General features: G+C 35.8%; 4 protein-coding genes across 5 annotated transcripts; 1 reads left to right on the top strand and 3 right to left on the bottom strand.

The window, feature by feature from the left end:
• Positions 1-576: 576 nt before the first annotated feature.
• Positions 577-22,296, top strand: lsp1a (lymphocyte specific protein 1 a). Of its 2 annotated transcripts, none has more exons than XM_059545789.1 (13): positions 577-832; positions 7,022-7,168; positions 9,100-9,478; positions 9,565-9,692; positions 10,858-11,113; positions 11,230-11,370; positions 13,370-13,413; positions 13,888-13,969; positions 14,260-14,400; positions 14,978-15,076; positions 16,410-16,502; positions 16,627-16,730; positions 21,937-22,296. In XM_059545789.1, exons 1-12 carry the CDS (start codon positions 774-776, stop codon positions 16,690-16,692), a joined length of 1,635 nt encoding a protein of 544 aa, XP_059401772.1. In that variant the 5' UTR covers positions 577-773; the 3' UTR covers positions 16,693-16,730; positions 21,937-22,296. The 2 variants fall into 2 exon arrangements, with proteins under 2 accessions (XP_059401772.1, XP_059401773.1); XM_059545790.1 differs by having other exon boundaries at positions 10,861-11,113.
• On the bottom strand, positions 18,488-24,527 carry prr33 (proline rich 33). The gene is made up of 3 exons (XM_059545788.1): positions 24,329-24,527; positions 23,859-23,909; positions 18,488-21,766 (listed from the first exon to the last, which is right to left on the bottom strand). The coding sequence occupies exon 3, from the start codon at positions 21,750-21,752 to the stop codon at positions 18,759-18,761; it is 2,994 nt and encodes a 997-aa protein (XP_059401771.1). The 5' UTR covers positions 21,753-21,766; positions 23,859-23,909; positions 24,329-24,527; the 3' UTR covers positions 18,488-18,758.
• A 10,316-nt stretch (positions 24,528-34,843) lies between these two features.
• Positions 34,844-36,377, bottom strand: LOC132133572 (myoblast determination protein 1 homolog). The gene is made up of 3 exons (XM_059546455.1): positions 35,690-36,377; positions 35,297-35,372; positions 34,844-35,094 (listed from the first exon to the last, which is right to left on the bottom strand). The coding sequence occupies exons 1-3, from the start codon at positions 36,194-36,196 to the stop codon at positions 34,856-34,858; spliced, it is 822 nt and encodes a 273-aa protein (XP_059402438.1). The 5' UTR covers positions 36,197-36,377; the 3' UTR covers positions 34,844-34,855.
• Positions 36,378-38,308: 1,931 nt separating this feature from the next.
• zgc:172145 (Ferritin light chain, oocyte isoform-like) lies at positions 38,309-41,177 on the bottom strand. Its single transcript, XM_059545922.1, has 4 exons — positions 40,784-41,177; positions 39,673-39,819; positions 38,475-38,851; positions 38,309-38,442 (listed from the first exon to the last, which is right to left on the bottom strand). Exons 1-3 carry the CDS (start codon positions 40,949-40,951, stop codon positions 38,558-38,560), a joined length of 609 nt encoding a protein of 202 aa, XP_059401905.1. The 5' UTR covers positions 40,952-41,177; the 3' UTR covers positions 38,309-38,442; positions 38,475-38,557.
• Between the last annotated feature and the right edge of the window lie 30,912 nt (positions 41,178-72,089).

Here is a 72,089-nt window from a genome sequence, read left to right on the forward strand (position 1 = left end):
AATCATTCGTAAATGCAGATTTGATGGTCAAGAAACATTTCTTATTATTATCAATGCTAAAAAAAGAAAAGCTTTTATATGAATGTTTTTACAGAAACCACGATCATATTTTTCCACCAGATTTGATGAAAACAAATTTCTAATGAATGGCAATCATTTGAAATACAATTTATTTGTAACACCTTCTTCGCTGAATAAACACATTCATTTATATAAAAAATAATAATTATAATAATAATCTCTCTGACCTCAAACTACAGTAGTGTAATTGTCATAATCAAGAATAATAAATACTGTAAGTATATGAGGAAAAACAAAAAATTAGTTTGTCAGCATGTCTGAGAGCTTTGTTACCAATGTATACACGGTCAAAGAAAGACTGAGTTCTGGGTTTGGGACGGGGGTCTTGTGGGGGGCTGAATTCATAGCATGGGGTGGGGGTATCAACTTACATTTTCCCCTGGGACGGCCACATGACCCTGGAAAAGAGGGAAAAGGAGGGGGGAGAGAAGTTTGGTTATGGTCTGATCTCTCTCAATGAGAACCACATGCAGGAAAGAGAAGGGAAAAAAACAGAGGGAGGAGAGAAGGAGGGGACAGAGTGTGACTAAAGCCAGTCTCTGAAACCAGACCGAGTGCCGCGTGGATCTCTCCTCAAAAGCTGAGCGTCCAAGGAAAGAGCGTCAGCGTCTGTGAGGGAGTCTTTGGGAATCAGATTCCACGGAATACAAAACTTCCAAGAATTCCAAATAAACCTCGGAGAAGAAAGAACAATGTCAAGTGCCCTCGTGAGACGAAGCTCCAGTAAGCAAGGCTTGCAGAACCTCCTGAGGTGAGGACTTTGCATCAGATCATTTAAGGCTTACAGATGGGATCTCAGGTGTGATGATGGCCATATGTAATTTCTAATGTCAGTTTTATGGCTAATGATACAACATGGATTTGTTCTTGTTTGAAATGAAGGGGATTCATTTAATATGTAATGCATTATATGATGTTACAGTTTGTATTTCAGTGCCATATTGTGTGTTTTATAATAGCTTTAAGAACCTGTCATCCTTTGTTATGGGAATACATGATTTGTATTTTATTTTACTTTATTTTATTTTATTTAACAGCATACCTGTTTACACGCATGTTAACATTTACATACCTGATAGACATTTTTAACAAGATAAATTTAAAATGTCAACATTGTGGTTGTTGTGACTGTTTAACAAATACCTAACAAAACGTCATAAATAAGATCATTTTGAGATATATATATATAATGTATGTATGTATATATATATATATATATATATATATATATATATATATATAATGTATGTATGTACACACACACACACACACACACACACACACACACACACACACAGTAATGAACCTTATAGCACATTTTACTAAATCTTAGCAATTCATGCTGCCTGATGTCTTTATAGAGAAATGTATGCTAGTTTACTGTGAGTTTTATAAGCTGGAATGCTGTCGGACTTCCAGATGAGAGTTAACTGTTTCTTCCAGAGGTGCTGTGGGTTTGTGGATGGATGATGGGACAGAAGAAGGGAGGAAGGGAGTAGGGAAGGGTTGGAATTAAACATGTGACCTGTTGACAATGATTGTGACAGTAATATGAGTGCTCATCTGTGAAGGTGATGCAAACCAACTATAATTTAGGTGGAAAACTGTAGGTGTGTTTACTGTAAACAATGAAGCTGCCATTTAGCTATCTACTCATTCAAACACCGAAAACTACCCGACTGTGTTTTCCCACAAACACAAACATGTCTGTTTAGAACTCAGCTAAAATAATCCAGTTCAACTAAAAATGAAACTACAGTCATTTGTTTATCCCTCATGTCTTTAACAACACCTATGACTGTGTTACTTGTAACACAAAAGGAGTGGTTTAATGAGTAAATGATGACAGGGATTTGATTTTAAGTATAATAAACCGTCATATGAACAACTATGCATAAAGCAAAAGAGTTCTGTACGGACAGGATTTGAGCTGGATCAGGTGTGCTTTGTCAAACACAAGTGAGTAGCATTAATGGCAGACAGGATTTATTTTCCCAAGACTTTTTTTTAAGAGCTGCCAAAACCAGCCTTTTCACACACTCAGCAAGTTGCTTTATCTATTAACGGCTTACATTCATCAGAACTGTTGTGTGGTGAGTTGAGACACATACCGGATACGTCAGTTTCAAAGCTGTGTATGCAATATTTTGTATCCACTTGTCACAGTATTTTGAAAACAATTACAGTGCTTCTATAAATTGTAAAGTATACACTGTATGCCAATCTGCCACTTACGGCAAAATCATTCTACCAACTATTTTACACATTAAAGGTTTTTTTTTTTTTTCAAAGTTGTAAGTAAAACAAAAATGATTGGAGCACATTTTACAAGACAATACTATACCAGTCTTTCTAATTCAAAATATCTGTGTGTATTTGATGTGCTACTAGTAGCTTCTGTGTAACTGTTTGTGAAATTTACTTGCTTAAGGAAACTTGATTCCAACACATGATATAAAAAAAGGTAACTGTGACTTTTTCCGCTTATAATTGACACTTGTTTTCCTTGCAGTTGTTAGTTTCCTTTCAGGTAGTCAGAATTTGAATGATATAATGGTATAAAGACATTTGGAAGAAACAAAAAAAGTAAGAAAATTAGCTTTTACCTTTATTCCATGGTGGAAACAACAACAAAAATCGAAATTGAAACAAGCAAAAAACAAAACAAAACAGAATTGTGAAATGTAAACTCGGAATTCTGAGAAAAAAATCAGAAGCAGAAAGAAGACAATTCAGAATTGCAAGATAAAATTCATAATTCTGAGTTTACATCTCACAATTCTGAAAAGAAAAGTTGTGAGACCTAAACTAGAAAAATCAGAAAAGCTATAAAATAAAACCTCGCAATTGCACTTTTATTTCTCAATATTTTCAAACCATTGTTTTTAACTTGCTCAAAACATCTCTTTCTCATTGTGGTCTAAGCTATGACCCCCGATCCATGGACTTTACGCGAGCTGCTCTTCTATTTACCATACTCTGATAAGAGCTGCTGGAATGCAGGGGGTTTAGCCATTGACTGAAAGGGGGAATAAACTTTACCATCCCTCTGGCAGTGTGCTTTTCTGAAGGTTTCGAAGGTTTTTGGCAGCAGAGTAGAATAAACACTGAGGGCACTGTGTTGTGTTTAGTTAAGCATTACAAGAGTCTTTAGAGAAGAATAGAGGGGGGTTGGGGTAAGATGCGCCAATGAGAAACAAGGTAAAATTAGGGTGAGTAATGTATGTATAAGGATGTCGATCATCTGAAATGAGAAGAAAGTGTCTATTCCTGGGCCAAAAAAAATAACAACAATTTACCAATGCTTAATCACATTCAAGTCTTTTTTGCGTGTTTTATGCACTTTTTTATACACTAACAAATTATAATATTCAAAATATTTACATGATGTGAAACATTTTGCAATTGTATTTGCAATAGAAAACAAATACTGTTTAAAGGTATTATTTACTGCATCTGATGCTTATGATCATGCTATTTTTGGAAATGTAGTTTATGGCTAATATTCAATAATTTAAACAATTTCAATTTTAACATCAACGTGTGAAACATTTTTAAAACTGGATAACTTTGCTTTGACACTCGACAACATTTTACTTGCAGTGTGGAAAATTTGCTTGGCATGCTACAATTTTTTTGTAAAACAAGAGATGCTCCCAAAGACTCTCTATATAATGGACTAATATTGTCATCTGAAAAAATCTGTACTTTTTTCAACTACACTGAAGAGGTGGCACATCTTACCCCACTCTCCCCCATAATCTAAATATATTAACTTTCTGTAGATTTTCAACTGGAAAGTTAATTTATTGTATGCAGTCACTTATAAATATGTTCTTATTTTTTTGTAGTGTGCTAAGAAATAAATCATTTTAAGAGCTCTCCCATTAAATGGCATAATTACAGATATTTCAGTTCTCATGATTCATAATGCCGCACTTTCCACAGCTTAGATCAGTGCTTTGAAATGTCGTCAGCCGTTCAGGGAACACTGGGAAACGCTTGTGAGGTTTGCAGTGATGTGACCACACACTGACAGCAGGAAGACACTAACATGCCTGGGATAATAACTCTCCTTTGCTCTTTAAATATGTCGTTAAGATGACATCATCGGAGTCAATAAACCACACAGCTGCCCTTCAGTGCAGATGCAAAATTAAAGAGGAGCAAATAACAGCATCCATCATTTAGATCTAAAAGAGCAGGATTTGCTTCCCTGTAAACAAACTCTAAACAAGGACTTGCTTCCCTGTAAAAGAGAACAAAAGTGAACATTTAGATGGTTTTGAATTGAGAACAACGATTTGTTCAGTCATACAAAGACGATCAGGAAAAGAGTAAGTTAAGAACAAGGTGGTACAGCAAGAACTTCCCTAGTAGCACACGTACATCTCAGCGACGTCTATTTGACGTCTGCATTTACATCTACCAGACGTATTTTTCAGTGTTTGATCATCTGCAATACGTCTATAGGACATTTCCTTTTAGATGTCAAATAGATGTCTATAAGATGTCTTTAAGATGTTTATGATTTCGAATGTATGTAAAACTGACATCTGAAAGACGTCTATCAGACGTTTGTAGACAGCAGATGCTTTCCAGATCAAGAGATCTTTAACAGACATCTTGCAGACGTACGTGTGCTATCTTGGTTTTTACTCTTAACATTTTAGTCTGAAACATACATCACAGAGACGATTATTTTACATATCTTTTAGAGTGTTTGCTCATCTGCAACACTGCTTTAGGACGCATCCTATCAGGTGTCAAATAGATGTTTAGAAGATGTCTGTAAGATGTTTATGATTTATAATGTGTGTAAAACTGACATCATAAAGACGTCTATCAGATGTTTGCACACAGCAGATACTTTGCAGATGAAGCGATCTTTAACAGAAATCTTGCAGACGTATGTGTGCTATCTGGGTCGTCTTGAAATTTAAATGAATGACTTGCAGTTGCTTTGTCACTGTCTGCTAAAAAAAAAAAAAAACGAACTCTCTTGCTTCATCATGTATCAGACAATGGTCATTTACTGAGCAGTTTCACTTTAATAATTAAGGTTCAGTGCTGGAAAGGGAAACTCAATTCAGAGGTCAAGTTCCATGTGACTAATTTAAGACTGACCCATCTAGCTCAGTTCTCTGCAAGACCAGACTTGGCTTGGGTGAATTAGGGCAGGCAACAATGACGAAAAACATTTCCCAATCCATCAAGCCCTCCAAATCCGTTCAGCCTCAGGGCACCAGGCTGTGCAAGTTTAGTCAACACATTGTCAGGGGAGGTGAAACATGCTGAATATAAGCCAGGCTCTTGTTTTCTTTTCCCCTCTAACACTTTATTGTTTCCATTTAGTTCAGTAATGGGTCTGAGAAACATTTTGCCAGTCTGCGTTGACAATACGCTCACCATGACTGAAAATCTGTTTTCACTTGTATAACTCTTGGAAGATGGTGTTTCCAGACATGGAGGAAAAAGAAAAGCAGGCTACATAAACAGACTGATAGTGGCAAATAAATCAGATATTGAATGACATCACTGGCAGGACTGACATCATTCGGGTGGCTTCTGCCAAAAACTGAAGTAATCCTGTCTGGGTGATTAACAGCCGATAATAATCAGAGGCACGGGACCTGTGTGTGGCACATCAGATCTTGTCAGAAGCCCTTTGTGAAACTGTATGGTTTCAGATGTGGTTTGGTTATTATTCTGTAGTCGGGTTATGAGTCGAAACTGGTTTGTACCCCGGTAACTGCAGCCAAGCTGATATTCAGAACATCTAAATTGCAATGATGATAGCACTTTCAAACAACGGTTCAATAAATAGAAAATTAATCATCTTAATAACTTGTTTCAGACTAAATTTAGCCAGTTATATATTGTATATATTTTTTCTTTGCTAGTGGAAAGATCTGAAAAGTCAGCAGGACCTTCTGAGAACTTTACTAAAGGTTCCTCAGTGAACGTATTCAGTGACAACAATTTATTTATTTATTTATTTTTTGTTCAGACCAAAATGAAAATCGAATAAAAAATAAATTCTCACCCTCAAGACATCCAATATGTGCAGTAGATGTGTTTGTTTCTCTGAAATAGATTTGAAAAAATTCAGCATTATATCACTTGCTCATCATTGGATTCTCTGCAGACAATCGTCAGAATGAAAGTCCAAACAGCTGTTAAAAATATCCACAAGTATTATACATGACTTCTTTAGCAATTCATTTTTTTTTTTGGTTTTACATTATAGGTTCTTTCCTCTCAACATGTTGGTTTTACCACTATCATTTATAAAGAACTCAAAAATAAGTTGTGGAACCTATACAAAGGTTAATCTATTGCATTAGTCTGAAGAACATTGGAATTTATTTATTATATATATATATATATTTTTTTTTTTATGTTGATGAATGACTGATGATCTGTCAATATGCTTTTATGGCTAGCTGTAAAGTCATCATAGCAACCTGTGACCTCTGACCTAAAATTATTCTGAGGGTCATTGGTGACCTGTGTTCACCTTTAATTGACCCAGAATCTAAAGGACGCAAAAATGATTTACTCACCCGCATGTCCTTCCAAACCTGTGTGAAGTTCTAGCTTCTACACAGTACAAGAGAAGCTATGTTGGGCTCCAAACAACATTGAAGCTAGATAAGCTAGATAAACACATAGACGCTTCAGCGTCTTGAGTGTGAGTTTGCAGGGTCTCTGTCACTCAGTACCAGAGAAGATGTTCCTCTGGCTCCGAATCGCCAAGCAAGGGACTAAACAAACTATTGCTGGAGATTTCTTAAAGAGGTCTATATATCATAGTCAGCAGCACTCTTCTGAGCTTAGGGTCATTCATCATTTGACCATGGGTCTCACATAGGTCAAGAAAGAACAATGATTGTCTTCAGATGTAACAAGGGGCTTGCTTTTGCTTCTCTTGCTGCAGAGTGACGGCCCAGCGAAGCATTGAAGATGCTGAGGAGATTGAGAGGGAAAGGAGACGTAGGGCCCGGGAGGCCTTCTGCAAACAACAAAACCTGTCTGGATCTGCTGGTTCCCCTCAGGACAGTGTGAACCCACCTGGGACCGGCCTGTAAGTGTGAAGGCCATTCTATTATTCACACTTCACCTGGTTTTAGCTAGGATTGTTTTGTTGCCTGGTGGATTTCCATCTGAAAAAGGGAAATACAGACTTGCAACATGTCAGCTTTTTCTGGTTAAAGGTGGTCCACTTCGACAGAAGGAGACCGTCTGACTGACATGTAAAGCAACTAACCGCAGTTTGTTTAGTGTTGGGGTCAAATAAGAGTGTCCAAAATCTAGTTTATTAATTACTACTCTTTATATTCATGTTGGTTTCAATTTAATGCGTCGAAAAATGTCACGTGATGTTACCATAATCACACCTTGAACACATTGTGAATGTATGTGTGTATATATCTATCTATCTATATAAATCGAAAATTAAATCAGAAATGGAAAACATGGTAAAATATATAAATACACAAGTAACTGTATATATGAATTGCATTTGTAATGTATTTTTGAGCACATTAAGAGATCCGACTGCTCCCTCATATCACTAGATCGACCCTGTTACATGTCTTTAAAGTTGGGCTTTAGCAAAAGATCAGTTTAGATTTCTTTCTCTCAGCTAAACCTACAAGTGCATATTTACAGTGGCACAGCTGTTCTCTAATCATTACCTAATCTCTGAAGAATTTGCAGCAGGCATGCCTTTGGAATAGGGTTTATGTCATATCCCACACCACAGAGCATTTGCTTTTAATCAGAGAAACATTACAGACCTCACATCCCATGTAATGTGTGAAGTTAAACAGCTCACTGAGTCATCCTGTTTAAAGCAGAAGGTCATATAGGGCCACTTTGTAATTATCCTTGTTCAGAGATGATTCAAAGTTTCACTCTTAGATTAGAGACACATGAATCATTAGACTTTCTAAATGGGTTTAACATGGAAAGAGGTTTTTAGTAATGCCCGTGTAGGAGTTTTCAAACTAGGCTCTTACAATAATCTTGTATGTAGTGTAGTCCGATTTTTTTAACTGGGCTTCTGAATAGTAACGACTGATTGTTGATGTTCAGTGGTTATGCTTTGCTGAAAATCTGCTTCAATTTTTGAAGCAAATCAATTCGATTTCAAGACAAAAACGGCCTCTCTTATCACTGTATGAGCTTGAGTGCAGGTGTGTGTGTTTAAACCTTTTATGAACTCTTTGAACAATCCCTTACACAAATTTACCCTTGTAACAATAGTTCGTTTCCAATTAAGTCATTTATATGGATTAGTGATGATGAAGTGATTTTAATCTCATTGAAACAAAAATACGATATCACTATACAGTAAGGGTACATGAATAATCATCACTAATGCCTAAATCAATACTTAATTCATCATAAACGAATGATTGTAATAATCACTTTAATCTCTCTTATATGGTGAATTAAGTATCAATTTAGGCATTAGACATTATTACAAGATTATTCATGTACCCTTGTTGTAAGGTGAATGCTACTGGGCTAGTTTTGATTAGCATTTGGCTTAGTTTTGTTATGCAGACCTGGCAACCCTGAAACCAAGATATTTGTGTTTGATCTTAAACATTCATTTAAAAACAACAACAACTAATAGTAGTAAAAATAATAATAATGGACGTTTTTTTTATATTATCATTTCTGTGAATTAGAATAATTTTGGTGAATTTACACTGGCAAATATTACGAAGCCCTGCACATGACATATGAAAAAATATACTGTTCATACACTGTTCATACTTATTATAGTTCATTTCATCATTTTAGGAAATTGTGGCCTCATTGTACAAAAAATGAAGAAACAAATGAGGATACAAATTCTAATTTATGGCCATTATACATGACAGCTGTGAAAATTTGCTGAACAATGATAAATGAGACACTTTATTGTGGTTTATATATTTATTGTGGCTTTATTTGTGGAATCATATATTTAAAATATTTTGTTTGATGGTTTTTATTTTTTAGCTATGAAAGTGAACTCAAACCCAGTTGCCCTATTGCTGTGGATGAGGATGAAGGTTTCAGCGACTGGACCCAGAAGCTGGAACGGAGAACACGGTCCAGAATGGATGAGAACGGCAGTGGAGAACAAACACAACAGGAGGAGAAAGACGTGAAGGCAAGATCTAGACAAAGTGAGAAAAGCAGCTTCACCACTTCCATACAGTATCAGCAAATACAGGACAGAGACGAAGAGGAGAGAAGACCAGAGGAGAAGAGGAGCGCTGATAGACGAACAGAGACCAGAGAGAGGGTGAGCAGTCAGAGACCAGAGGAATGGCATGATGACATGAGAGGCAGCAAAAGCAGACAACAGGAAATCAACCCACCGATGGAGAACAAGGTGCCAGGAGAACTGTTACAATATCAGCAGTAAAGAACATCATATCATGAACGTTACTATGTCTAAATCAATGCCATCACTCACAGATAAAAGAGGAGAAGAAGGAGCTGAAGGTGTCATACACGGCTAAAGTCTTCCTACAGCAAGACAGAACACCTAACGGCAATGCAGAGGAAGTGACATCACATCTGGTCAAAACCAAAAGATCACCCAGGTAACTTGTTTCCATGAGCTTTCACACCCGTAGGGTTTTGGGTAAATCTTATTTACAATAAATAGTGTTTAGCATACAAAAGAATACTTTCAGGACATAATTCCTCATAATTCCTATTATTGTAAATATATATATATATATATATATATATATATATATATATATATATATTTACACCATTGAAAAAAGGTTGTCTTTTTCTCACCAAGGCTGCATTTATCATTTAATCAAAAATAGAGTAAAAACTGTAATATTGTGAACTATTCAAATGTATATACTTTTTTTACTTTAAAACATAATTTATTCCCGTGCTCAAAGCTGAATTTTCAGCATCATTACTCCAGTCTTCAGTGTCACATGATCCTTCAGAAATCATTCTATTTGTTGCTCAAGAAACATTTCTGAATATTATCAATGCAGAGAACTTGCTGCTTCATATTCTTGTGGAAACCTTGATTCCTTTTTTTTCAGGATTCTTTGATGAATGGAAAGTTCAAAAGAACAGAACTTATAGAGAATCGAAATCTTTTGTTATATTGTTATGAAATGTCTTTAATGAACCTTTTGATCAATTTAATGCATCATTGTTCAATAAAAGTACAAAACAATCATCATTATAAAAAATAAAAAATTCCTAAATAATATGATCTTATTCACTATTTTTAAAGTACAGCCTGTTTAATTGTGAGAGTCAAAGAAAGGGAAAATTCATTATGGATTGACAAAATAATTGTTTTGATGACAGCTATGATTTATGTTTTTTGATTAGTAAAGATGGTTTGTAGAGAGCTTGACAACATTTTAAGTTGACTTTAGGGGAAAAATAGATGTAGAATTTGGTCCTGTTAAATTTAAAGGCTTATGTCATAAATGTTGTAGACGTGACCTAATATTGTTGCTGCCAAAAAGGTTGTGCCAGGAAGTTTCTGAAAGGGCTGTTAAGGGAGTTAGTTAATATCTAATCTCATATAGCCATATTTTTAACTAATACTGTAAGGTCTGGCCCATTTTACTGCTTATTCTGGCCAAGAACTATCTACTTTGACAGAAAAAAACTGAATTATTATAACCTCTGCTAACCAAAAATAGGAGTAATGTATGACTGATCAGAATGTCTTTCTGTCCGAACCTAATTTTTCCTAACCGGTTTTCCACTCTTCTCCAGCAGGACAGTAGATATAAATCAAGCCTTTGAGACTAAGAAAGACATGCAAGCTGGTCTGGAGACCGAGCTGAAGCTGGAGAAGATCAGACCTAGCCACCAGGAGAAGGAGAGCCAGGAGATGGAGCAGCTATGGCAGCGTCCTGCCGAGACTGAGCTGGAGGAACTGAAGAAGAAGAGAGAGGAACAACGCAAGGCTCGCCAAAAGGAGGAGCTGAGAAGAGAGGACAAGGAACAGAAAAAACTAACCAAAAAAGAGGTGGCTTGGCTGATTTCTATCCTTCTAACACTCTGTTTTGGTGGGAATGTTAAACTGTCTAGGTTTCTTCCAACTGTAGAACATTATTTAAGGTTTCAGTTGAATAATAACTACAGGAGGACAAGAGACAGATGAAGGAAGACATTGAGAGGAGGAGGATGGAAGCAGTGGAGAAGAGGACGATGAATCTCAACATCACTTCTACAGATGGTGATGACCCATTTAACCCTCTAAACCCCATAAGTCCAGCTTTCAAGGTAACTATACATATCTGCATTAATATTCCCAACCTTTCTCTACAGAAAAGTACAATGGCAGTTGTATAGTGATTCATATGCAGTGGTTTTGATGGCACCTGTAATTAATCTCTGTAATTACATTTATAATTACACTGTTGATCCATGCCTTACACCTTAACCCACCCTTAAACCTCCCCATACCACCAAACCTGTCCTTACCTATATTTTTTGATGTGATTCTATAGTAGTTAAGGCCACTTAATATAAAGTGTGCTTGAATTCTGTTCTTTTTATTTTCTCAGAATACATGCTCCATTTTATTTTGTAAGTTGCTTGTGTTTGTTGTGCTGTGATCATACCCGAACGTTTGCAGTGAATATATAAGTTATTGAACACATCTTTTGAGTCAAGTGGCACGCATGCATATTTCTATGTTGATCTCTGTATAAGGATTGCCTGGAATATTCCAGGTTCAGAACAAATTAACATGTTTTTGAGGTTTATGTAAAATAATTATGATCAACATTTCTGTAAAAGCTAAATTTAATTTGATAATTGACAGCTTGTCATTAGAACCTTACTCTGGAACTTGGAATATTCCTTAAAATGGGTTTAATTCATTTTGACACTTCAGTATAGGGTCCAATTCACACTAATAACTAGTTGCTTATTAGCATGTCTATTATTAACATATTGGCTGTTTATTAGTGCTTATAAAGTACATATAATGCATGACATCCATAATCCTACCCAATACCCTAAACTTAACAACTACCTTATAAATTATTAATAAGCAGCGAATAAGGAGTTAATTGAGGCAAAAGTCATAGTTAATGGTTAGTTAATAGTGAGAATTGGACCCTAAAATAAAGTGTGACCCATCTTTCTTTTTTTTTTACTAATTTAGTTTAACTACCAAAACTGCTTGACGAGTGTAATTTGTTTAATTGCTTCATTTGGTTTACAGCGTGTAAAAACAGCTGTGCATTTCCTGTAGAATTTATTCTATTTTTCAATTTCTTGAAGACATTTCACCACTTCTTCGACAACTGATGAGTTGAATTTCTTCAATAAATGGAAAACCATTTTCAATGGCTTGCAATAAATTCTACATGACATTCTGCAATGCTTGAACATTTGCATAGACACATTCATTAACAAACTTTCTAAAAACAGTATCATGCATACAGAAGTTGGACAAAAACGAAAACACCATAATGCTAGATTTCATAACCACTAGTGCTTGTTAAGGCACAAAAACAAACAAACCCCTAACCCTAACTGGAGCCTAGAGTATCGGAGAGATTTGTGGCATGGGCAACCACCAAGAACATTCAAGAACATTTTTCCAAACAACAAAAGCATGTACCTATAGTACCTATAGACCAGTGTAGTAGTCTTGTGACAATATCAGGTGAGGATTTGCAGTCTGTGTTTTGGGGACCCTGAGTTTTCCAATGCTTGTCTGTATATTTACGCAATAAACAGAAGTGATTGACAGTTGAAAGTACATTCTCAGCGAGCAGAGGATAAAAAGCCACAAGGGTTGCTTTTGTGAGCCTGAAACAGGAGCTTGTTATAACATGTACTCTGTTAGTCTGAGGAAGTGAGAAGAGACTGAATCAAACAGTATAATGACAGTTCAAAGTGAACACACATCCTTCTAAAAAATAAATAAATAATAAAAATGGTCCATCCCATAATTACACACACACACACACACACACTGAAGAGCTGAGAGCTGCTGTGACTGGTTCATGCAGTGAGTTGCAGTGAATTAGTCCAGTTCTGTATCAACCAATTAACTGAAAAGAATAAGTTCAAAAGAACTAGTCTGATTCTTTAGTTCAGCTCACAGAGCAATCAATTCTTGGGGTAACGGCTCACTGGAGGTGAAAACTACTATCCTTTGTTGCTTAAAACACAACCTTTAATTAAATATGACAAGAATCCTCTCAATCACTGCCAAACTCGTAAACTTTTTAACGTTTTTATTTGTATTTGTATTTTTATCCAGATCACCGAGAGAACAGAATCCTTGAATCGATCTTTAAAGAAGAGGTGAGTTTATTCATCAAAATAAAATGTGTATTAAGCCTAAACTAATTTGACTAACTAAAGACTAAATTGACATTTTTGGCCTCAGTGACTTTGCTATATATGGCAGATTCTTGACAAAAACGTACAATTATGTTGGAAAAATGACTGTTGTTTAAAGGTAAATATTGACATAGGTGCCATAGGTCAATGTAATACTTTGTTAGTCCATCGCCTTGTCAGTAATGATTTATGGTTCAGCTAACTTTAACCAGATGTGGAGTGTACGTATTAGTGATGAAAAGTCATGGACTTTTTTTTTGGAAGTCATGGATTTTTTTATATTTAATATTTTTGATTTACATTTTGATCTAGTATGTATATTTGATTTTATTTCAACTTAAGATTTAAATGTATAACCAAAAGATTAGGTTTAGTTAACAATGATAGCACTGGAATGATAATAATAATAATAATTATTATTATTTTTGCAAACAGTAACAGTTTCAAGAAGACCCAGAGACCTGTTCTCCTGCCCAAGATCGATGACAAACTGGAACAATACACACATGCAGTCGAGGTTCAGTTCACAGCCTTATATGTTATTCTTCTATGTATTAATATATATTAATCTGTAGTCAGATGTGTACAGTAAATTCTTATTTTAGTATCTAATGCCTGGTTTAAAGAACAATCTCTTAGTCAAACCATAATTTAGGCAAATCAGGGCTGTTTCTGGCAGCATTTACACAAATGGATCAGATGGTCTATATTTAGAGTGATTCAATCTCTTTCTGGGACAGTCTATTGTTACATTTGCAGTATTACTTTAGAAAACTCACTGAGCCTTACTGTCCTAATATGCTGCAGATCTCTTCTAAAGAAGCAAAGATGACCAAGTCAGCATTAGTGGACATGCCTAATGTCTCTGCTCCGGTGGCCTCCAAAAAAAGCCTGTTTGAAGTGGGAGAGGCCTCGAGTCAAAACAGCCCGAAAGGAACACCTTTGAAGGTCAGAAATCAGAGATGTGACTCACAACCTGTCATCAGTCACTTACCTTCATGTTGTTTAAAAAAAAAAAAAAAAAGAGTATTGTATTGGTCACTCTCACAGTACAAATAAAAGGTCCTGAAGCTTTCAAGTAATATATATATATATATATATATATATATATATATATATATATATATATATTAGCGGTGTAACGGTACATGTATTCGTTACAGGACCGTTTCGGTACAGGGTTTTCGGTACGGTGCACGTGTGTACCGAATGACCGAATGCAATATTTTGTGCGCGGAACATAGGTACATTTTAGTGTTTCCAAACGAACATATTAAGTGGCGGAAGTCTCCGCGTTCAGTGTAAATCCCCCCCTGCAGCTGATTCTAAGGCCGGTGACACACTGGCTGCTTGGCGTGAGCTTGGCGTTTCTGCTGCGTGTCAGTTGCGTGACGGCTGCTTCGCGTTTTCTGTGTCTTTACACACCAGAACTGTGCCTGACGCGGCACGTCTCAGATTTTGGCGGCAGCGTGAGTGTGCTGTTCTGCATGTGTTCTCATTTATAAATGGTTTAATATATTTTTAGGATACGGACTGTGTGAAAGTGGGTGTAGCAAACCTGATCAACCATTGGGTGAAAGGAAGTCCAGAAGGCGGGAACAGACACTTCCTGTCCACACCGTCTGTAAGTTTATTAATGAACCTGGGTTTGTTTCAATGGTAACCAATGGACTGGGGAGAGATTCAGGTATTTGTCCAATGGTGGATTAGAAATAACTGAGAATAAAAATTATCTCACTGCCATATTGACATGGACATATCTCTCTCTCTCTCTCTCTCTCTCTCTCCCTCTCCATCTATCTATCTATCTATCTATCTATCTATCTATCTATCTATCTATCTATCTATCTATCTATCTATACACTCACTGGCCACTTTATTTGGTACACCTTGCTAGTAACAGGTTGCACCTCCTTTTGCCTTCAGAACTGCCTTAATTCTTCATGGCATAGATTCAACAAGGTGTTGATTCACCACAAGATGCCTAAATGCATTGAGTTGATTGGCTGATTAGCAATCTGTGTTACCAAGCATTTGAACAGGTGTACCTAATAAAGTGGCCAGTGAGTATGTACATATTTTTTTTTTTTTTTTGAAAGACTGAGACAGCTGTTTCTATGTAGATAAACGAATATATACCGAAAATTTACAAAAATATACATTAATGTTGCCCCCTTCTGGCAGAATGAGCTACTGCATCATTCTGAGCTACTTCACTTATTTTCCCTCACTTTCACAAAATAAAAGTTCATCAATCTCCTTGTCCTTTAAACTGCAATGTTCTTTGCTGTAGTTATGTGGTTTATTGTGTTAGCAGTTAAGGTCTGAAGAACAAACATTAAAGATCATTACATCCATAATTTATGGACATTGTTTCTATCAAACATAAGAGCTTTTGAAGAAAAAAAATTGTTTAAAAAAAAAAAGGTTTATCTTGGAATTAATTGAGTGAAGCTAGATTATGATTGTGTAATATCACTTTAAGTTTACCATAATAATGCCTGGTTTACGTTAAACAAATAATTCATCCAAAATCATTTACTCACCCATTCCAAACATGTTTGATTTACTTTCTTCTGTGGAAAACAAAAGGCATAATTCTGAAGAAAAAAGGACAAAAATACAATAAAAAGTATTTCATACAACTCATCAGCTCTGTCCATGGAAAATCTTAATATCACCCATACTGTAGCTTGCCTCATTAATTAAAGTTTATGAGAAGTAGCCATGCCCAAATTGTGGATAATTCATATTTATTGTAACTTTTCAATGAGTCTGTTGATCCGGTTCACAATATTGGCCTTAATGATTCAAAGAATCAGATCGATCTAGTTCTTGAGTTCAACGACTCAGTGATCAAATCAGTGAATAATGACTTAAATTTCAGGTCAACTATTCCATGCAGATTTCGCAGAATAAAGTCATTCTCAACGATGCTTTCTAATTTTCATTTACAGGATGTTAAACCTGGAGATGTTCTGCAGAAAAAGAACATGTGGGAAATTATTGGAGAAGGTTCTTCAACCGAGAGGTCAGGACTGGGAGGAAAGGTAAATATTCAGATAAGAAATGTACTGATAAACCTAAAAATGATAAATATACTGTACATTGAAAATGAATCTCTCAATGAATGCATCTCATGCTATTTCTTCAACTCATCTTTTATATTTTTAGGCCTCCTCCTTGGGAAAGCAATACAAGTTTGTTGTGACAGGCCATGGAAAATACGAGAAGATTTGATGTTGATCATTAAAGTGTCTTCCCGGATTGAAAATCAAGTGAGACGCTTTCTTCTATTTTACATAAAATATACCTAATTTAAAGCTAACAAAACAGTTTACATGGACAGAAGCATGGTAAAAGAGCTTAAAAACATGACTATGTAAATAAAAATGCCCTCCCTCCCCCCCAAAAAAACACATTGGGAACTTGAACACATAGAACAGACTAGGTAATGTTATCTAATAAAACTAGCTACCAGGCTAGTACTAAACTAGCTATAAAGCAAGCTAGCTAAGATTAGTTTTAAAATGTTGAATGTTGTAGCACAAAAAAAACACTTTCAGAAAAAAATAGCAAAAACTGACTTGCTTACATTATTTCTAGTGCCTTATGGGATGACATCCATTTCCTCATATGTACACACTGACACTAATGTACTTTTTTATTTTTATTATTAGTCCTAAAAATTTAACCCACTAAATAAATGTTATTGTTCTAATTTAAATCTTTCTTGAAATAATAATACTGCATAAAAAGTTATGATATCTCAAATTTGGAGAGGTAATATAATTATATTAAAATAGGCTATATCTGAAAACACCTGAAAATTACTTTACCTTTTGAAATCTTGCAGTCCGCAGGGTTTTCATATGTCAGTTTGATAATATAATGACAATATGTCTCAAACAAATCACAGCAAGCTGCTAACACAATGCAAATGTTTTCATTCAATGACATGAAAGTAGTCATACAAAATATCCTCTCTCAAAACAGATATTTTATTAAAAAAAAAAAGTTATATATATATATATATATATATATATATATATATATATATATATATATATATATATATATATATATATATATATATATATATATATATATATATATATATATATATATATATATATATATATATATATATATATATATATATTATAACATTAAATCTATTACAGTGCACCTTAGAATGCAAACATCGACATCAGTAAAGAGAAAATGTTCTCAGTCTGATGGTTTCTGCAATAAAAGACCAACATGCAAAAAAGGTCAAGCCCACGAACATAACATTACCTGAAATAAAAATATACATGAGTTGACAACCAGCATTCACTGTTATTTATTTGATCACAATGAAGCAACCATTTACTGTATATTTAAGGTTTGGCCTTTTAAGGCTTCATCAGTGAAAACTCTTTGTCAACACTGAGCACCAAGTAGGGCAGCAGAGCAGAGTGTGCCATGCCTTGCTTTCAGTACTAATAATAAGGCTAAGTACAAATTTCCAAAACTTGGCATACTTACTGTACATCTCGTAATTCTTCCCCATTTTACCAATTCCACTAGCACACCCATCTAAAACTCACACTCAATTGTCCCTACACCTTCAAAAACATGCAATGGAAATTTGTTCCTCAACACCATGTTATCTTGTTTAATATCATATCCTCACAAATACTTTTTACAACCCATTAAGCACCGTAGAATACTGGCTATAGAAAAATATTGCTAAGAAAAAAGTGTGGTGTATACTTTTGTTATAATGTAAAAAAAATAAATAAAGTGAGGCAACTTCAAATTGTAGATGCCTAAATCCTGCATATATTTTACATTTTCATCCCCAAAAACACTCTCTTGATTTTGTGTCTGGAGTGATAATACTTATTTTTTATTAAATTATTGAAATTATCTTTTTCTTTTTCTTTTCTTTTTTTATGAAAGTGTTCAGAGATGTAAGTATTATCAAAATATAACCATATTTAACATGCTTATGAAAAAGGTTGAGATAAGTTTTGAAAGTCTTAAGCAATAAAGTGAAAACGATTCTTTATTCAATATTCTAATTAGCTTAAATTGCTAATGCCAGATGAAAAGTGGGCAATACCTACTGCAGATAAGATATTGTGCATTTGACAGAATTTTTTTTTTTTTTTAGTTCACTTGCAAATTGACCTGTTATAAAGTTATAAAAATATATGTAAAGAATTGGACTGGATAATAAACAGAACTCTACCTTCACAATGAAAGCTAACAATATCCTTGCCCATTATTTATAATTTATTCAGTTAGACGTCAGTGGTTTAAGAAATACTAAAGCCTTTGGCTGTTCTATTAAAGTCTTTTTGCTCTTCATCTTTATTTTTGTGGCCTATGAGTCCCATTTCAAAAACTGTTGCAATCTTTGTTGCTGGTCGCGAAGCTGCCTCTTTTAGTCGCCTTGCATCAAACCGCGGGCTGTACAGGAGAATTGGCAAACGATGCGCAAATGTAGGAATTTCTTCTGTCTTTTTCTGTTCTGCCTCCATCTTCTTTTGCTCTTCAGTTTTATTGGCTTCGATTTGTTGCATTATATTCTCTTTGGTGGAGAACATGTGGAAGAGGACAGCATCCCACATTTTTGCTGCCCTTGGGGAATCCTGGCTCCCACTAGACTTAGCTTCGGCTTCAGACTTATTTTGCATTTCACTTACATTTTGATCAGTGCTGGCAGGGATGTCTTTCTTCGATGCAGACTCCGCCTCTGGAAACTTGGGCTCCTCTGCTTCAACCACCATGTGTTTCTTAAGGCGAGACCAGCCACTGAGTTTTGACTTCATTCCTTTTGGTTTCTGCATCACCTTCAAGAGAGGCTCTGCAGTTAGGGAGGAGCCTTCCTCACCCTCCTCCTTCTTCTCCACTGCAGACCTGATATCCTGTTGGGGACTAGATTTTGCTTTCATGCTGTCAACCTTTTCAGGTTCAGTGTCCTCTGTTTTAAGGTCCTTTTGGTTTTCTTCCAGTGGTTTAACCCCACCCTTAACCTCTCCTTTATCAGGAGTTTTTTCAGAAGAAGCGGCTTCCAGCTTCTGCTTCTTAATTCTCTCTAACAAAGACATTTTTGCCTCTGTTGGCTTCTCTGGTACTTTGGTTGTTTTGGCATTGACTTTACCTTCTGAAACCTTTGGAAATGCTGGCTTTCCCGCATCTTGATCAGATAATGGCACAGACTTACTTTCAAGTTTTGGAGTTTCCTTCACAGTTGGAGGGATTGGCATCATTTGGCAAAGTCTGGGAGATCCATAGGTTGGAGTTCTGACTCTTGGTGTCACAGTACTTATTGGCTCTACTTTTGCTTCTGATGGTGGTGTATCAGCTACAGATACCACAATAGTTGGAATTTTAACATCAAGAATTTTTGCTTTTAATTCCGGCATAGTTGGCTTGGGAATGTCCCTTACAGTGTTTGCTTCTGGCTCAGATGCTGCCTTTGGAACCTCTGGAGGTGGAGCCACTACAGCAGTTTCCTCTTTAACAACACCAGCCTGAGGTGGCTGGATTTCAACCTGCTCGTTAGGCTTTACCTCAGACTTGTCATTTGTTACAGTCACATTTTCATCAGATTGAGGTACTATTGGTTCGTGTTTTGTAAGATGAGTTGCCTTTACACTTGGCAGTGCAGTTGATGTAGAAATGCTAAAAGTGGATGTGTAACTCTTTATTCCTCCATGGGAAACATATTCAGCAGGGGTCAATCCATAATATATTGGTTTGGATTTAGGCGCTGTTGGTGTTTTGGGTCTTTGACCTGCAAATGGATGAACTCTAGATAAAGGTTTCTGATACCCAATTGAAGATAAACCATGCTGTGCAGGTTCAGTCTTGGGTGTTGTTGGAGTTTCAGGCTTTGGCTGCTCATTTGCATTTAGATTTGAGCTCTCCTTGGGTATTTGGGTCTTTGGCTTTGATGACTCAAGTTTTGACAGGTTTTCTGTGGCCTTATCCAGCTTTTCTTGAAAGGGTTCAGTTGATTTGACATCTATTCCCCCAATTTCTAACATTTTTGAATGACTAGTATAATTCACATGATTTGAAATTTTCTGCATTTCATCTTGTGGTCCAGTCAAACTTGAGGTTGGCGTTTTGGATCTTCTGCCCTCCATGTGCACAGGAGATACAGCAAATAAAAGCGGATTTGGTCTTGAAATCTCAATCACAGATACTCTAACACATGACACGTGATCTGAGGGTGTCTTGGGGCGTCCTGAATGTGTTTTTATTGAAGTAAAGTCATATGTTGGTGTTTTTACTTTTGTTGATATTGTAACACCCTTTGTCTCGAGTGTTGGGGTTGCACCCTGTTTTGTCTCAGGTGGCGGCATTGCATTTTTCATAGTCTCTGAAGTTGGAGTACTGACCCTTTTTATTTCAGAAGGTGGAATTGTCTCTTTGTTGACTTCAGAAGTTGGAGTTGGGCTTTTCTTAATTTCTGAAGTTGGACTTGCAATCCTCTTGACTTCAGATGTCGTTGTTGTAACCCTTGTGATCTCTCTAGTTGGTGTTCTGTCTCTTCTTATTTCAGATGTTGGTGCCACTATCCTTCTAACCTCAAATGTTGGTGTCGGGGCTCTTAATAAATCTGCAGTAGGTGTTCTTGTCCTTGTTGTTGATGCATGAGGTGTTCTCAAACCCACAGATTTTGCTGTGTAATTGGCAATTTGAGGAACTACAAACAATGGTTTGGCTGTTCTAGAGACTTTCAGAATGGTCGGCTGAGGGCTTAGAGATTTAGAGGTTACATGAGTGGTAAGATTTGAGCTGACATTCAATATTTGTGAGGTTTGTAGTATAGTGACTGATGTAATAGCATGTGTATCAAGTTCTGGAACTGTTGAGGCTGTGTATGTAAATGCTGGAGACAGGTGTTGGGGAGCCGAATATGGTTGTGGCGAAAACCTTGCCGTCTTGCCATAAGTGAATCCTCTGTGATGAGGATAAGGAGACGATACATGCTGATACAGTGGTCGGACGCTGAAGCGTGGGTGTACTGCGCCAATGAAGAAAGGTGTCTCTGGAGTCTTGGGAGGTGTTGAGTGATCACTGTGCTCCAGGTCAGGGCTCGCTTCATTTACTGGAGAGAGGCTTGAGCGGAAAGGGACCGATGGTTGTGAGGCCTGGGCTGCAGCTTTTTTCTTTGCTGTCTTCTTGAGTAGTTTCTGGAGCCGGACATTCTCTTTCCCAGGTTTGGGAAGCAAAGGTGGGGGGTACTGCTGGGAAAGCAGGCCTGCCTGAGCAGTATTGCCAATATTGACAGCCATTAAATCTTCAGACCCTGAAACAAATAAATGACAGATATTGTATACTTTAAACACAACCATAATGAATAATGATAGTTCTGGCTAATAATGGTAAAGAGGTAAAAAACCATTCCAAAATTAGTCATTGTAAAATAAATCAGCAAAAAAGCATTATTCACAAATATTTTTGTTTTCTCTTTTTCAGGTGAATTTTCCAGTGACCACTTGTGAGGAATTTATTTCAGTAATATCATCTTTCCCGATTCACCAAGAACACATATACATTAACATATAGGTCGTACAATATTTCAGTCAACTTTTCAATACATAAGGAAGAAACTACAATGTATGTGCTTTTATGTTTTTTGTCTTTTTTATGATTTTTCCATTTTTGACTGTTGTAATGGCGTGACTTTGGAACGTTTCCCTACAATCTATGTATTTGTTGCATATACAATGTAAAAAGAAACTTATTCTCAAAAATCTGACCAATTGCAAAATAATACAAAGTAATCTTTTCTTTTATTTTTCCTCAGTATTTTTTGCAGTATTCAGGCTAAATTTGGGCTATGTATGAGTATGACCTGAATGTGAATGTCAAATAGTTCAAATAGTGATGATGTTTTGTCAAATGTTTTTTATATTGATTATCTATGCTATTTTTATACTAGGACACATTGTTACATTTATATAGACTTGAATTGTAGTTGAACAGAATAATCCAAAAACATATTCCAAATTCCTGCAGCTGATTCTTATGCATTTAAGGTTTTATTTTATTACAAATATGACATTGATTTTCTTACTTCTCTGCTCTTATACATAATGCATAACTTACTAAACTTTTTGGATTTCAAGAAAACACTGGAATTTCTCAATTTATCATATTTAATATTAATCTAAACATGTTTGTTTAGTTACAAGCATTTTGCTACCCAATGGTATTGAGAATTGTTAAAACAAGAATATCATTTGTAGGCCATTACCAGCCAGCTTTTATTTTCAATAAATTTGATATTTTGTATGATTCTTAATTTTGATTTCGGCTGCTTATTCTCAATGTAAAATGGAAATATCAGAATGTTTTTCACTTGATAGGATGTTCCCATGCAGTAAAATTCCACAACACATCTAGGATAGCTCCTTGGCCTAATTTTAGGGTGAAAGCAAATGAGCAAGTCATCTGATCCATATCACAGAGTGTGGTGCCACTTTCCACCCTCAGCGTAAACCAATGCCAAGAGATCTGGGGGCAGTCATTGATTTAGCCATAGGTGGGGCAGCTACATTAAATTACATAATAAATCACTGAAAATTTACTACCAATCAAATTCAGTGGTTTCTGTTGACGCACAACCTAAGATCATATATCACAGAGTTGCTTTTAAGTTTTTCAAACTATACTGATGCATGCTGTATTGATATGTTTACTAAACTACCTTAAAACGTTACAATAATAATTAGCTCTATGACTGGACTATTCATAAATGGTATTCATGAAACACTCATGGACATTTCCTGGCTCATTTATACAAAAATAAAGATCATAATTATAAATAAAGATTATGAATCAGAGGGTTTATAAGCATTTTTTGAAAAGCATAAATATAAGAATACATCTCATGAAATGTAACTATATATGTGCTTAGAATACATAAGAAAATATATATAAAAAAATGTAATTTTCTTATGTTAGGGATATTTAGATATTTGCCTGCAAAATACAAAAACTGACTACAAATTAAATCCAGTCGAATTAGAAAATATATATATTTTAAAGTATGAGATACTGAGGATAATGACTTATTTTGTGTCTGTATAACACAAACTTCTATGCAAAACTGCAAATGTGGGTCAACTGTAGAAGAAGCCTCTAGCTCAGAGTAACACAAAGAACCATATGAGAGGAGGTTATCCTTTTAAGGCCCCGGTAGGCTGGGCAGTTTGGAGAATTTCCAAGATGCAAGTTTAAAAGCGGAAACAATAGCAAATCAGTAAAATCATGCACAGCTTAATTGCTTCTTAGCAACCACCTTGTGAAAAAAAGAATCATTGTACATGTAAAAATATGTGCTCTGGGGCGATATGTACACTTATACGCATGTGCTTAAAAAAAAGATAACTTACCAAGAGATGATTGTAACAGAAGACTGTTGAACACACTTCAGACAAGGTCCCCTGTAAATATAAACATGCATGATTTATTATACATGTCCTTGAATATAAGCAACTGCATATTAAAACAAAAAAAAACCTCAAATATGGTGACATTGAAACAAATATTGATATTATTAATTTCAGTTTAATAGTGTTATATTACAATCCCTGTTGCACAAATCTGTCAAGATAGCCTGCAACAAACTGCTGAAGCCTTTTAACAAAAGGCAAACATGGCATGCACTTCCACACTGCATTCATATAATAATTAAATTTATGCATTTAGCAGACGCTTTTATCCAAAGTGACTTACAGTGCATTCAGGCTATCAATTTGTACCTATCATTGTACTTGATAAAGCAATGCTCTACCAGTTGAGCTAATAATAACCGGAAGACAAAAATATCAAATTTCAAGCCATTTTTTTTGTGGTTTTATACCTGCTTGTCTGCTGTTCAGGGGTGTCCGATGGCTGCCTGCTTGTCCCAGCTTGGACTGTCAGAACGGAAGACTCATGTTGAGTTCAACTATTCCCCTTCCTTCAAATGGAAGGCACAGGCTCCATAGCAGTCCAAAAATAAAACCCTGAGTCTGTTACTCAGAATGCATGGCGAGTGGTGACGGTATAGAGGGAACCGTCAGCAAAGTAGGGGGATCCAGGTCACCTTAGATATCATCAACTGACCCCCCTTCCCCATGATACCTGATGCACACCCTCATCTACACAATCTATAAGCAAACGCCCCCCACAGTTAAGAAGAAGTAGTAGTTATTTTGGAGCTCTGTTGTGGTCCAGCTTTTTAAAGTAGTCCACTGTATTGTTGCTTGCAAAGACACTTTCTCCAAATACACCAAACAGGATATAAAACAAAAACAAAATATATTTTTCTTATTTTATGTTGATTGCTAATGTTGCAGCTGAACTCTGAATATAGCAGTAGTGTAAATGAGCACTGAAACTTAATCCTGAGAACTGGCTAAATATTTATGGAAGCCTAAGACAAGAAATAATGGCTGGAATAAAAAGCCATCTGATCGGATTACACCAAAGAGCTCATGTGTTTACTTTACAAACATCAATCTTCCAGGCATTTATGATGAAGCTGATATTTACATTTTTTACATTATAAAATAGGAAAGCATTATGTAACTGGTGAAATTCACCAATCTACTGTATGTAAAGTGGTGTAAGAGGTTTTACCAGCTCCTGGTTTATGTAAATATATTATTTACATATTTTATTATACTGTTTATTATAATTAATAATTATGTATTGCTATTGCCAGAATGGAAATTGCTACAATTGGTATATCAATGAATGTACATAAACAACAAAGAATAGAGTTTCAGAGCTACTAGGTTGCATCTAATTATTGAATGCCATTTAAATTCAATTACATAAATGTATTGCTATATTAGTGTAACTTCCCTGGACTCATTATGTTGCGTTTTCATTCCTCATGTTCTCTGTGTGATCTAGTTTCTGTGTCGTGTTAATTGTGTCATTATTTTCAGGTGTGTCTTGTCAATTACTTTCTTTAACATTCATCTTATAACTTGCATTCTGTTCAGTGTTTGGTTTCATATCACTGAGGAGTTCCTAACACAACATAAGTGAACATGGGAGTGAGCCCTGGGGAACACCCCACAACTTAGTCTGAAGCATCAATCCATTATGTTGAAAATAACACCACAAGGCAAGCTGATCACACTCACAATCATCTCATTCAGAAAATATGTTCATTGTGCTTGCATAGCACAGCAAATATAGCAACAGTGTCTCAATTCACTCTTCCAAATGTATGCATCTGTTGCATTTCCTCAAACCCTCTTCCATCTCCTTATTCAGTACCTGGGCCAAGATCTAGACCTTCCCTTCTTTACTCGTCCCATTATGGAATCTCCACCAATGGGAGATTTTCACAGATTAAGTTTCACTATAACAGAAAGACTTTTTCATGGCTTGATGTTTGCAGAACTTTACAGCCCACTTCTTTCACCTTTTCTGAGGTAAGAGTGAAAGAGGGTGCGAGTGCAGTGGGTAAAGGAAATTGTGAGGGCAGGAAAGCTTGTGCATAGTTTTGAGTGAGTTTAGACTAACAATTTGTGAAAATTAATGTGTGCACTAATCATGTTTTACACAAACTTGTGGAGTTCATATAGCCTCATGCATTTAGTTGCATCAATAGCTTATTCAATTATTTACACCTTTACATATAAAATAAAGCTGGAAAATATTTAACATTACATTTAATTTAAGTTGCCTGAATGACATAATCTATTCATTCTATATTTTCTATATCCATATACATACATATATATATAAACCTTAAGCTGGGACTTGGAACCTGGATCCTGAACAATGTTCGGGACTATTAAGTGCAGCTGTCTTGTCAAAGTCAAATTCTTTTTGACCTGAAATTGCTCACATCCATTTCCTGATTATTATACTCAGAAGTTAACGACTGATTGATTTTATATTTAAAAGAATCAAATCATCCAACATTTTTTTTTTTTTGTAAAATCTAAGTCCTGCTATAGAGAAAGTAATAATAGTTCTAAAATTTAAAGAAAATTAAAAAAAAAATAAATAAAATAAAACATTTTGTCCACTTAAGAAGATGTTCTAAAGGAGTCTTTTGTTCTTTACAACTCTCTTAAAAAGGCCATGAATCTCCCAGGCAAAGTGGAAAACAAACTTTCACATACATCTAAGTATGAGCAAGAGCATTTTTTCATTTCTCACGTCAGCCAGTTCACATGGCAGCTAATAATAAGATTTGGTCAATTCTTAGCTAAAATTATTTCATACATATTGTGAGAAACTGAAAAGTGAAAAACAGGCTACTATAAACAAATGTAATTGTTACCTTAAAATGTAATATATATATATTCTGGTATATGGTCAACACAACTTTGGAGTAAGTATTTGCACCCTACATTCTTGGTCCTTATTGACAGACTGACAGTCTTGCAAAAAGTTATTTTTGGTCAACTAAAACTTTTCCAAAAAAAAAAAAAACAGGGTAGGTACACTAAATATAAAACTAAAAATGACACAGGACAAAGACAGCTGACAAAATTCATGCTAGAAAGTGGGATTTGATGACTCCTACAGGAGGAGAGGCGAAGGAAAGAGAAGGAAGATGTCTAGATGAAGTTAGCTCTGTCTAACTTCAGCAGCCACCTGCAGAAGGTCAGCTCTACTTAAACCATTTCAAATGAACTGAAGAGCATGAAATGAAACAACTGTGACTGAAACCCTTTTGTCCTTCCGGACGACTCCAAGAAAGGTGGCAAGAAACAAACAGAGAGATGATTTGAGCTGCACTCCAAACTGTTGAAGTGGCCATTTCAACTGTCTTGCGGACTTCAGGGACAAAGCACAGGAGCTGTCTGAATGGATAAAGACCCTGGAGGCTGAGAAATTTGAGCACATGGAGAGAGGTTGAAGAGACAGAAGTATGAGGTGAGAAAACGAATAAGAAGACAGGAAACCTGTATGTACATATACATGCCACTGTGATCAGCAGTATTTGATTCTTTGAGGTTAATTTTAAGATTTTAATCTTCTTCAGGTTACTATACTGCGCAAGAGGGTGGAGGAGCTCAGTAAATTGTCAGTTGCAGGTTTTATGAATGACATAGCACCCCCTGCTGTGCATAACCTGTAAGTGTCAGCATGACAAGTGTGATGTGAGAACACCAATGGGTTATTCGTGCAAGTAACAAATTCTTTAAACTGGAAACATGGTGTTAAAAAGAAACAAGTCTATTTTGAAGTAGAAAAAAATCGAATAGTGTTTTCCTGTAAAATGTACTCTGGAAATATTTATTTACTATTTGGAAAAATTACAGAGTATAGGCATCACAGCAACAACAATAATGTTCATGGTCATGATAAAATATTAATTAATTTATTAATAATAATTAAGTACTATAATTATAATTATTTTACTGTACAATGGAAGCCTGAGGGGCAAGGCAGAGGTGGTTTATTAAAAAAAAAGTAATACAGTACATTTGTAATAGAATTACAAATATAGGAATAGGAATATAGGAACAAATATCTACCAAAAAACATTCTGATACTGTGACAGTAATGGTGTGTGTGCACTAAAAGAAAATGGAGGAGAGCAGGCACAATATTTTATTCGCGTGAGTAAAGTGGGATTTATACTTTGCCTGGCTCCGCTTCGCGAGCCTCTGCTGACTGCGCGCGCACCTTCCCAAAAGGATAAAATTATCCCACGAGTAATCTAGAGTGAGTGAATGCGCTTTGCTTTTGGAGTGCACAAACCATCAGACAGAACAGGGCAGATATCATTCATGTACTTACTGATATTTAAGTGTAACACTTTATTCACAGCCTGATCTCACAATCAAAACTACATATTTAGACGTAAATTAAAACTGTCCAATACGTATGTGCCTTTACGTATTTACAGTGTCGTTTACGTATTATCTGGACGTAATTACAGGTTCGATACGTATCTAAATTTACGTAAAAACAACCTCAAATACGTAGGCCTACAGATCTACCGTTCTCTGACCAGTCAGTTATCCATAGAAATTTGCTCATGACGCTGCTTTTCAATACGTATCTGATTAATTTGTTTACTAGGCTACTTGCATATATTCCCTTTTTATAATTTTTTTGATAAAAGATCCCTAAACCCTACCCGAACCTAAACCTACCCATTTTATACAAAATGTTAAAAGAATAAAGCATAATGGACAGAAATTTGTAGGAAAATGACAATTTTAGTAAAAAAAATATAACATTAAAACGTTATTTTGAGCCACTAATGTTAATCCTATACATACCCCTAAACCTACCCATAACCATTTCTTAAAACTACATAATGTTACTGTTATAAATAAACGAATAACAGACAAACACATGTAACGTTAATCATATATTTTTGGGGAAAATATCAAAAGTGGTACCAAAAGTAGTTCAAATGATAATGAGTTCCAGTCGCAGTCCTTTCTGGAGGTAATAGTTTTTGGGTACAGAGCAGAATTTAATTTATTAATCCGTGAAATTATAAATCTGTTTTCTCTCCGTGAAGGCGCACTGGCGCAGTCCTGATTTCAAATGTCTATCAACTGAAACACGGCATGTTGCAATCTGTGACGAATTAGGTGAGAACCAATGAGCGTTCGATATCAGTGCCGTAAACCATGTCGTAACATTTCTCGAGGGTGGCGCACTGGCGCTATTTTCAAATTCGAATCATAACGAAACAAATTAACAGTCTAATTAAACTTAATGCAAATATAAATAACTCATATGAATTAAAATGTGAAGAAAAAAACATATCAGACCCTGTCCAAGTTGCAAATGCTTTTAATCAATTTTTTTATTAAATCAGTACAAGATCTTGCTTCTAATTTTTTAGATGACGAGCCCAATAGTGTCAACTTAAACATATTGCCATCAGCAAATGAGAATTCCTTTAAAATTAGAGAAGTGGATCAGGCAGTGGTACTGAAAGCTATTTCAGACCTGAATAATAATTTATCCAAAGACAACTACATAGACACAACTTTCCTCAAAAAATATTCTCAAATTATCATTCAACCTTTGACCCACATTATAAATGTTTAGATTAAAACTGGAATATTTCCAGATGGGTGGAAAAAGGCACTGGTTAAACCCATCTTTAAGTCCGGGAATACCACAGACGTTAGTAACTATCGACCAATAAGTCTAGTTCCTGTAATGTCAAAAATACTAGAAAAAATTGTTTCAGAACAGCTAACACAATATTAAGAAATACATCAGTATATACACGCTCAACAGTATGGTTTCAGACAGAACCATTCCACTGAATCAGCCATCTGCGCATTATTGGAAAATATTGTGCAGCCGCTTGATAGAGGAAACATCGTGGGTGCGGTATTCCTAGACTTAAAGAGGGCATTCGATACAGTAAACCACAGCCGTCTTATTTCAAAACTGTCATCTTATAATATGTCACCCCAAGCATTATCATGGTTTGAGTCATACTTGCAGGGCAGAGAACAATGTGTAGTCATTGATCATGTAAAATCTGCCCCATGTAAAATTAAGACCGGAATCCCTCAGGGAACCATACTGGGGCCTGTTCTCTTCAGCCTGTATGTGAACGAGCTGCCTGAAGTGTGTCCTGAAGTTGGCCTTCAGAAGTATGCCGATGACACTGTGGTTTATGTGTCTGGAAAGTGTCTAATTGGCTAAATAAATCATGTTTAACACTTAATCTGAGGAAAACTGAATGTATTTCTCTATAAAAAGAACGAGGGTAATAAATGCCCTTAACGTTAAAATGAATGGTGAACTCATCGATCAGGTAGAACAAGAAAAATATTTAGGAGTGATTTTAGATTCTTAGTTAAATTTTAAAAGAAAAAAATATCTCAAGAAAAAGAAGGCCAGTAAGAACTGTTTCAGAATGATCAAGAACAGTCTAACATTTGAATGTGCTCATGTCTTTCTGAACACTATGATCATGTCCCACTTGTCGTACTGCACCACTGTTTGGTCCCAGACTAGCCAAACTACTCTAAAGCCTATTGAGAGGCTTTATAAACGTGCCTTAAAAATTTTAGATAAAAAGCCCATTCGATTCCATCACTGTTACATTTTAAGTAAGCATAAAATCTTAAATTTTGTTAATTTTGTTAATCTTAGACACATAAAGTTGTTTTTTAAATGTTTGACTGGACTTGCACCTGAGCCACTTTGTAAATTTGTGAATAGACTGGATACCTCCAGATCAACAAGAGCGGCTACATGTGGAGACTGTAAAGTCCCGTTTTGTAAAACATCTTTTGCCCAAAATGTTTTTTCTATGAAAGGAGCCAATTTGTGGAACTGCTTTCCTACAAATATAAAGAATTGAACTAAACTGTCCACCTTTAAAAAACTAACAAAAGCCTGGTTCATAGAGCAGCAGCAGTGTGATCATGCCATATGAGATGTGTAGCTGGGTGTATGTGAGGTGTGCATCTGTGTGAGTTCGAGTGAATGTGTTATTTATTATACTTATCTTTATTGGTGCTAAATGGTTTCTGGACATTTCATCGTATTCGCTGTAATTTTTTTGTTTTAATTTTTCTTTCCTCATTATCTTGACTGTTAAAAACTCTTCGAGGGACAGGTGTTGCGAATTAGCCATGGCTTTAAACACTGTGATACATGCATCAGATTGTTCTTTATGTAATAATCTATGTTTATTTTGTATCTGTCCCTATTCAAATAACAACAAATTAATAAAATAAATAAACGAGCGTGGGCTTTGACTGTGACGGTCGCTGTTGCTGAGAATGAAGATGACGATTGATTGATAAAGGGCTGAATTTAGATATGTTCCTTGCAAACATCTGGATTCTAAAGATATGGAGTACAGCAAACAAATAAAATGGATGTGATTTGTAATTTTATGCTGTGCTTTTGTGTATCTATAGTTGTATTGTCAGTAATTGGATAGGAGAAAATCGCACAGCAAAATATTACAAAATGGTTAAACAATTACATAAAGTCTCGTTTAACATTATGTAATCCCCCGAAATGAGTTTGCAGCATGCACAGAAATGTTATTTCCTATTAAGTAGATGAGTAAACTGCTTTCAATAAATTCAATAAAAACATGTATTGATATGACAATTAAATACAACAGATTTAAATCATTAAAGCCACGATTTAAAACTACATAACGTTACTGTTATAAATAAACAAATAACATACGTTTTTTTAGCTGCTAACACGTAAGTATTTGTACGTTTTACTGCTATAAATACGTCAAACTTGTACGTTTTTATGTGCATGAAAATGTAAGTAAATGTACGTGTGGTAGAACCACATTTAACGTAAAAATACACACGTATTCTCATGAGATCACGTTGTTATTCAAGATAAAGGACTCTGATTTGCAAGGAATATCAGAAAGCCAAGTCCTGACAGTGGCGAAAGGAGGAGCTGGGGATGAAGGAGGGTTATTCGCTCCTGAGCAAGTTGAAAAGTTGCTGAATACTACTGAATAGAGCTTATATAGGAATGCCGCGATAGGTGTTGTATTCCTATAGGTAGATGTGATCAGCTGAGAATCAACTGATGCAAGCTTAACTCACGTGACCTGCCAGAACTTACGCTAACGCTTAATTCTAGTTTGAACCACCTACAGCATGCTAAGGTGTGAAATGTAAAATCATACACTCAGGATGTTTTTTTGTTTTGTTTTTGTTTTTTTACGCAACAAATATACACATAGCCTAGATAGATAGATAGATAGATAGATAGATAGATAGATAGATAGATAGATAGATAGATAGAAATCATCTTTTTTAAATCGAGCGCAGCATTACTGTGCACCTTCTGGCTGTCGTCTTCTTTGTTTCAGATCACTAAGGCTTCCTAAATCTTAGCTGGTACGGACCTCACTGCTGAGAGACACCCATCTTCATAACCAGGCTACAGGATAGACGCCCCTCTGCCACATCTACATGATTATTACTGTTTGCTGTAAAGACTTTATTAAAAGTCTTAATTATTATTTATTTCTAAACTCATGGTTCCGGGGGGTTCATGTTAAAAGCTCTTGTATGTTCAATCATTCTGGGAGCAAGAACCCCCATAAAGAACCATATTTCAAAAGATAAATTGTGTTCAATAAACTCAAGTAACTTGCCAAAGTGGTTCCTGTCTGAACTGTTATTTAGTTCATTTTTAAGTCATGTAAATAAAGTGTGACTTAGAGCTTTTGTCAGTAGCCTACTAAATTAATGCATCAATAAAATCTTTGTTTTTAGATATTTTCATGCATTTTTTTAGGTTCACCAGTGGCTAATCATGTTCCAGTTTCAAGATAGATTATCACTGATAACTTGCGATATAAACTTCGTTTTACTGCATCAGGATAACGTTTCGAAATATTGCAACACTGTCTCGTATAACCATAAGATTTAAACATCATAAGTGATTACTTCTTTTTACATTTTTACCTTTTCTTTGCACATTTTATTCAATTTTCAACTCCTGTCACGCCGGTAAACTGTATCTTTCGAGTGACAGGCGAAAGTGACTTACTTTAGTGAAAACTCAACCTACAGGTGTCTGTAACCTGTCACGCGTATCCAGAAATGCATCCGCATTCGTCAATAGTCCCAACAAGTTCAGTTTTTAGGTCAAATTATTATTTTATTTTTTTCACTCAAGAATTAATATAAGGGTTTTAACAACATTGTGAGCTTCACATAAAATGAACACGTCGAAAATACTTTGTGGTAACTGACAGTCACAGATTCTGTAAATAAGATTAACTTTTGATTAATAAATGTGGCAGAAAGTTCCTAGATCTGCCACATTTCTTCTTCAGAATGCATGAATTTATGCAATAATAGCCTTGCACGTGTGCACGTGGGTTTTAACAACATTGTGAGCTTATCATATAGGATTTTAAACATTAATCCGCGCGTGATACACATGATAATGCACATATTGATGATCTGTTAGTTCTAAAAATATGTAAACATGACGCAAATGTATGTAGTGTATTTATGATGTATGAAGTTCAGTACACAAGATGGTGCTGTTGCTACATCATGTCTTCCATAGCGTCCTTTTTTAATACAGGCAAAAAAAAACAAAAACAAAAACAAAAAAAACACATAAAATAACGATAATGCCTGAAATATTCGAAGTTAAATAATACATCTGTTATTTAAAAAAAAAATAGTAACACTTTATAATCTTTATTAACATCATCAAACATTATCCTGTGTGGATTAAATTGGGACCTCATTATTATATTTAAAATATAATAAATAAATCAATATTTGCATGCATTCATAAGCCTACATGTATAAAAGTTTATAGATTACATATACAGGCAAATAATGCTTTCCAAGCGTTTTAAGATCGTGATTAATAAGAAGCCATTTATTTAAACCCCGTTTTATAAAACTGCTACAAGTCCTCGAGCAAGGTAAATATTTCCTGTTATACACTTTTATGTTTAGCTATACTATTTACTTTTAGCTATTTTGATTGAGATGGTCCACTAGACTAGAACCAATTAATTTGGTGAAGGTTAGAAAAACATTGAATTGTCCTAACAACAGTAAGTTGCCAAAATTCGTTGAAACTGGACAAAATGTAAATATTGTAACCATTATTATTTTTTATTTATTCATTTATTTAATTTTATTTTTCATCTAATTGGGCAATTTGTCTTTGCTATGTGATTTTTTTTTTCAAACATCTAATAGAATGAGTTAGGTATATAGGCTATTACAATTAACAACAACAATAACCTCCACTTTGGACTTCGTTTTCCGTTTTAAATTAATATACCATTTTTTATTCATGGAATAAAATTACAAAAAAAAATCCATCCAAATATTTGAGTATAAATAGTTATTTTTTATTAATCCGACATTCACTCGTTTAAGAAGTATAAATATAAAGTTTAACACAAGACGCAACAAGCAAGTGTTTCAAACAGGCATCATTAAATACAATAATATGTTTGTTCGTTTCCGTCGCTTTAACAAAACACATCTTATTTACACATATACAAAAGTGGTCCTACTTTTCGTATCTGGATTACGATTCCCTCGTAAATAATTAGGAAATAAAAGCTGATGGTGACGGAAAATATATTCACAAAGAGGGGGAAAGAAAATATGGTCACATTTTCACGTGGATACAACAATATAAATAAGCGTAGTTAAGAAACTCACTTCTGCTGATCTGCTGAGCCATTTTCATAATGGAATTCGTTTTCCACAGCATAGAAAGAAAGAAAGAAAGAAAGAAAGAAAGAAAGAAAGAAAGAAAGAAAGAAATATCACTCGTTCCTACAGTTTCCAGCAGTGGATCGGAATAGTCTTTCTTTTTAAGATCGGATATGCCATTTTTCTGTTGAATGATTCTCAATTCAGATTGTCCGTTCATATTTGTTTTGCAGTGCTGTGGTTCTTTAGAGCACTTGATAGATGGGGTCCTGAGCCTGCTGTTGATGGCAGTTGGTCGGGGACGGTGCGGGGGCCCCGGTCTCACTCAGGACAGACCCCTCCTGCGAAGAGCATGGGCTCCCCTCGTGCCCCTCCGGTACCGAAAGCACGGGGCACGCGGGGGTCTCTGTGGAGATGCGCTCCACGATGCTGGACAGACAATCCAAACTCGACACCACCGAGCTTTTAGCATTCCGTGCGTCAGCTGTAAACAACGCATTTTAATTTTAACCCATAAAAAATATGAGTAACTTATATAGGCTATATTATGAAAATTTCCACGACTAATATATAATATATATATATATATATATATATATATATATATATATATATATATATATATATAACCGAGTTACTCAGTGTTTAATTATTCTTAGGACATGGCAGTTTTCGACATGACCTACCATTCGGCGTGTCGTTGAAGTAAGAGCTGTCATAACTGTTCCGTCTTCTCTGACATGTGGGACCCATGAAATCCATCTAGAAAATACGAAACGAAAACTAGTTCAGACATTTAAAATGTAAGCCTATTTTAAGCTATAAGTAATTTAAACATTTAATATTGATTAATTTATTAATGCGACATTATAATTCAAGAAACTTACCACATTATAATTTGGTATAATAATTATTATTTGTAAACCTAAGTAAACCTAGTTTTAAAAAGTTAAAAACTAATTTTAAACAATTTTTGGATGAATTGACGGCCAAATAAATATACAATAAATAGTATAATTATTAGATAATATAATTACGATATTAATCTCTAGCTACGGTAGGCTACATGGACTTCTCACCATGCCATCCGAGCAGTTGGATCTCGGGCTGGAGGCGTCGGAGTCTCCGCTGTAAGGTTCCAGCACGGGGTAGTAGTTTTCCTCTTGACCTCTGAGCAGCGCCTGCAAAGACTCGATGTAACTAATGGCGTTTCTCAGGATCTCTACTTTGGGCAGCCTCTGGTTGGGGTTGTTGGACGTGCATCTCTTGAGGGTCTCGAAGGCGTCGTTGACTTTGCTCAGTCTTCTCCTCTCCCTCATGGTGGCTGCTTTGCGGCGGTCAGCGTTGGTGGTTTTTCTCTTGCAGGCTTTGCATGCCCACAGCAGGCACCTGCCGGCCTGGTGATGCCCGCTGGGCGCCCTCACGTGCTCGTCCTCGAGATGATGCTCGTCGGGCTTGAGCAGGCTCACGTGAACGAGCCTGGGGTCCAGGTCTTCAAAGAAGTGCATGTCATTAGTGTTGAAGCAAGGGTCGTCGTAGAAATCATCAGCTGATGGGATGGGGAAAGAAATATCCGACAACTCCATCTTTATGTATTAGTTTAAAACTAAATGGATAGGCCTATAGCTACTTGAATGCTTCCCAAGCTTTTAAAGACTTAGAAATATTAAGACAAATTCTATCCAATGCTGAAGCAACGTAAAACCGTGAAAAATCGCCGATCCAGGAAAAGTTTCTGCTTGTACCCTTCAGGTACTTGTTGCTGGTGAGAGATCACGGCCTGTTTATATACAGCCCAGGCGGTCGGGGGGCGTGTCCTGCAGAAGACAGTTTGACCAATGAACGTGCGTGGAGAAAGTGGGCGTGGTTTTGACGGCCTGGCAGTTCAGCTAATGACGGGGCCACAAAAATGTTAAAATGATCCATACATTTAAAAAATAATGCGTTGCTCTTACTGCTTTGTTGTTGTTGATGCATGTATATTGGATTAAAAACTTTTTTACTGTTTTTTACAGGACACAGATTTTAGCATACAATTTCATGAAACATTCAAGGAAGGACTTCTCTTTTATCTTTTCTAAGGGAATCTTTCAACTAGGACCTATTATTTTGTTTATTAATTACATAATGTAATTACGTTACATTTGTTTATTAAGTACATGACTTTGTCAAATTTGGAAAGAAGACAAACAATGGTTCAATAATAGCCTAACAGTAACAGAAAATGCACTGTTAACATTATGTTTCATTTCCTGGTGCTCCATGCATAAATGTCCTAGTTATCAATCAAAAATCTCAAACGAACGCGAGTGATAAATAACTAAAAGTATGGTTAACATACACTGAAATAGCCTACATGCTCGCGTATAGCAGTTAGGCTTAAAATTATGGAATGTCATGCTTATCAGTGTATGTTGCTCAAAACTGAGAAAAAAAGTACTCTGAATATTTTTGTCTTAGTTTAATATATATATATATATATTAAATATTAATATTTAATAAAAAAATTACTTTAAAATTAATTTAATTTAATAAAAAATTAAATATTAAATATATATATATATATATATATATATATTAAATATTAATATTTAATAAAAAATTACTTTAAAATTAATTTAATTTAATAAAAAATTAAATATTAAATATATATATATATATATATATATATATATATATATATATATATATATTAAATACATATATATATATTTAATATATATAGTTTAATATATATATATATTATATATATATATATATATATATATATATATATATATATTTAGATCAGTTTAGATCAGTTGTTTAACGAATCAATGGAGCACTGATATACTCATATATTAAAAATAGCCTACATCTGCTTTAATAATAAAACACGCTCACACACTAGCACAACATTGGCATGGTGCTTTTTTCCAAGGTGCGCTTTATTTACTTATTTTTTTCTTTTTTACAGAAAAGGCTACTAGGCAAAGTTATTTCATTATCTAAAGTTCATGATCTGTTTGTGTTGGACCATTTTACTCAAACGTTTCTTACACTAGCTGCAAGACGTATAACAGTTCAACAACAGGGGGCGTTAACGAGGCAGCAGAGCTCAAAACTTCTTATCCGTTTGAGAGAGAGAGAGAGTTAACGTATTTTAAAGACTACAGTAACTCATAAAATTTATACAATAACAATACTATTTTACTGCAAAACAGGTACGTTTAATACTATATTAAAATACACAATGACATATAAAATGTGGACACATTTTATTAAAAGCAGTGCAGGATAATATAAAAAAAAAAGTAAAAAAAGGTAAAGGTAAAATATAATATAACAGAACAGAAGTAAAATATTTCATGTTCCAAAAATACAAATATATAATTTCCTTTTCAAAGACTGCTCACAAACCAAAGATGTGCAAATAGTTTTTTTTTTTTTTTGGATTTACATTTTTTTATTCTCAAACACAGGACAAACAGATCAATGCAGTATTCAATATATACATGTTCAGCACTAACAAATGAAAAAAAAATATTCAAATTAATTTCAAATTCATAAAGAATACATAAATTTTACTGGAATGACATTAAACTAATGTCTACAACTGGAGTGACTTGTAACATACAAAACTGCCAATATTGTGAACACATCTCTGCACTTTATTTTCCTTTTAGGATCAATATGTAAACTGTCTCAGTTGTAAAACAGCTGTAGGATTCCCTTTAAAACATCTTCAGGCTAGTAGATATACACAAAAAATTACAAAGAAATGGCGAGTAACACATTGAATTAAACATGTAATTATTAAATAGAGATTAGATTATGAAGTTGAAACAGTTAGCTGAAATAGGCTATTCTTGTAAAACGCACTACAATAATATTTGCTTTATTTAATACTTTGAATAATCACTTTTTACAGTGCATTCATGGTTCTTAAATGATAGCGAAGAGGAAGCCTAAGTGATTGTCACTGTGTCTTGTAGGCGGTCAATGAGGTACTCCCCAAAGCCACCCGTGCTGTCACCGGTGCAGCCCACTCTGCGAGCGCTGGTCAAGAGGTCACTGATGAGTTTGACCTTTGGGACGAGGGGCTGAATGAACTGACTCTTGATTACGCTGGCGGTGTGTGGATCTCCGTACTCATGTGCCAGCTGATTCAGCTCCACCATAACACTCATCTCCTCCTTCCACTGGGTAAGCATGAGCTCCAGAGCAGGGAGGACGGCACACACCTCTTCAGTGCCTGGCCTCTGTAAATGACACATATTGCACAATAAAAAATAAAATGAATCGGTTCCGGATGTTCATTTTAAACATTCAGTTCAGTCTTTTTACAAGACATGTATTCTTTTATTCTGTAGGACGCATAAATTGATCAAAACTTTTAAGTTCAAACGTATCTCAAAATAAATAATCATTGAAATAATGTAAAGGACTCAAAAGCCATCTAAATGGATCAGTCCACGCGCAGGTCAAATTTGAATTGAGCTACAATTAAGTAAGACAGCACACAGTTGTTTCCGAGTCTGTCACCCAGCACGGATGAGCGGATAACAAGGTGTTCAAAATCGCTGCTGATGGACGCTCAGTCCCAGTCCGGATCGATTTTACACGAGTCATAAAATCAGGGAAGGGTGGAAAGTAAAAAAAAAACAAATTGGAAAGGAGAAGATAGGACGCAATGTAAAGTGACAGCAGTGCGAGTGCCATGGAATCCATCTGGAACTACAATTAATGCACTGTCCTTCCTCCTTCACATTAATCTCGCCAATTTTCCGAAACTCAAGGGAAATGTATACCCTAACAGGCATTAAAGGGGAGATCTCTGCAAAGCCCCCTGTCGCTCTCCTTTCTATCTGCCCTCCATCGCCTTCAGAGCTGCTGCCCCATACAGACAGAATTCAAAGGGATATTTTCTGGAATAAATAGGCTTATGATCAAACAAATATGAGTAAATGTGAGTTTAAATGAATGAGATGCCTTCCCTGTTCCATAACTAAAAAATAAAAAATTCAGGCCACTTTTCCAAGGCTTGTGCTGGTGCTCTGGTTAGATGGGTGAGTTACTGTACCTGGATGTTCTTACTGCAGTATTTTCCTCCCCGCTGGGTCAGATACTGCTGCATTGCCTCGGCCCGCTCTAGTTCCTTCACTGACTCCTGGTGAAAATACGCAGCCACTCTGGGTAAAGCCAGATCACTCTGCTCAAAGATCTGGGCCTGAAACGGAAAAGAAGACAGATCTGATATAGATGAAATTAACTGGAAAATTATTTTGCTAACCTGATTCCTGTATGGTTTCCTGTAAGTGAAGAAAAGAGGTCGGTATGTTGTCGTTTTTAGTGTTTTTGATTTCTGTGGATTTATTTAAAATATATAAAAAAAATCAATTAATAAAATAAATGTCCACATTAACTCCTTCTATTTCAGCCCTCAAAAAGACATTTTTATTCTCTTTGGCCATTTCCTTTTTTTCAGTTTAAGTTTACTTTTCAGATTTAACTATTTAGTTAAAGTGTTCTAGTTTAAATATGGAGGGGGAAAAATCATTGTTTGATTTTTATTAAAATACTGTTGATATAGTGACCTATGATTTGGGGACAAAATTAATATTAAACATTATTACATAAAAAATGTTTTGTGTGTGTGTGTGTGTGTGTGTGTGCACAAAAAAAGTGATGTGATATGGAGCCATTTTGCTGACCTGCTTTGGACATTCCATTTGATATTTCGTGTCATTAAATCGATATTATTGTTTAAAAAAGGATAAAAACGTTTTTCGAAATTTCATGAAAGTAATATGAATTCAAGAAGATAACATTTCTAAGCACTTTATTCAAGTACGTTTTTAAAAGGTTACTCATGTTGACCATGTCTGACATATTTTGTTATTGCGCAATGCTATTATGATTGTTTTTTGCATAGGGAGTCTTCTCAAATAGGACAAGTACGTCTGCAAGAGGTCTGCTAAAGATCGCTTCATCTGGAAAGCATCTGCTGTGTACAAACATCTGATAAGCTTCTGAAAAAAACAAGTCTTACAGATGTAAATGCAGATGTCAAATATGTCTCCGTGATGTGCTTGTGCTATCGGACTTTATAAACCAACGCAGTACATTAAAACATTATGTGGGGAGCTATAGGTTATACTAACTTTGCATCATATTTACAGTAAAGATCTTACCAGCGCTTCCAGTCTGTAAGAGACGTCTATAAGCAAAGTGGACACTCCACACAGACTTTCCTCCACAACAGTCGGGAAGTTTTGCCTCGCCAGACTCCCAACAGAAGATATATGCGTTTTACAGAGAGGAAGGCAAGTTTTTATTCGCTTTACTCTCGGTTCCGACATGTTTAAACTGTTACGGAAATCAACACCGAGCGTCAATACTGTAATTTCACACTTTTTGTAAATCCTCACATGACTAGTAGCTATGTGTCATACTAGTAAGAGTTTGTCGTATTTCCAGCTAATGATGAAATCGTGATGAACTAATATTCAAAGTCGAAGGCTGCTGGATAAACGCAGATGCGGGAGGACGAAACGAGCAAACGTTTCCCGTTCGTTCTGTCAAGTTCATCCGGTATTATGTTGGTGGATGCATGAGTGGGCATCCTGCCATACGAACACCAGCCTATAGTTTACTGATATATTGATACAATAATGATACTAAGTGATCCAGGATGAGTGGATCTACTCATTATACGATTATGACGTTTTACATACATTTTAAGTTATAAACACCTTAAAGATATTTTCTAAACGTCTTTTACATCTGATGGGAAACGTCCTATAGACGTATTGCAGATGAACAAACACTAAAACAATATGTCTTGTAGATGTAAATGCAGATGTCAAATAGATGTCTCTGTGTTGTACATGTGCTATGAGAGAAAGAGCATTTTAATGTGCTTAATGTAAGATATCTTTTATGGCAGTTCATGACTACCACACCTAAGTACACCTTTTAAAAGTGCACTTTGTAATAATGTAAAATTAAAAGTTTTTCTTTAAAGTACATCTTAATTATTATGTTTGAATAATCTTTTGACATGCTCTGAAGTACACTTTTTTCCATGTGTTGACTTACATACTAAACCACATTTAAAATAAAATACTTTATTATCTAGTGTGTTATTTTAAATTAATATATTTGACTTAATTTTACTCAATATAAAATATATATGAAGAGTTCAGATGCAAAAGCCTCTAAGTGCCATCTGAAATTTTCATCTAAAATTAGGATTTTTATCAGGCTCCTATATTTATGTTCAGTTATTTCACTTTAATAGCCTGGAAAAGGACCTGCACATTGCAATTAAAGTAAAATGACTCAACCTAAGCATAGGAGCTTGATTCCCCTTTCTTCCCCATTCTGATGCTCGGTTTGAACTTCAAGTCATCATCACCACATCTAGATGCCTAAATGCATTGAGTTGCTGCCATGTGATTGGCTGATTAGCAATTTGTGTTACCAAGCAATTAAACATGTGTAAATAATAAAGTGGCCGGTGAGTGTGTGTATATATATATATATATATATATATATATATATATATGCTCGGTTCGTCAGCAGATCCCGTCTCCTCTCAGCCAGCCCAGAGGAATAACACAGCAGTCCCATCCATTCTTTGTCAAGCCCGCCGTCCGTTCCTCGCTCAAGCCCACCAGCCGCGTCTCACTGAAGTGTGCCGGCCGCGGCTCACTCAAGCTTGCCGGCCGTTCCCGAGTCAGGCCCGCTGGCCGGGCTGTTGTCAAGCCCGCCAGCTGCTATGAAGTCAAGCTCACCGACCACCGCTCTCTCAAGCCCGCTGTGGACCCAAGCCCGCTGGCCACCCAGTTCACCCATAACCAAGGGAAGAGGATGAGGAGAAAAAAAACTGTTAACAGCCCTTATCAGTTTAGCCCAGCGAGGGCTCCAGTTCCCGAGTTTAGCCCACGGAGGGCTCCCATTTCTGAATTAGGCCTGGAGAGTGTTGCGGTCCCTATGTCTACTCCACGGAGAGCCTCGTAGCCCGTAATCCTCCCCAAGTATTTTTGGGTGGGTTGGATAGTAGGGTTCCAGCCGTAGAGACCGGGTCGGAGGCTGAGGCCGTGGACTCGGCGGCTCCTCCACCATGGCCCCCTGAACTGTTTGATCCACCTAGGCCTCCCGAGCTCCTTGCCCCACCATGGCCTCCTAGTTTGCCTGCTCCGTCATGGTGCCCTGACTGGGGACTTCCGGTATCCTTCCCCTTGGATGTTGTGTGGTGTGAGTACTCGCCATCCAGGAGGGGGAATAATATCAGACTCTGTTTCTGCCATGTGTTGTGTTTTCCTTCCCCACATGCTCCAGGTTATCCTTATGCCCTTATTTGGTCCTTCTTGTTCCCATTAGGTTCCCTGATTATTTCTTTATTTGTTCCCAGGTGTGTTTAGTTAATTATCCTCTAGTCTTGTGCATTTACAGTTTAAAGTGTTTTCTGTTTTGAGTTCTTTGTCTGGTATTGTTGATGTCAACCCCTCCTGCTACATGTGTTCTACTGGTTCCTTTGATGTCATTAAAAACTTCCTTGTTGATGTACTCCACGTTTCCTCATTCCTCGTTCCTTGCTCCGCGTTCTAGCACATTAGCGACCGTGACAGTAATCACTTCTCTAAAGTTTGGAAACACCATGAAATCTTAGCAATTTTTGAAAGAAACAATACCTTCATTCTCCAATGACATATAAATGAGAGTAATGGCATTTATAAATTATTTAATGATATAAATATGTAGGAATATATTCAGTTGAGGTTTGAGAAATGTATGTCATTTCCTCAACATAACATCTAGAGGCCACGACATAAGGATGTCGTTACCTCGACAAAATGATCTCGTGGCCACGACAAAACTAAGTGAACTGACCAAGTCACCTTACGGGCACCGTAGGTTTCATCTCATCTCAGAGGTTTACTTCGCTATATTGGTTTGTATACTCAATCAGAGTTAAGCCCGTTCAAAAGAAGAGTGATAACTATAAAGATAACTATATTAGCATCCACATCAGTGCACAATAATTCTTTGTTTATCACCATCAGTTTTTCTGTCGTCTGTCACTTTAAAAGATCGAGCTCTTTAAATCAGGATGGTTTTCTGATTGGCTGTCAGTGTTTTTTTCATCCATCAGCTGCCACTTTACTCACTACTTTTTTATTTGCCAGTCTCAGATGTGGCTTTTTCTTTGAAACTCTGTCTAAAATCCAGCATAGAAGATGCAAAGAGTCATGCATGTAGATATGATAACATGCTCCTTTTCTACACAAACCAAGGGATTCAGTTGTTCTTTGGGGTCTTTGCTGTGTCCCCCTGCCCTCATCCCTGGTAGACCTGTCTCTTGTTTCATCAGTGGCCCGTGTCATTGCATCCTCCTCAGTGCAGATGACTGATGGACTGGGAGATCCCCGGGCGCCACTTGGGTCTGGATGGAAGAAAGGGGAACACAGAGTGTACGTGCAGCATGGAGTCAGCAGGACCTGCACTCTTGACTTGACCTCTGTTCCTCTCAGACACATATATAATGACCTGAGCTGAACTTAAGTGTAACAAATTACACACACACACTCAGAGGAACAGACCCGGATCAGGCTAAATTTCAGTTTGAATTCAGAATAAAGGTTTTAGATTTTAGGTCACAGCCTGTGGCTCTTGTAGATCGTGGTGGTTATGTGTTGTGTGCCCTAAGATAACGATGCAACAGAGCTGTCATACATTTGGGCAGCTTGCTGTAGACCTCCTTCAAGGATACCACCTGCCTTTTGTCCATGTTTTGTCTTTGTCTGTGAGTTTCTTAGTGCAGCTGTCCAAAGACACTCAAGACTTTCTGTCTTGTTCCTGGTTTTGCCGGTCTTATTTCTCATCTCACCTGAAATATTCCCCAAACAATCTTTAAATGTTTTTGGTTTTGACTATTCTTAATACACTTGTATAAATCCAGTGACAACAATGTCTAAAACAAAACAAAACATGTATCAATCTTGAACAATGATTCTTTCACATTTTAATCATTTGTTTTAGATTTTAGTCATGTTTACTGATGTTTTACCCCAAAATCAAAGGCAAATACAATATACATATGTTTTGAAAGAAGTCTCTTATGACGTCTTTCTCTTTTCTGCACTCTTTATTGATTTTCTGATGAAAACATAGTTCAAAATAACATTTTATTTGAAAAATAAATAAAATAGAAATAAATTAGAATTAGAATGCTAGAACAGAATAAGAGTAGAAACATATGAGATTATAAATGTCTTATATCTTTATATATATATATATATATATATATATATATATATATATAGCATAACAAATAAAAAAATTAATTCTATAAATTTTGTAGTGAGGCATTATTTGTAATGACCATTCATACTTCCCACACCTGCTTTGAGCTATAAAGATGGTGAACTGCCCTGACAAGACATTTTTACAACAACCCTGACTCTGTGTTTGGACAGGCCCAGTGCTAGATTACATTACCAACGAATTACACAATGGACAATGAGTGGACAGAGGGTTCTGTTCGACATGTGGGCTTGACCGTGTTGCAGCATTACGGGGATTATAGTCCCAAAAACAGATTTATGTATATGTCATCTAGGAGTCAGTCATAGTCGCTGTTTGTCTTGCTAACTTCAGCTCTGTAGGCTTAATGGGACCAGGCCTCTCTCTGCAGTGTCTGGTCTTGTTAAAGACCAGCAGTATTGTCTTTACTTATTGATAGTCTAGGGTGGCTCATGCTGGCTAGACATCTCCCCCTTCATGTTACCGAAACGCAGTAGAGGCTTAACTGTTTAATCCAAAGGGATATCATTTTCTGTCCAAGGAGAGGACGATTCACGCATCCTTTAATGAACGTGTGTGAAGCTAAATTGTTTTAAAGCTTCTCATGTAGGGCTTGTGATATTAATCATCGTATGTGCTGATCTGGTGCTCAAGAGTTTATTATTATTATTATTATTAAAATCAATGCTGGAAACATTTCTTTCTTCTTAATATTTGTTGTTGTTTTGTAAAAAACAAAAAAAAAACACTTTCATTCAGTGAGGATGCATTAAATTGAACAAAAGTAATGGTAAAGACATTTCTAATGTTGCAAAAGTTACAAAACTATATTTCACAATATTACTGTTTTTACTGAATTTTTGATCAAGTAAATGCAGCACTGGTGAGCATAAGATAATTATTTTAAAAACATTAAAACTTAAAATACACACACACACACACACACACACACAGATACATATACATATACAAATATATATATATATATCTGTTTAGAATGTATCTTAGTAGAATGTGTGTATATATATATATATATATATATATATATATATATATATATATATATATATATATATATATATATATATATATATATGTGTGTATATATATATTTCTGTTTATTGAATAATGCATGTATTATACTGTTATATATATAATATATAATATTTTTTATGTACCAAGCCATACTAGTTTTGTTCTACCTATCGCAAATCCTCCCACAGTAATTATGGGATGTCCTTTCAGAAGTATTCCTCTTTTACATGTCTGGAAGGGCTTTCCAGTTGGGCCATTATGCCAGCTATGTAAATCCAACCCCATTTATCAATTACAGTCTAAATTGTTAAAGGATATTGTCTCATATTTCTAATACATTCTAAAGAAACTCACCCAAGTGTTTAATTTCAGATTAATGAGGGTGTCTGCTCCTTTATAGTTTACCATCTCATTTGTGGAACTATTTTTGTGGTTGTTGATCCTAGGCATCAAGGAGTGTGTGTGTAAATTCATACCACATCAGCATCGGAATGTGGCCTTTTGCTTTTAATGCCCGTCTCTCATCACACGTCGATCCCACTCATTGGAGACTTAGGAGTTTATCACAGCGCCTTGGCACTTGTTTTTAACAGAGAAGACACATTAACACTTTGGAAGTGATGTATATTTATAGGTTTATTTTGTATTGAAAATGCATAAGAGTGGAGAACTGCAGTTTTGTTTTTTCAGTTTTGGCTTTATTAATAAAATATCGGTAAGACATAAGGTACAGTGTTTGACTTCAGGCAGTAAGCTAAACAGTGCTGGGTAGTAACTGATTACAAGTAATCTGGATTACGTAATCAGATTCCAAAAATTAAGTACTTGTAATTCGATTATTTTACATTTTAATATACTTTTATATATACTAATATACTAAATTGTAATCATTTTCAATCTGGTCTGAGTCTCAGTCTGAACCATTTTGTCCAGGTGCAAGTTATAATATTATGTTATTGTTAAGCATATATTTAATTAATCGCATATGTATAGGATGCATATGGGTGAGTTAATTAACCTGTTGATTCACGGTCAGTTTTAGCTGACATCCTTTGTTAACAAACTTTTTTTGTCAGTAATTTTTTCAACAAAATGAATGCCACTAGAAAATGGTTATAGCATTCCTTGGAAACCACCCAAAACATTTTAATATTGTGTCTGGTAGTTTTGCACAGTAACACACTAATACACTCAGAAAAAAGGTATACGTAAAAGCTGTCACTGGGGTGTTACCCCAAAAGGTACTAATATATACCATTTAGGTACTAATTTGTACCTTTAAGGTACTATATAATATATATATATATATATATATATATATATAATAAAATACAAAGGTGTATGTTTTGAAAAGGTACCGCCCCTGTGACTGCTTTTCGGTCATCGAAGTTCATCCCGAAACATACTTTGCACATTTTATTATTCAAAATGAACTACGAATTGCCACTGTATGACAAGCTACACGAGAAGTCATTCTTCAGGTTGGTCAGCTCTTGACTGAAGCCTACTCGCACAGCTGGTGAATACATCAATGGGCCTTAGCTTTTATCGGGCCAGCAGCTGTCTATAAACAATACTCAGTAACGTCACCCGCAGAACTCAGCCCAACTTGGCAGCTCACTAATTGCCATCTAAACATGGCGGAAAGAAGGGCAAAGAAAAATATAATGGTGGATCATAACAGTCGAAAGATAATCCTTCGGTCGGAATGCTCTTTCATAGCTGGCATTTGATACCGTCCCTAAAGTCATCCCCATTGGAAAGACTCTGTTATGGGATCCTTTACGGCTGTGTAAGGAAGTTTTGGAGTGTGCGTCTCCAACTTGTGACTGTCGTTTTTAGTGCTAGTAAAGGTGTAGTTTAAAGCACTGTGAGTCAGATGCATGTCATATTGTTGACGACTAGTGTTCGTTTTGAGGATATGATATGGGTGCGAGTGAGGGGGTGTCCAGGGATAGTTGTTCTTGACACAGTGATTAGGTTGAAAGCGCTGTTGGAATGCTGGACCCTCATTAAATAGACAAATATAGAGTAGCGCATTTCAGTGCTTGTAATGAAATCCTCCATGGTTATGTACTATGATTTATGATATGATAAATGGTGATGGTAGAATCGTAGGAGAGCTCAGGTCATCAGATGCCTGGTTGTTTTCAGCATTATTAGTTACAATGAAGCTAACACTTTATATAAAAACCCCTGTCACATGCTACATTGTCATAAAATTCCGCAAAACTGTACGATTTGTTTGCTATTTGCTATCTTATCGTACCCCTTATCTATCCTTATGGTAACAATATTCACCTTTTAGTGGTAGATAATGTACAAAAAATGTCTCTGAGGGTACTGCCCCAGTGACAAGCTGTTGTAAATCTAAAGGACAGTTTAATCAATGTTAGGACAGTTTAGGTTTACTTTTTGGACCAAGTTTGGACAATTCAGTTTAAGTCTACTGGATTTTATTGCCCATCAGGTGAAAACTGAACACCCAATGACTTCGAAAATAATAGCATAGCTCTCCTCAACAAGACACATGATTGGAGGTATCATTCATATCTGTAGAGCATAAAGTTGCGGCCCAGAGTTTTATATCTAGTGTTAAGGATTTGCCTAAATCCCTAACCGTAAGCTAAATAACGTTCAATTGACACCGTTTTGAATGGTCAAATTGTTGCAGCCCTCACTGCACCAACTGAAACAGTAAAGTCAAAAGTACAGCTTGAGGTTAATTCCTCATCATACCAACAAATAAAAGGGTTGACTTCAATAACGAAGACTCATCAGTGACATCAGTGTTTGCATGTTAGAGGTGCTACATGAACATGCATGCCATTCAATTGGCTGTAAAGTTGCTCGAAGGATCCAGCTCTCTGACGTTGAGTAGAATGTGAGTCACGCTGAATGTTGTGGAGGCAAGAGTTAGCTCAGTCTGTAGGGAATGTTTGGGAAGGCAGAGACCTGGAACTGCTGCCCTGATCACAGGCTCGTGTTTCAGTAGAGATTCTGTGAATAGTGATAATGACGCTTGTACCATATGAAAGTCATCTTGGCCCTCATAGCTGTTCCATTGACGTGTATTGTGGGGCTTTAAAATGCCCATTTTCTATTCATGAGTTTCACTATATTTTGTGTATTAGTGACCAGGTAGGCACTAGCTTAAAATGTGTTACGTCTTTTCAAAATTGGAACCCCTCTCAATCTTATAGAAATTACTTAGTGGAAGTGCTATTAGTTAAAGTTGTTGCTCAATGATTTTGTAACCAACATTAAGTCGATACAGTTGAGGTGTACAGTATACTTCAACAAACGTTTTCCCTCTGGCAACAAGAATTTGACAGTGGACAAAACTTGTTTCTTGTGTCCATAAGCCCCAAAAGTAGTTGGGCAACAGGGATGACACATGATAATAAAATGGTTAAAGGTGTATGAAGTGTCATGGTTTGGATGTGTGTTTTTCAGATGGCCAGGGACTTGAATTAGGTGGGGTGAAGGGAATTAAGTAGGACTTCACATGGGGACTCAACTCTATGAGATACAGGACTGAAACTGAATACTTTGAGAGCTGGAGATGAGAATATTTAGAAATGTGGATTTGGAAAGGGGTCCATAGCTGCCCTACTTAACTCTCTCTCTCTCTGTGTGTCCGTGTTTGTCAGAATCCCTGGTGTTCTGTGCCCAATCTTTGGCACCCTTGTAAATGTGCTTTAAAGAGGAGCCCTATAAAACCAACACTAGTGGTCATCAAGATACACCTTCAGTTTGGCCCACCCAGAGACAAGTTTTGCTGGGAACTGTCATAGGTTACTTTTTTGTTGTGTTCCTGTTCATCAAGATTAGATAAATGAGTCTAAGTTGTTGACTCAAGCATCTTGTGCATCAGTGTTTGTGAGTGTGCATCAACTGACGGTTTGAGTGCCTAGAAAAGTGCTATATAAATGTAAGGAATTATTAAGGAATTATTAATTACTTCAGTGGCCTAGTCTCGGTTTCACTTATCTGGCAAGAGAGAATAACTTCATGATGTCCTCTGTAATGAGCTATGTCATTCATGCCAATCTTCACCACCAGAGGTGGGTAGTAATGAGTTACATTTACTTCGTTACATTTACTTGAGTAATTTTTTGGGGTAACTAATACTTTTCGGAGTATATTTAAAGATGGGTACTTTATACTCTTACTTGAGTAAATTTTTGGGGAAAAATCTGTACTTTTACTTCGTTACTGTGGGCGACGCTCCTCTCGTTACTTTATCTTAATGCAATAAATGTTATAAATGCTTCAGTTTATTCCAAACGCGCCGTCTACTTTTCTCTGGGCAATTAGCGATGCCCATTCGCGAATGATTCATTCTTTTGAGTCAATTCTGTTCAAAGGCTTGATCAAACCAATTGGCAAACGAGTGAATTGGTTCATGAATCAGTTTGAATGAGTCGTTCAGTTCCCTGCCGCACGCGCTGAGCGTCTGAAGCGATTCACTCTTAGTTGTAACGTTTAAGAACAGAAAGAGCGTTGAAAACGTGGCTGGAACTGCACTGAATTGAAAGCAAATCTGCAAAGGCTATTATTTGCTAGCGATGGAGATCCTTATTAGATGAACACCTTATTAGATGTCTACTGTTTAACAGGTAATAACTTGGGCTACATTCGATTACAGTACACGATACCACTGTGACATTAGTTTGTTGTAAGTGTGGCTTATAACAGAAGGGAACCAAGTTGAATGCAGCTTCCAAAAGACAAAAAATAGCCGATTAAGATTTTATTAATTTTAATACAATCACACCGGTGCGAGTACGTTCAGCAAGTCATATCATCATCTGCTAAATTCAGATCTGTGATCGCTTGTTGGCGCTGAGCCAGAGATAGATGTGTTTATACAGCGTTGCGCATTATAACCAATCACACATGATTCTTTTGAGCTTATTAAAGCATTGGCCAATCAGAGGCGTTCAGATGAGTCATCACTAAAATGCCGGTGCTTCCTTCACTCGCTCACTGACTGAATACCTCTTTCTGGCGAATTCTCTCGTCAGAAACAACAAAGTGCAGATGTGTGTACGAATCTTTAATTAAGATATTGATTTCACAGTGTTAACAGTTTCAGTGATTTTAATGGGAGTTTCTGAGAGTGATTGAAATGTAGACTGTCAGTGAAAATGATCTTTAATAATGTAAATGTTATTTGCTCTCTTTCTGAACAATGAAAGATTAGTAGCAATATTTATATCACATTAACTTTCAATGTTAAATTCACATTTAATATAAAGTCAGTCGTATTAAAAATATGTTATGGCATGACACTTATATCTGTTACTTAAGTAAACAGACAGGGTTTTATAATAAATTACATAAATTGGAGTAAAGGCTGATGAAATATATATATTTATACACGCACACATACATTACATACATTACATACATTTTATCTATATATCTAAATAAAAATAGGCTCAGTATATATGACCCAAAGTAACTAGTAACTAACTACTTGAGTAGATTTTTTTATCCAATACTCTTTTACTCTTACTCAAGTAACTATTCACGACTAGTACTTTTACTTTTACTTGAGTAAATATTTCTAGAAGTACTTTTACTTTTACTTGAGTACAGTTTTTGGGTACTCTACCCACCTCTGTTCACCACTAAACTGGACAAGACAAGAGGGACTTTGTTCCATATACACCATCATGATCACTCCAGATAATCCAGAATATTTTAATGAGAGATATTTAATATTTCAGGTTAGGCATGTGGTTATTCCAAAATGTGGGTGCGTGTGAAAGAGAGAGGGGGCTTTTTGTGTGGACTTTTACAATAGTCTTAAAGTCGTCCAAAACTCTGACCAGATCACAAAGCATGCATGGGGGAATATTCTTATTTTTACGTTCACACTTAATTTTTTAAGATTCATATATTCTTCCTAACATATAAAAAATTTCAGTAACACCTTTTACATGAACAAGAATATTCTGATATGAATCTGAATGTAGTCATATTTTGATTATGTAAACATCATGTTAATGTACTGTTCTGCCAAACCCCAAATCAAGCCAAGATGGCTTAGAATAAGACAACTGGCGAGGACAAATTCAGAATTTAGACCATTATGAAGCAGTCATTTTCAGAATATCCTTTATTGTAGAATATTCTGTTATGTCTTTGTGTTCAAATTCAAGTAATTGTGGGTTTCGGGAGACTTACTGTTGTGAATCCACTGAGGAAACATCTTTCAGAAATTAACATACTGATGTGCAAACTCATACCAGTCTTATTGCATATATTTTAAAGTCAATGCGTCTAGGTATATTATTGTCAAGGGCAAGATTGAGTATTAATTCATATGCATAAAATGCATTATAATACACAGTTGTACTGAGAATCTCCAGTAAGAGAAAAGCAGGAAAAGAACAGTTCAAGCTTTCCATCTTTCGATTCTCTAGTAAGATTTTTCTAGCAGTGGTAACCCTCTGCTGGGGCCACTGTCTATCCTTCAACAGTCTGACCAAGATCACAGAACTTCAATATTTTCATAGTGTCCTCACTTTGATCTCCCTGTGTTAGCTTGCGTCCCATGGTGAGAGTTCTGGGGAACACACACAGAGACTCTGCCCTGCGACAACAGGACATTAAAACGTAAGCTCAGAGTTTGGGACCTGGATGGTGACGGGGTGACAGGTGTGAAAAGCAGCCTGAGGACACACAGACTTCTGCCAAATTTAGATACTGGAGGCCAGGAATGAGGAGGTGATGCCCCAGAGTGATGTCTCTCTTGTAGTTAGGTGCCGTCACCACCACGGCTTTGTTGCTTTTGTCTTGGTGGTCCATTTTGCAACATTTTTTGTCACATGCAAATGGTGGAAGGTTTTGAGATGCATGGTGGCCCAAATGTAGGCTTTAGGTGATGTAAGGAATGTGTACTGCTACCAGTAGCAAGATTCACACCTTGGTGTGTCTTAACTGTTTGTCAGTGGAATGGAATAAAATGAATGGTGTCGAATGAGTCATTTACTGTATTTTTAAATGACAGTTTTACTTGGTCTTTAAAAAAGAAGAAAAAAGGATTCTAAGAAATGCTTGTTCGGTTCTTTGAAAATGCAGAATCCTCCTCAAAGATGATTGGCACTTTTAGCCTTAAAGGCTAATTTATGTATTAACAGACTGATGCTAAATAGATGCCACATGCATCTTGAGAAAGGATTGTGTGAAACAGAAGGTTCTTCTTGCTAATTACACTAATTTACAGTAATTAGTGAGGTGGGCATCTCTCTCCTCCCACTGACTGTCACGCATGGAAGGAAGAGAGTCTATTAAACCTATCACCTACCGTTTGAGAGAGCTCAGATCAGGGTCTGTGATAACATTTGCTACAACCTCTTAACACTGGGTGTGTCCTCAAAGTGACAGTTGCTTTAGTGTTTGAATTTTACATACATAATTTTCACACATAATATCACATTCATATGGAGCCCCGCACATGGCATGGTAGGAAAAAAGCAGGCTAAATCGTGTGCACGATTTACAGTACTATATCGTTCCCTTGATTTATAAACTGTACGCACAATGTACTAATTCGTTCCCTCAATTTGCTAAATCGTGTACATGATTTATAAATCTAGAGAACAAATTTGTAAATTGTGCGTACGATTTAGCAAATCGAGGGAACAAAATTGTAATTGTGTGCACCTTTTAGTACATCGAGGGAATGAATTAGTAAATTGTGCGCACGTTTTAGTACATCGAGGGAATGAATTAGTAAATTATGTGCACGATTTATAAATTTTTTCTTGAATGTCATGTGCGGGGCTCCATACATTATTAAAAAAAAAAAGATTTTATTTTATTTGTTTATTTATTTTATTGTTGACATGCCAAAATAACTCACATAAAAACAAACGTTGCTATCAGTTATTCATACTTTTTTTCAAATAATGACTTACATTCAGCTGTTATAAAACGTTTTGCATTTGTTAATTATTTTATAGTCTACTTTTCTATTTCCATCCGATTTTGTCCCTGTCCTTTCTACTATCAGTGATTTATGCATTGCATATACTTTGACACATTTTTAATTAGCAGTACATGAAGATTGCAAGCCTAACTTTCTCTCCATTCACAATCACCTAAATCATAATTTTTTTTAATTCCCCAAGTTCCTGCAGTTACTCTCTCACCGTTCATGTGACTTAGTTACTGCTCAAATAAATGAATGCTAATCTGAAGCGAAGCTGTGACAAAAGCTCTGGAATGTGCTTGGTGTGGACAGTTATGAGTCCACCTTGGTGTTTATAGACAGTAAGATGCACTTCCCCTCCTAATGCGAGGTGTCGGGACTCGGTAATACTGCTAGCTTAGGTTGAGCCAAGAGCACGAGGGTGATCACAATAGTCAGCGGGTGCTTTCAGGTTTTAGAGTCAAAAGCCTTTCAAAAGTCATTATCATAATTATATTATGACTGAAGTCTAATTCAACATTTCTTCTACAAACAGTGTGTATTCATGCAGCCATGTAATGGTGTAAATTGCAACTCAAGAGTAGGATTAAAGTTTTCAAAAATGGACAGGAAAAACATTTCCCTTTTTTTACATTGTTGTCTTGTAACTGTATGAGCCAAAAAGGTCATAAAGGCATCAAAAGATATACAATCACTTTAAATGATGCAGAGATTTAAACCTCTCGAGTTTGAGTAAATGATGATAGATTCTTATTTTTTTTTTTTAATTTCTGAATGAACTGTCCCTTTAAATGTATTGGTCATATATTACAGGATAGCTTGAATTCGGTCTGTTTGGTATGCTGACATCTAAAAGCCCCCATGTCCAAAATGCTAGTTCTCCTCTGGCAAACTCTCAGCTACACCATCCCCTCATAATTCTCTTTGTGTCAGTGCTGCCATTACTGAAAATTTTGGCCTGCGTGTGCAACATTATGGACCTTGTCCTATCAGCACTTGCGCTGTCTGCCAAATCTCCCCAACTGGCATTGGTCAAATGGAGCAAAAGCGTCTGAAACCAAGTTGCACATTAGTGCGCAGAGCTGAACTCTGGAGGCTCTACTGAGGTTCCAAGAGTTGAAATAAGAGCTTTTCTCTTTTTCAAAACAAAAGTGCACAGACAATGCGGGAATGGAAATTATGTGATCAATGTCCGGAGTAGAACATGCAATTGGTGGACATTGTTTCAGGGGATTTTGAGTGCTTTGGCAAAAATATTGTGTATTTTCCAGCAGCACCAATTGGATTATGTAACGCTCCCATCATTTCTCATTGAATGCCATGCTGGGTGTCTCGTCTTAGAAGTTTCCCGATCAAATCCAGCCATTTCTATACCCCCCATATTTTTCTGTCCCTCCTTTGAAAGTCCAAGTAACCAAAACTTAGAAGATCTAAATAGGTCATAAAGCAGGGGTAGCCTGCAGATTTTAACTCCAACTAGCTCTAACACACTTGCTTGGAAGTTCTAATGAGTCTGAAGGTCTTGATTACTTTGCTTCAGGTGTGTTTAATTAGGGTTGGAGCTGAAATCTGCTGGACAGTGGCCCTCCAGGAGCAGGATTGGACACCCCTGTCATAAAGGCATCATTCAACTGAACCATATGAACTGAACAGTTTAATCCAAGATTTGTGAAGAGATACTGTATGATTGCTTCATATGATGAACAAATTTAAATTTGTGTTTTGTTGATTAACCAAAGATTCTGTAGCGCTCCTGTCATTTCTCATTGAATTCCAAGCTGGGTGTCTCAAAGAGGGGCTCCCCAACCCAGTCCACACTTTCAAAACTCCTCTCCTTCCCAAACAAGGTTTTATTATCTTTACTGAAGTGGTTTGAAAATGTAAACGCAATGGGTCGCATTCAGTTAGATCAAATGTCTGGCAGCACTGGGAATGTTTTTAAGTTCTTGTTTTTTATTGGTCATTTCATGCCCATGCCAGGTGCAGGTGTAGCCCTCCAGATCTGGATCCGTTCTCTAGTGTCAGGTCTCGTAACAAACCATGATCTTGTGTACCAAGGCAAAAAAGCAGCTCGCTGATTGTTTCCCGCACCACAGGCTTTAAAGTACTGCGGAGTGTAATCCTGACTCCTACAGCCTTGTGAAACATTAAATGTTTCTTAAAGCTTAGTGGCGCCGTCCATCCTGTTCTGCACTTAATGCGGGCACCACGCCAGCCTCAGGGTGGGGGGTCCGCACCACTGGCACTGAACTCTGAAAACTGAAAATGGGAACGCATTCTGTCCAGAGAGGGTAGGAATGTCAATGAAGTGGTGATCGGGTCCAAACGATGAGAGATATCGAGGGGCTGTGGTCATGGCCCTCCACCAACCCCTGTCCCAGTAGGCCCGGTCACAAAGAGAAAAGCTTTGATGCCACGGAAGAGATACGGCTGTGTTCATATTTGTTTAGACATAGACCCAAAGCGAGATCTACTTTAAAGGAATGCTTCACCCATAAATGAGAATGATTTGCTCATTGTTGATTCTTTGGAGTTAAATTGTAATTCGCATTATTTATTTTTTTATTACTACTTGTATGGTTCTTTTAGTTAATGAAGTTAATTTAATTAAGTTTAATAAAAGCAGAAATTTTATTTAAATTAAATCCCACATATAGGTTTGGAACAACATGAGAGTGAGTAAATAACTGAAATTGAATTCTTTATTAATTTTGTGTTCCATTATAAAGTTTTTATATTTGACACTTTAACTAATTGTCAAGGTGTAAAATCCAGTGTGTGATTTTCTCTTTTCAGCAGAATGAAAACAGCATGAGTCCTCTGATCTGATTCATAATGTTTGGCACAATGTGTCTCAGTGGCTTAAAGAGTTAACCGTTCTTGTGGGGTGGCATTGAAAGGCTCTGTGAGGTGTTGACAGAGGACGTTCTGCAAGGGTCCTTGCCATGCCCAATCCCATCCTCCACGCTGCATTCACACAGCCCATTTACATGTGATCACCTCCTGCCGTCCACTCCTACACTGAGCTCTTGAACGCAGAAAGCTCAGTGCCATAAAGTCTGAATTTACTTAATCTCTCACGGCAATAAATTTAAATGCATGTCTATTTTTACATATAATACAAACAATATTATAATATATTTATGTTTACACAAAAACACATACTTTAAGATTAATTATTTCATGAATATGTTGAAATATTACACTTAAAATGTCCAGAATCATAAGCAAGTTTAAGAGAGTTAATTAAGTTGAAACACAACCCTTTCTCGAGCTCAGGACTAAACAGGCTGAACCTTGTCTTTCTCACAGTCTCATACCGGATAACAATGGTGTGTAGTTAAACCCCAATGTGTTTTACAACTTTGGATTGCCCTGTCTGGCAGGATAAACACCGCTGGGTATCAGATTTAATATCAACCTGTATATCTGTATGTTGGTGCTCCTAAAGAGCGTGGTAAAGTGCTTGTGCTTCATGTCTTCTGGAATGTGAGCGAGTGTGAATAATCGCGTCACATCCAGGTGAATTTAATCTGGGTGGCAGACAGGGTTGTAAATTGGTTGGTCTGCACTTTGGGAGATAGTTGTGTTGCTATAATCGACTTAAAAATTTCTCTCTTTTGACTGCATACAAATTCTGATTCGCTCATCTTTTTGGTTTCGTTTCCAGTTTTTAGAAGGTTCTTTTAAAGCTTTGGAAATATTTTAGGCTCAATATTACATCTTTGAATGATGTAAAACACAGAATTGACTTTGAATGCAATGTGATTTATTATATTTTTATATATTAAATATACTAATATGATAAGATTACACTATTATAGTGATGTTTTTAAGGTGTTTAAAATTAGGTGAATAATCACTCACCTTCAGGCCATTCAAAATTCAAATGAGTTTGTTTCTTCATCAGAACAGATTTGAAACTTTCATTACATCACTTGCTCACCAGTGGATGCTCTGCAGTGAATGGGTGCCGTCAGAATGAGAGTCAAAACAGCTGATAAAAACATCTCAATTATCCACAAGCAATCCACACCACTCCAGTCCATCAGTTAATGCCTTGGGAAGCAAAAAGCTGTGTATCTAAGAAACAATCCATCATTAAAATGATTTAACTTTAAATATTCACCTCTGGCCAATAACTCATAATCCATAATAACACTTCCTTTGGTGAAAAAGTCCATATCCTGTTGTGCTCTCACATAAAAATCCACCAATGTAGTTGATTTCAACAGTTTAGGGCTGGTTTCTGCTTGTAAACAAAGCTTGATCTGTGCATATTCCTCTCCTGATTCAGGCAAGATGACTTTTTAACTGGATAAAACAATATTATGAATAGAGGACTCATATTTTAGCTGGAAGCAATGGGTTGAATTTGATTTATACAAACACACAGCTTTTTGCTTCACAAGACATTAACTGATAGACTGGAATGGTGTGGATTATTGAGATGTTTTTATCAGCCGTTTGGACTCTCATTCTGACGGCACCCATTCACTGCAGAGGATCCACTGGTGAACCAGTGATGTAATGCAAAAGATACTTTAAAAAAAAAAAAGGTGCATCACAATATGAAAGCCATTGACATTTGCCAGTGACATTTTTGGCAGTGAAAGGTTTGAGAGTAATCCTGCTTTGGAATTTACTTACGTTTGATTTGTTAATATTAAAATATTACTCCTATTTATTTTATATTTTACTGTTAATTATTTTAAATAATTATTAACATCTTTACAAATCACATTATCTTTATAAACCATATTAACAGCACAACAATTTGAGTAAAACGTTTGGAATTTGAGTACAAAGAGTTAAAAAACTAACGTTGTATTATTAATGATAGCAGCACTTTGTCCATGTTAATATGCTGTCATATCAGCTTTGAAATGCTCCTGGTCTATTGTTGTTTAAATGAGCTGTCCCACTTTTCAACTCTCAGAGCTTCCAATTCATTGCTTTCTCATGAGTTTGCTCTGAATTAGTCCACCACATTGTGATGTTCTGCAAACAAATCTTTGACCCTAATTAGGGCACCCTCAGAAGCTTCGACTGGTTTGGTTCTGTGGGACCAACACTTCCAGCTTCTTCCCAATTGCTGCAGCACTGACTTGAGAAGTGCTTGTCACTCCTCTCTGATCTGAGCTCAGCTTTCTGAGTCCCATGCCTGAGCAGACACGCCAGAGAAGCTGATCCTAGATCAGGGAGGGATCCCAGGAAGGGACATGTTCCAACATGCTGTTCCCGCCTGGGTGTAAATCACGCTGGACTGTCCCCACCCTGCCCTGACCCTGCAGGGGGTCTTTAGAGGGGAGGCTGAAAGAGGGGACTTTAGATGAACTTTCCATATGAGCACTGGGATTTTCCCCAAGCACTGCTTTGTTTATGTTCGTTTTTGCTGTTTTGTTTGTCTTCACAGGTATAATACACAGATGACTTTTGGAAATCTTCTGAAATTAAATGGTATTGCTGTTATTAGGCTCTATGTCATAAGATCCTCTCCTCACCCTTGACCTGATCACTATTGTGCTTTGTTGTTCACTGGAAAACACAATGACCTTCCTGGACAGGTTACTCTGAAACAGGAAAACCAAACAGGTGGTCTGAACTCTGACTGAACATCTGCAAAACACATACAGTACAAACCAGCTCAGCAGCACCATGAAATGCACAAAACAAGGTAAATACTGCACAACTGGGACTGTCAATTGAATGTGTTCATTAAGGTCAATTCATCACTTCTTCATATGATGATGACAAAATTGACCACAACCTAACTAACTAACTTTAGTTAAATTCATCACTGCATTTATTGATTGATTGATTGAAATAGTTGCATAATGATACAATAAATAGGATAAAAATGCAATATAATAAAAATAAATAAAATGCAACTCAATTCTTATTTTTAGTTTGTTCATTATGATTATAACAAATCATATTATCTACACAAAGACTAAAAAGTTAGGGTTAGGGTTAGATCTATCTATCTATCTATCTATCTATCTATCTATCTATCTATCTATCTATCTATCTATCTATCTATCTATCTATCTATCTATCTATCTATCTATCTATCTATCTATCTGTCTATCTGTCCATCTGTCTGTCGATCTCTCTATCTGTCTTTCCATCTTCAATGCGTTAATACGTTGTATTTAAATTTTTACTTTAATTATTCTTTTGTTAATTTTTCATCTATTATGTTATTTTCTTTACACATTTTATCAGCACAATGAGTTGAACCCGAAACATTAAGAATCTCCTAGTATCATCAATAAAATAAACAGTCACATTTGAACAGATACGTTACAATGTAACATCTTTCGATTTTTAAAGTGTGTCTGGCCAACAGTAACTACACATCTTCTTAACAGACATCCACCATCAAATTATTTGTGGCTAAATTGCTCAGAGAGGCACATTAACCATTTCTTTCATAGCACACATGAGGCAAGCCTTATACTCATTCATCTCAATAGAAATGACGAGAGACGTGCCATCATAGCAAAAATGAATTGTTATTAATTATTCATTGATTGTGTTTAGTCTTTGCCTGACAAGGCTCTATTTAACAGGTGGACTTGACGGAGGGGGTTGTGGGTATGAAGTTGGCACTGGTTGCCTCTAAATTACACTTCAGCTTCCTGTGCCTCGACCTCCAGATCCCCGACCTACAACTGCAGTGTATTTCGTGTGACTAACAGCTGTAATTCTCCAATTATCATGCTGTATTGTCCAACTGTGCTGTAGTTTCAGTTACCAGGAGTCTGCAGACAGGAGCTGAGGTTTAAGGTGGGTTTCTGCACTAGGCATTTGTTGCACTCCTTCAAATGTTCATTTAATAATAGTGTGTGTGATAAAGTAAAGCTACATTGCACTAAACAAACACCTCTTGGGGGGGTTGCTTTCTTTATTTTTATCTGTCAAACCTGAAATGAACCTTATAAATTAATAAGAATATATCTAACATGTTAGAAAAATCAAACAGTAAAATACTTATAACAGTAAAAAAAAAGGCCACTTTCAAAATCCATTTCGCAACATGCATCTAAATGAATCCAGTAGGGTTAATATACTTAGCAATTCAATTATCATATTTTTTTATAGGTGCCAAAATTAAAAAATGTAGTGCCTACTTGTAGCAAACTGCCTCCACTGACAGATTTACAAATAAAACACGTTAATTTAGAAAATGTACACATCCTGGCACTACGAATGTGTGCGAAGTATTTTTGAATCTGACTGATATTGATCAGATCTACATCACCTCTTTCAATCCGATCAAAACTTTACTTGGATGAAGCTCAATCGGATCAATCGAGGTGTTTACACGATGGCTTTTAAGTCCAATTGAGCCATGAATCTGACTAACACATGTAAACATAACCAAATTTCAATAGGCACAACACGTCCTAAATGCTAACTTTCATTCAAACTGTGCAGAGCAATTGGAGTATAAATGGATTATAAAGCATGAACGTGACAAAGTCATAATCATATTCGTGGGTTTTTCATTTTCTGCCAAAAAAGGGCTCCGTCTCTCTTCAACTTTAAACCCCTCGCTCACTATAATCCCTCGGGACAGCGTGAACCGGGACATTACACAGCTTTCTCTCTAATTAACTAGTGACTTTCTCCAAAACATCAATCTGAGTCAGTCTAGCTCCAAACAGAAACGCTAAAGATCCTCTTAGCCATCAACAGCGAGGACCCGAGAGATGAAAACAGCATTTAAACGCTCCGTCTGGCTACTACGTTTCAAGCAGGACATTTTCAACACTTGGAAAGAAAGTGTGAACAAAATGTTACCTTCTGTGGCACAAGACACATTATAAATAGTCGCATGAGTGTTATTGTGTGATGCGGCCCAAACTCGTATTGCTTGTGCTTGAGATTCTGGTGTGGTAATAATCTGGGCATTACTTTCAATGATAAAAAAAGGTAAAAATTAATAATTCATGTAAATATACGCTGTTGGACATTGTAAGTTGACAAATTAACTAAACTAAATAAATGTGGGTGAACACTTCTTAAAAGAACCATTTTATCCTACCGTGAAGACCATTCTTTTGCACTATAAAGAACCTTTTGTGCATTTCAGAGTTGCCTTGAATGTTAAAGATTCTTCATATATAGAAATGCATCATTCATTCATTCATTCATTCATTCATAAATGCCAATAAAGAACTGTTATACTAAGAGTGAGAAATGTGTTTTGAGAGTTTATTTTGTAGATGTCTGCAGGGACAGATAAACCCATAGTGGTAGAAACATACCAATACACTTTTACAGAAATATTACGTTTCTGGTTTATTTCAAGACTACCGCTGGTCCAGTTGGCTTTGAAAACGGGGAGATTCCCATTCACCTCGCCTCAGGTCTCTCAGGGCGTCGGGGTCAAATGGGCCTTCCCATCCAGACGTTTGATTGATAGTGATGTACCAAAATAAGAACAGTCAAGTCATACTCACATAACACACATATCAGCGGCTGAGAAAGCCGGTGAGAGTGGAATCAGGGCTGGAGGGTCAGAGGCCGGGGCGAGAACCAGACACAGATGAAGCTTTATAATCAGTCGAATCTTCTTCTAGTAAATACACCAAGTCCAAGGCCAGAAAACAGACACCTTCTTCAAGAAAAAATGTGTGTTTTGATTGTAGATTTGCATTTAGGGAAGCAAATGAGACTTGTGTCTCATTTTATGTTAATTTGATTCATGACAGTTTTTTGTTTAATGGCAAAAAAACTAAATTTTTACCAAATAGATTTCGTAAACTATCCCTTTGTCTGCCATTTGGTCAAGTAAACAGATAGTCCTACCCCGAACTCGTTAATATTTGCAGAGCTTTTAGTTGTCAAAATTACACAACTTGAACATTTTGATGGTGGGTAGTGAATTCTGAGCACAGATACTCACCTTTCTCTTTGGCTTTTCTGTTCACCTTTGGGAAAACCTAGTCATTCCGTGATTTAGGTGTGGAAATGGATATGCCGTGATGATTCCAGCCACTATTTACTCAACTGCTGTCCTAACCCTAATGTCTGTTTCTTGACATGATCCGTGTTAATGCTGACAAATGACCTCAGACCAGGAAGTTGGAGAAATGCTGAACTAGGGGGGGGGGGGGTCTGAAGATATTAAACTTGCAAGAAAATATAAAAATTATGAGTTATCAATTCATTTGTCTTGGTACATGATCCCAATCCTAATCCCTATCAAAGTTCCCATTTAATTAGTTGCCATAGTTGCCAGTGCCTTACATGTAATGTCAACATAACAAATATATATATGCTTATATTATTTATTATGTATCTTAATTTCCTGCCATTTTTTAATTTCCCAAGAAATGGCCATTTGTCCAATTTTCACCAAAATTGGCGCCGATCATCTTTAGACCATGCCGACAAAAAATCTTTGGAATTAAAGTTGATTAGTCAAACCATTTTTGAATAACACTTAAGCGATTTTTATAAAAAGCACGCCAAAATACATGGTGTATAGGGCTAAATCTCCACAATGCTTTAGTTTATTTAGATCAAAACTTGTACATGTAATCACAAGCATTTAATGAGGGTACTTGCACAATTTCAGCACAGTGGCACCTATTGATCAGGAAATAAGAACATTTTATTATTTTGTTTTGACCGAAACTCAAAAGACTGCTCTCAATTTTTACATTGCTTGTTAGCAAGATATTATTTTATACAGGTAGTTCTAAATTCTAAACACATTTCCTTAACACATGAAAAGAACTTTAAGGAGCAGTTCATACAGACAAATTTTCACATTTTATGGAGATATTTAGCAAAATGTCTCGGCTGTTCTTTTCTGTCCATTGGAAGTGAATAGGAACAAAAAAGTATCTTCATTCAGCACGTTCAATATATTCCATGTATTCTTTCAGCTTTGTCTGAAATATCGCTCATTATATACTAAAATGTCTTTCCTGTTCGCAATGATTATAATATGGTGCATTCACGAGCATCACACCAGGTTTGATGTCTGTAACATTAAATATATTGGTTCTTGGTTCATATTACGTCTTGTTATTTATAGTAAACCTAGCAATACATGTCGTAACACAAAAGTGCAAATTCAATATGGTTAAATGCAAAATAGAATTGAATGCTATGGTGTTTTTTTTTATTTTTTTTTATTTGATGGTCAGTCATTCACTTTCACTGCATGGAAAAGGGCCATTCTGCACAATGTCTCGATTTGTGCTCCACACAGCCACATGCTTGAAATGACCTGAAGGTGTGTAAATGATGACATTATTGTAATATTTGGGTGACTCTCCCTTTAAGGCCACGGTTATTCTGCTTGGTAACAAGCTGAAATCCACTATGGTTTAATTCTGTTTATAAGTAATGCAGATCTGTTAATGAACCTATTAGATCTGAATCCGATCTTGGTCAGTGATGGTATTATTTCAGCTGTCACGGATTTCATAAAGATTTTTCCCTGCCTAAAATTAAAACTCCAATTAAAGTCTTTAATAACTAGTACATTAGTGCATAGTATCACATCACATATAGATTTTATACAGATGAATTAAGGCTGTCTTTACACCCTCTGATATTTCTTTGATGTTTAGGAATAGCAGTGTGATGTGTGTAACTGTAAAGCCAGTTTTAACTGCTGTCAAAAACATGAAAGCTGCAGTTTTGTTCTGGTTTAGGGCTTCAGATCTAGTCATGCTGGTTATGGTGAGGTCACATCCTGTGTGGCATAGATGGTCCAAAGCCAATAGTACAGTCTGTTTAGCATCTCTGCATGATGCATGCATTACATGCTTAGATATGCTGGGCATCAAACACCATTATTAAAACCATTACGCTGACCTGAGATCAGTTTCTCTGTGAATAAATAAGGTAATGAGGGAATAGGCTGGATTTAGATCGATAAAGAACATTTCATGGTTTTTAAATGTTCACTGTACAAATTCATATAAATATATGTTATAACAGAAATTTCCATACCAATTCAAATCCCAGTCTGAGTTCACTGGTGTGATTTTCATTTTTATTTACTGTTATTTATAAAAATAAAAAAAAGATCAATATTAATTTCTTCAGTTATATTTTTTTCAATTATTCAATATTTATTATTTATTTATTCAATTAATTTATATGCAAATATTAGATGAAAAACTTTTGACTCGGAGACAAATTAAAGTAAAAATACTTTTTTATATATATTTTTGAAAATGAAAAACAAGTTTAAGTTGAAAATATAAAAAGTATTAAAATAAAAATCATGTATAGCTACTATAAATATTTTCGAAAAATATAAAAGCTTCAGACAAAATTACAGACTAAAATAACTATATATTGATGAGCTGCCTAAAAATGTTTCTAACCCGAATCGAGTACAGAGTATTTTGTTTTAATTTTTCTTTATTAGGGACACTCATTCACTCATTCCAGGGTAGGGCAAATTCATGATTTTCAGTTTATTATCTGTAAATATTGGCCGGTGGCCTCCAGTTTTTCATAGTCCCGTTCATCCTGCATCATTAGTTTCAAATTTCTCTCTTCTGCTCCCTTAATGGACGAAACAATTTAAGCAAACACTCCCTGTGATGTTGGAGACGGACCAGATGGGGCGGCTAAAGTGCTCCTGTACCGCTTTGCTCTCGAAAAGCTCGGTGCGGGGCGAATAGTGACAGAGTCTGTCAAAGGCCTGTCAACACTGACAGTGAGCTACTGCACAAATCATCAGAAACACATACAGCAAGACGCCGTGACCGCCTGCAAATGGATCTGGGATTTGCCCTCGTGAATATCAACAAATATGTTTCTACAAGATGAAAGGATACAATTGTAGCGTTTTAGGCCGTGTGGGTTTCTCAAATCCCAAATCCAACTTTATCAGAGGCAAACGTTCACCTCAGTTAGAAAGCATGATTAAAGGTTTATGCTTGCTGATTGTTGTTTACTAAAGCATTGGTTACAAAACTATGTGTTACACTGGTTTTACCACAGTAAAGTAAGCTTTTATTGACTTCTTTTAATAACAGTAAAAACTAAAATAGGATAAAAGAAACAAATCTCTAATTGTATATAGTACTGATTAACAACAGATTTGGAACAAATTTGGAGAAATGTAGCACTGCATCACTAATTCACCAGTGGATCCTCTGCAGTGAATGGGTGCCGTCAGAATAAGAGTTCAAACAACATCACAATAATCCACGAGTAATCCACACCACTCCAGACCATCAGTTAATGTCTAATCAAACCAAAAGTTGTGTGTTTGTAACAAACAAATCCATCTTTAAGACATTTTAAGTTATAAGCTTAATACATAAATTCCCTAATTGTGAATATAATACATTTTATAATCCCAAATTTCTCCAAATCTGTTCTGATAAAGAAAAAAACGAATATAAATCTTTATAATGGCCTGCGAATGAATACAATTTTGGTTGAACTATTCCTTTAGGTGGATATTTATGGATATTAATAAATATTTCTCTTTCACTGTGTACCAAAAACTGCAAAATCAGATAACAAAAAAAGTTTGACCAGTTCATTGTTTTCCATATGGAATATTTAAGCATTTTGCTATTGCTGATTTTCAATTTGAATGAGTCTAAAACTTATATTACTTCTTTAATAATAATAATAATAATAATAATAAGTGGCTTATTGCAATTCTGTATCAGATTTTTTTTCTCTCCCTGCAAGACAAAGAAATAGAAAAGTCCAACAAAAACATTTAAATATAAAAAAAATATATATTTAAAATAATGCAGGTAGAATGGGATGGCATAACGCATTTAATTAACCAAAATCTTTTAAATCTTTACCTTAAAATGTACTGATAATACTAGTCAGGTGCTACAATAGAAAACTGCAAGATCAGCGTACCACAAAACCCTAATATACAATACTCAAAACAAAAATATAATGAAATATATTAAATCAATAAATTCATAATCACATGGTCTATAACAGATCATATGTCACACAGAGACTTCTGGCAATGTCTTTCTACTGTTCACCACCAATGATAACTCATAGTTTTGCTTGCAAAACCCACAGATTTGACATTATCTTAATATACTTACATACACTGGTGTTAAACCGTTGACTGTATGTGGTGAGGTAGTTATAACCAGTTGTTACGGTTGCATTTTCACTTTCACATTTTCAACGGTGTTTACAGTTCTGCGACTTGACTCACATCTGCACACTTTAGCATAGCCGCTAGCAGATCAGCAGCCTTCGGACTAGCCTTCCTCAGCCTTTAAACGAAGCTTGTGGAGATCAAAAGCCCACAGATCATCATTGCCTCTCCTGCTGTCGAAATAATGTGTTAAAGACGACCTCAACAAAAAGGAGTTTGTCCTGTGGGTGTGAGAGAGGTGGCAGGTCACTTCCTCAGAGGTGTACGGGGGACAGCTGTCATGCTCTTTCCTTCCTGTCACATGCTCAGTCCATTTCTTTGGCCTGTCCACGCTCAGCTCATTAAAGCAGCCACTACACCTGATTCTAACATTAGCACGTGTTCCCACGCTTGAGCCCTCCTCCCCCGTCTGGAACGACCCCAATCACACACATTTAGGGTCTGTGAAAGCGGCCTCTGATAAGTGACTTGTCATTGGGGGATTTTCACTTGTTGTCATTACAAGGACAATGAAATCAAATTCATGAATGTTTAGACATGTGCTGTGGTATTTAAATATGCAGTTTGAATATTCAAGTCGGTTATGCAAATTGAATATGCCAAAAATACAATACAAGATTCAGTTACAGTTTTTCCTCTTTAATATTTATGCAGACATATATCATCAGACACAATTGTATACTATTATATACAGTACATACTGAATATACCGATAGATTATTGTTATTTGTTTTTTTTTAAAGAAATTAATACTTTTATTCAGCAAGGACACATTCAAATGCAAATTGACAGTAAAGACATATACAAATAAATTTCAAATAAATGCTATTCTTTTGTTTTTGTAAGAATCCTGAAAAATGTACAGTTGTGTTCAAAATTATTCAACCCCCTAGAGACTGCAGTACTTTACAAATACAAGGATATAATAAAACTTGCATCTATAACAGTTCACTGGCATATTAAAAGTGATATTGTCAATATATAATGTAATATATTTGAGTTATAAGATTTTTTAATAATACTGCTATGTCATAATTATTCAACCCCTATTCAACATTGCTGTTTTTAAATCACTTATTTGCATGGTGGGGAATAAAACAGTCTCAAAACACAATTAAGCCTTTAGAAACTCTATTAAAAACAGAATTAGCTTGAGCTGTTACACATACAGTTTGGCCCATGCATGTATTGTCAACATGTCAACAGAGATCTCACAAAAGCTAAAGAGAATAAATATTTTATTACTTTAGAAAGGCTAAGGCTATATGAAGATTTCCAAGACATTGAAAGTTCCTAGAGACAAAGCTCTCAGCCTTATTCCTTAGCTTAAAGTGTGTTTTACCAGAAAATCTTTGAGGTTGTGGAAGAAAAAGCACAATATCATAAAATGTTTAATCAGAGCAACTGAGAAAAAACCTGCAATGTACAGCCAAAGACTTGCAAGATGACACGATGAAAGGAGGAAAACAATTTCAATGCAGTGTGTAAGAAGAACACTAGACAAGTATGGCCTTCATGTTGAGAAATATTGATGAATACCACTCTTGATCAAGAAGAACTAAAGGCCAACTTGAACTTGATAAAATTCATTTGTGTGGACCTGTGGAGCTCTGGAGGAATGTTTTATGGAGTGATGTGACCAAACTGGAACTTTTTGGACCCATGGATCAGCGGTATGTCTGCTGCAAAAAAGGCAAAGCTCATAAGCAGAAGAACACCATCTCCATCATCAAACTTGGAGGTGGATCAGTCCTGTTATGGGGTTTCTTTACTGTAGAAGGAAGTGGAAATCATGACTGTATGAAGGACATCATGGATTCTTTAAAGTGTCAGGCCATTTTGACAAGAATTGTGATGCCTTTGGTGCAAAAACTGAAGCTGATGATCAATGGACTTTCCTGCAGGCCAGTCATACCAAAGTACACATCCAAATCTACTACTGCTTGGTTCAGGGATCAGTCATAGAATGTACTTGAGTGAACTGTTCAGTCTCAAGGCTTAATTCTCATTTCAAATATCTGGTTGAATTTGAAGAAAGCAGTGACAATGTGAAAACCCAAGATTATCAGTGATCTCATAGCTTTTTCAGGTGTGGAATGGGCCAAAACTGTAGTAGAGAGGTGACAGAAGCTTCTAAACACTTACAGACAGCGTTTATAGGTAATTTTAAAGAATAAAAGATTCTGCACAAAGGGGGTTGAATAATTTTGAACATGAATGTTTAGAGCCAATTCGAATTTTATCATGATTCATCAATGTTCCATTCTCAGAATCACTCAAAAGTGTATTAACAAACTTTCTCTAATACTTTACTGATGCCTTTGTTAAATTGATTTCATAAAATGTTATCCTCCACAGCAAATTGTCTTGCAAGTCAAGGGGGTTGAATAATTTTGAACACAACTGTATCTCTGTAATATTAAACAGCACAACTGTTTTCAACATTGATAATAATAATAATAATAATAATACGATGAAGAAGAAGAAGAATTTATAATATAATAATGTAAAAATATTATATTATATTATATGTGAAAATATAAAATAATAAATAATAATTGAGTTTGCTGTTTGTACTGTATGTGAGAGAATTTCTTTCAGTATTTCAATGTGAATTACATAATTATATGATTTAATTTGAAATGTTTAAAATATTATATATTATTTTATTAATAATTAAATTATGTTTGTAAATGCTAGTGGTATAAAGATACTAATTATATTAATAATATGCAGAAAACAAAATGATAAAGTATATATATATATATATATATATATATATATATATATATATATATATATATATATATATATATATATATATATATATATATATATATATATATATATACATATGCAGGTGTTTTATTAAATTACAACTTTAAGCAAATAATTGATCAAGTAATTGTTAACGTAGTTATATAAAGGGAAATAAACTTTTCAAATACAAAAAAAAAAAAAAAAAATCAGATTCAGATTCAAATTACTTCTTGTATCTGTATTTGCATAATTTCTTACTAACCTGGAGTTGGACTGTTATTGAATATATCAGAGGATGATCTTTACAAAACTTAATTTGTGTGTGTGTGTGTGTGTGTGTGTGTGTGTGTGTGTGTGTTCGATACAGAGCTGGACTGCAGTGCAGTCTGTAGCGTTGAGATTTATGAAGTTTTTGAGGCAGTGATCCTCGTCCAGTTGCTGTTATAGTCACGGGAATCAGAGAGAACAGTGTGGACTCCTGTCCATGACACAATGAGCGCAGTGAGCAGCGTCTGTGGACTGCATCAGCCGTGTGTGTGGGAGAACACCGTCCTCTGCGTTTAGGCAGGTGCAGCTCAGGACCTGCTGTTTGTGTGATCTGTTCCCTGGATCATTCTCCTGATGGAATTAAGCTCTGGATTTCATAATGGTTTATATTAAAGGGGTTTGAACGTTTTAAAGTCATGATTCCCTAAATTAGACTTTATCTTTACAAGGGACCCACAATTATGTGAATGAAGACCAATTTATACTGTGCGAAATAATAATTGTGTTTATGTAAAGATTTGTTGTTTACCAAACATTTGGCTTTCATTTGTTATGAAAATTGTATCTGAAAAACGTTTTTATGTGGTCAACAGGGTAAAAATTTTTTCAACTCATTTTTGACTATTTTATATATTTTATGTTAATTTTTTGCACACACACACACACACACACACACACACACACACACACACATACACACACACACTAACGTATACAGTACATATCATCCACTTCATTACATTTCATTGTTCCAGTGGCTTTACCATTATGTGTGTGTGTGTATGTGTGTTTGTGTGTGTGTGTGTGTGTGTGTGTGTGTGTGTGTGTGTGTGTGTGTGTGTGTGTGTGTGTTAACTACCAACTGGATGCAGGAATTTATGGCACTTTACCAATCAAAGGTTTTATTATTAATTACTATTTTCATTTTACAATAAAAGTAAAGTCACTAAAACAATAGAATTTTACAAATTTTATGTTATGTAGTGAATTAATTTTATGAATTATATTGTAAACATTACAATCAAGACTAATTCCCAGTTTAATTCATTTACATTTTTTAATTAATTAATTTTCATATATATATATATATATATATATATATATATATATATATATATATATATATATTAGAGCTGGTAAGCAATTAAAAATTTTAATCTAAATAATTACATGATGAGGTGATTAATCACACATCGAATTTGAAAAGATAATTTTAAGTCATTGTTGCGCAAAGCATCAAACAGAGATTAAAGTAGGTTCAGCAAGAAATATTTTGTTTGATAAAATTTATTACATATACTCTTTTGGACCATTTTTGGTTGGGTGAACTATAACTTGAATCATTTATTTTCTTAACTTTATTACTATTACTATGAAAATATTAAACTATTTCTTTAATAAAATGATACTCTAAATAATAAACTAAAACTGTCAGTAGGTGGTTGTAAATGTCTAAATAATTAAGTCAGAGTAATTTATTCATTCATTTGATTCGTTCAAATGGCTGATTCATGTACTGTAGGAGTGAAGTAAATGGTTCTTTATGAATGGTTCATTGAATCATTAGGCTTGTTCGACTTGAAGCGGATCATCATCATCAGACCGATCTGTGTGTGACATCATAGAACCGCAAGAGCTTAGAGAGCAGACGACTCCTTGTGCTTTTGAATCGCTCTCGTGGTACTTTAATGTCACGCACCGATCGGTCTGTGCAGCACCACTTCAAAGCCAATGCGACTATGACCAATGGTTTAACGCACCAAATGGTTCACCAAATTCGTTCAATTTGGATTGCAAGGAGATGACCAGTTCTGATTTGTCTTTATATTTTGGATGCCAAAATTGAGCAAAACAGACAACATTGTGTCTAAAATAACACATTTGCACTAGTGTGATATTACACTTGGCCTACTTCTCGTATGATATTTCTTAACTATGTGTAAATATGAGACAAAATCAGGGGCATTTTGCCCCATATCTTAATTTTAGTTTAAATATCTTATGTTTTAGGGATATTCTCTAGGCTTCATCACGCAGTAAGTTG

Source organism: Carassius carassius, chromosome 50, assembly GCF_963082965.1.
Source record: "Carassius carassius chromosome 50, fCarCar2.1, whole genome shotgun sequence".
Classification (NCBI taxonomy): domain Eukaryota; kingdom Metazoa; phylum Chordata; class Actinopteri; order Cypriniformes; family Cyprinidae; genus Carassius; species Carassius carassius.

Coding starts and splice junctions, on each gene's coding strand:
- lsp1a (XM_059545789.1), top strand. CDS start 774: ATGTCAAGTGCCCTCGTGAGACGAAGCTCCAGTAAGCAAGGCTTGCAG. Junction 11,114..11,229: donor AAAAACTAACCAAAAAAGAG/GTGGCTTGGCTG, acceptor TAATAACTACAG/GAGGACAAGAGACAGATGAA. Junction 15,077..16,409: donor ACTTCCTGTCCACACCGTCT/GTAAGTTTATTA, acceptor TTTCATTTACAG/GATGTTAAACCTGGAGATGT.
- prr33 (XM_059545788.1), bottom strand. CDS start 21,752: ATGGCTGTCAATATTGGCAATACTGCTCAGGCAGGCCTGCTTTCCCAG.
- LOC132133572 (XM_059546455.1), bottom strand. CDS start 36,196: ATGGAGTTGTCGGATATTTCTTTCCCCATCCCATCAGCTGATGATTTC. Junction 35,373..35,689: donor CCAACTGCTCGGATGGCATG/GTGAGAAGTCCA, acceptor CGTATTTTCTAG/ATGGATTTCATGGGTCCCAC. Junction 35,095..35,296: donor CTTCAACGACACGCCGAATG/GTAGGTCATGTC, acceptor CGTTGTTTACAG/CTGACGCACGGAATGCTAAA.
- zgc:172145 (XM_059545922.1), bottom strand. CDS start 40,951: ATGTCGGAACCGAGAGTAAAGCGAATAAAAACTTGCCTTCCTCTCTGT. Junction 39,820..40,783: donor CTTACAGACTGGAAGCGCTG/GTAAGATCTTTA, acceptor TTTCCGTTTCAG/GCCCAGATCTTTGAGCAGAG. Junction 38,852..39,672: donor ACTGCAGTAAGAACATCCAG/GTACAGTAACTC, acceptor TGTCATTTACAG/AGGCCAGGCACTGAAGAGGT.